Raw genomic sequence first — 71,091 nt, forward strand, 5'->3', positions numbered from 1 at the left:
TCACGCCTCAATAGTTAGGTATTTCACGTGTTGCTTCCATCTGAAAGGTATTTACCCATTTTTGACTTTTCAGTGTCAGTTAAATCTCTTTTTTGGCCCATTTTATGAGGTAATGAAGATGCCTAATAATTATGCACACCTTGATATAAGATGTTATTCACTTTCACCACACCCTCCCTCATTACACAAATACATATCACCTGAAAATTATTAAATCCAATAAGCATTCAAGTTTATATGGTTTGGAATTGGAAAATATGCATAAAAATAATGATAAGATCAGAATACTCACTTGCCCAATAACTGTGCACGCAGGGTAGTCCTTTTCATTGTGTAGTAGAGTATTCTGATAGATTTCATTTCTTTCTGAACAGACAGCAGTAATTCTATAACTTTGGCAAATGTATTTCAATAAATCAGATAAATAATTGATCATGCCATGAGAGGTACCGGATCAAGCCAAATAGTCCAAAACGGAGAGGTGCCGGATCCTGTTCTGGCAAGATCTAACTGAAATGAAGCACTGCACCCATCAAGTGCCGGTTCAGACCCCCTTTGCCTCCAGAGCAGCCTGAATTTTTTGGGGCATGAATTCTATTAGGTGTCGGAGTATCTGGTTGCTCCATTGGTATCAAGAGACCTAACGTGTGCCAGGAAAACATTCCCCACACCAGTACACTACCGCCACCCGTCTGTTGACACCAGGCAGGATGGGTCCGTGGATTCATGCTGCTTACACCAAATCCTGACTCTGCCATCAGCATAATACAACAGCATTTGTCGGTGATGGCATCCCCACTGGAGCCGCTTCTTCTTGTTTTTAGCTGATAAGGAAAGGAACCCAGTGTGGTTGCTGCTGTAGCCCATTCGTGGCAAGGATCGACAAGTTGTGCGTTCCGAGATGCCCTTCTGCGCCGTTATATGTCTATTCGTGGCCTGCCTGTTAGCTTGCACAATTCTTGCCATTTTCCTTCAACAAGCTGTTTTTGCCCACAGGACTGCCACTGACTGATGTTTTTGTTTGTTGCACCATTCTCTGTAAACCCTAGACACTGTTGTCTGTCAAAAGCCCAGGAGGGTGGCTGTTTCTGAGATACTGGATCCGGTGCACCTGGCACAGATGATCATACCATGCTCAAAGTCGCTTAGGTCACTCGTTTTGCCCATTCTAACATTCAATTGAACAGAAACGGAATGCCTCGATGCCCGTCTTATATACCAAGCCACAGCCAAGTGACTCACTGTCTGTACAAGTGATCAATTTTTGTGAACAGGGTATTGTACCAAATAAACTGGCCAGAGTGTGTACGTTATCAACAGAGAATTGTTAATAAAAAAGGATTGTAGTGTCCTGTTCATAAATTTACATGTAAGTCGAATTCAGTGTAAACAACGTTCTTTACAAAACAAGGCATAGAACAAATTGTGTTTTGGGTAGAGAAAACGGTCATCAAATATCTTGTGAAAGACTTATTTCACATTTCTGAAAGATCACATTGTTATTTTCTGGAATGCAATCTACATAGTACAAAATTGCTGTGATATAAGTGTATGACCTGACCATCTTATAATCAGTGATAAGATTCCCAAGTACAACAGGTCTCACAAGTATGGAACAAACAGCCAACATCCCAAATAACAGCACACAAGTCTCTCAGTGCTTTTATACTTCATCTTTCATCGGTGCCTTTGTTTTCTTCTTCTTCTTCTTCAGGGGTAGAATGTCCTCTCCTGGCCTCTTCTGCTCCTCATAGGATTTAGCATTAGTTGAGGATTCTCCACAGTGCTCTACCTCTCCACACTCCCCCTGGAGAGCTTTCCTTTTCTTATTTTTCTTTGGGACAGGGCTGTTATTATGGTCCTCTCTTTCTGCCTCTCCTTTGTTGTTGTTGTTCTTCTTCATTTTCTCTGAGCTGGGGGACTCCGGCAGGGAATGTGTAATCTCGCTGGGGAGAGCTGATGATAGGAGGTCTGTGACTGACACTGCTGCCTCTCTCAGTCTCATCTCCATTTCACTGTCACTGTCACTAAAATAACATTGCAGAAACAAACATTTATTACAGTATGCAATGCTACTGTATAAGGATTCCTCCCAACGTGGAAATGAAGGTGACATCAAACCACCTCACACATCCCAATGGTTAAAAGGCCAGGCCTAAATAGAACAAGCATCACCTTGAGCTGGGGATGGGCCTGCGCCTTACAGGAGGAGGAGGGGGATCAATGGTAAACTCTCCTGGGACAGATGTGGTGAACAGCCGGAAACCTTCAAAACCTAGAAATAAGATCAAGACCACAACCAGCATCTACATCACACATTTTGTAATTACTGTACCGGTTTCAATGCAAACCAATTTATGGATAAACCCTCACCATCTTCACATTTGGTTGACTCTGTGCAGGGTCTTGATGTTTCTGCAGATATCACTAAAATACAACTGAACATCAAATTTCAAAGTTGGATTAAAGTAGGCGACTGAAAAGTAGACAGGTGATGGTAACATGAGGCAAAGGCTATAACAGTTTGATGTAGCTAGCTAAAATAGTAAAACTGATGTTTATTAACATTTTCCCATGACAAATAAGAAATACCTGTCAGGTCCAGAAATGGCTGAAGAATTGCAACATTTACCTAGAACTAATGCTGCAGATAGCAATACTGGGTGATTTGAAGTCATAGTAAATCGATCAATATTATAATAATTATTTTAGAAAAAAATGTTTCATTCATTTATAATCTGTAGAAACGATGAGAATAGAAAGGTTTGGCACTTTTGTGAAGCATCACAGCACAGTTGAAAAATATATGGCAAATAGACATCCAAAATGGATGGTGTTAAGGGATAGATAGGAGTGGTTGAATGGAACTGAAGGGTGGGACTAATAACAACAAGATAACAAATATAAAAGATATGGTGTCTGTAAAAAGTATATAGGTTCAGAACTTTTGTAAAATAGCACAGTTACAATAGAAATCAAACTGGATTGACCTCAGAAATAGAGGAAGGCCAGGACAAAAAAAAAAAAATATATATAACTATTGTAAAATAGATTGTCTGTAAAATGTGTAGAGTATGTGTAAACTGAAGGTAAGCCTAAGTATTATTGTTTATTAGTTTACTCCAATTGGGGGAGGGGTGGTAGGGTTTGCAGAGAATAATAAAGCTATATTCTAAAATAAAAAGTGTATATATATTTAGCTCAAAAATATATGGGGGATTGGAAATAACGCAAATACATTGATAGAAGCAAAAATCTATATTTATTTATAAATAAATATAAAATAAATACCTGTCAAGCAGAGCCCCTAATTTCTTTGAAACGTGCGCACGGAACTCCGGGATCGTCTGCAACTCGTTCCCATCATGTTCATGTTTAGATACAGCCACACTGTTGACCATGGTATATCACAAAACAGTATAAGCGTAGCTGGTAAAGCGAAGCTTGATACAAAACCTCTACTCATGATGAGTCAAAAATAGATGGGATAGCAGGATTTCAGAGTAAATTAAAACTTACCGACGGGATTGCTTGACATTGCTTACCCCATCTAAAACAATAGTAGTTACTGTTAGGACGTTGCTGTCGTTTTGGAGAAAGATAGATTTGCTCGTTGGCTCAAGATTTCACACACTTAGCTAGCCATCTCCGTTAGCGTTAGCTAGATAACTACATTCTGGGTCTTAGCTAAAGCAAAGGTACACTAAACTTTGGCCGAATTTACCTGCCGGGCTGGCATTGTGTGTGCCATTAGTTCCATATGTGCCAAAACTCCAAGCTGCTTCCTTAAAATGTTCTAGATCTTCATCTTCACTGCTTGAGTCTTCGGACATCGTCCCAACAGGCGCTGACATGTTGGATCGAGCACGTGTGGCTACAAAGCAATGCACTATGGGTAATGAATTATTTCAGGGCAAACGGTTGTCACAAGTTCCCCAGCCACAATGTCCAAATTGGCTATGTATCGTAAACATTTATAAAAACACAAATTAGGTTTTTGGTCTTAATTTAAGGTTAGGCACAATGTTTGCAACGTGGTTAAGGTTTGGTTTAAATCTTATTTTAAGATGATAAATTGTAGAAATGGACGTGGTATAGCCATAATTATAACTTTGTGACTGTGGTAACTAGCGGCGACAAGGGCAAACCAGCACGCTACAATGGTTAGTGTTTGACGAGTGAAACCAACATTTTTCTTCAATTACTTTTGATAATTTCCCCTTCGTTCTGCAGATTATAAAAGGTAATGTTAGGTGGGCTTCTAGTTCTTACCAGATCCTCACTAAGTAGACATCCAAAGATGTAGACAATAGTATTTGATATAGAGTCTATGGTTCCTGAAATGTAACATTCAAGACACCATACTTTGTAGTCACTGAGATGTCTGACAAAAAACACATTCATCTATAGGCAAAAGTACAATATGTTCAATAAAAATCAATGGGGTTTCAATTTACTCAGTATGTGGGTCGAACTAAATAAAAGTGAAAAATATCAGTAGCGACCATTTTGTAAAATCCATAATTAGTGTTAATTTCAAATCAAACTTTGCCACATGCTCCGAATACAAGTGTAGACCTTACCGTGAAGTGCTTACTTACAAGCTCTTAACCAACAATGCAGTTCAAGAAGAGTTATTAAAATATTGACCAAATAAAAAATAAAAGTAACACAATTATTAGGCTATATACAGGTGGTACAGGTACCGAGTCAGTGTGCGGGGGTACAGGTTAGAGGTCATTTGTACATGTAGGTGGGGGTGAAGTGACTTTGCATCAGTGGTGGGCCATCAGGGCCAGCAAGGCCTTCTCTGCTGGCCTAAACATCATCAGAATATAATTTTTTTTAAATATATTTTCCCACAAATATGTATTAAATTATTCCCCAGAGTAAGAGTTACACTCTTCATTTCATAGCGTTCCTCTTGGTTGCACTGCTTCCAGCCACAGGTTGAGATTTGGAGGGCTGGTCTTTATGTTAGATATTTTATCCAATCATATTCAGCCATCATGTGTTGCCAGGGGTCTAAAATCTGCCCTCAGGCCTTCAGAATCAACAGTTTGGGTGCTTGTAGCTTAAAGTGAATGGAAATTAAAATTTAGTGTCAACCAATCAGCTTTAGAGTTGGCTATTGTACGCCTGCTGGCTGGCTCCAGTGTTACACAGGAGCCAGCTAACAGGCGTAGTGCCTGCACGTCTTTTGATTGGATTACCAATATTGAGAGGCAGGTCCTATATGGGCAGGTCTCAGAACTAGGAAACTGAAATTGATCAACGAATTACTACTATTCTGTTTTTTCAACCCACAATGGTGGAAGGAGAAGATATCGATTTGGTCGAGGATATAATTATAACGCCATTCTCAAGACAAACTTTTCAAGAAAAGTTAGACATTGTCGGGAGAGGTAGACGCCGACGCTACAAAGCCGACGCTACAAAGACAGGCTCCGAGAAGCACTGCAAACTGTACTGCTGGGAATGCCTATTATTTGCAAGTGATCAATTTGGTGTTTGGAGCCACACTGGCTTTGCAAACCTGAGTTGTCTAACCAAGGCAGCAACGAGACACCAAAATACAGCTGGGCACTTACAAACAATGGTGCTTTTAAAAACTTTTGGGGCCACCCGAGTGGATCTACAGCTCAACGAACAAGTGCGCAGGGCAACGAAGCTGCACAATGAAAAGGTATTCTAGTCTTCCCCTGTAATTCTCTGAATAAAAATGTCAATTTCAAGGTGACGCAACACCTGGTTATACTGCGTTTCTGTCTAAATGTATAGTGTCTAGAGCCATGGCATCATAATGATGGTAATAAGAGGTGGATTAATTTGGGTGGGACTGTGTGGGACTTCACTGAAGGCCCAGGCCCCAGAACCACGGCACGCTACTGCTTTGCATAGATAATAAACAGTGAGTAGCAGCAGTGTAGAAAACAAATGGGGGGGGGGGCAATGTTATAGTTCAGTGGCCATCTGATTAATTGTTCAGCAGTCTTATGGCTTGGGGGTAGAAGCTGTTAAGGAGCCTTTTGGTCCAAGACTTGGAGCTCCGGTACCGCTTGCCGTGCGGTAGCAGGGAAAACAGTCCATGACTTGGATGACTGGAGAGTCTGACAATTTTATGGGCTTTCATCTGACACCACCTATTATATAGGTCCTGGATTGCAGGAAGCTTGGCCCGTGATGTACTAGGCCGTATGCACTTCCCTCTGTAGCGACTTACGGTCAGATGCAGAGCAGTTGCCATACCAGGCGGTGATTTAGCGGTCAGGATGCTCTCAATGGTGCAGCTGTAGAACTTTGAGGATCTGGGTACCCAAGCCAAATCTTTTCAGTCTCCTGAGAGGGAAAAGGTTTTGTCATGCCCTCTTCACGACTGTCTTGGTGTGTTTGGACAACGATAGTGTGATAATGAGGTGGACACCAAGGAACTTGAAACTCTCGACCCGCTCCACCACAGTCCTGTTGATGTTAATGGGGGCCTGTTCACCCCGCCCTTTCCTGTAGTCCACAATCAGCTCCTTTGTCTTGCTCACATTAAGGGAGAGGTTGTTGTCCTGGCACCACACTGCCAGTTCTCTGACCTCCCTATAGGCTGTCTCATCGTTGTCGGTGATCAGGCCTACCACTGTTGTGTTATAAGCAAAATTATTGATGGTGTTAGAGTCATGCTTGGCCACTCAGTCGTGGGTGAACAGGGAGTACACGAGGGGACTAAGTACATACCCCTGAGGGGCCCCAGTGTTGAGGATTAGACGTGGCAGATGTGTTGTTGCCTACCTTTACCACCTGGGGGAGGCCTGTCAGGAAGTCCAGGATCCAGTTGCAGAGGGAGGTGTTTAGTGATGAGCTCCGTGGGAACTATGGTGTTTAATGCTGAGCTGTAGTCAATGACCAGCACTCTCACATAGGTGTTCCTTTTGTCCAGGTCGGAAAGGGCATTGTGGGGTGCAATAGAGATTGCATCATCTGTGGATCTGTTGGGGCGGTATGCGAATTGGAGTAGGTCTAGGGTATCCGGGGAGGATGCTGTTGATGTGAGCCATGACCAGCCTTTCAAAGTTAGTGCTACGGGGCGGTAATCATTTAGGCAGGTTACCTTCGCTTCCTTGGGCACAGGGACTATGGTGGTCTGCTTGAAACATGTAGGTATTACAGACTCGGTCAGGGAGAGATTAAAAATGTTGTTGAATATATTTGCCAGTTGGTCCGTGCATGCTTTGAGTACACGTCCTGGTAATCCATCTTGCCACGCGGCTTTGTGAATGATGACCTGTTTAAAGGTCTTGCTCACATCGGTTACTGAGAGCATTATCACACAGTCATCCAGAACAGCTGGTGCTCTCGGGCATGCTTCAGTATTGAATGCCTCGAAGCGAGCATAAAAGGTATTTAGCTTGTCTGGTAGGCTCGCATCACTGGGCAGCTCGCCTCTGGGTTTCCCTTTGTTGTCCGTAATAGTTTTCAAGCCCTGCCACATCCGACGAGCGTCAGAGCCGGTTTAGTATGATTCGATCTTAATCCTCTATTGACACTTTGCTTTTTTGATGGTTTGTCTGAGGGCATAGCAGGATTTCTTATAGGCATCCGGATTAGTGTCCCGCTCCTTGAAACCGGCAGCTCTAGCTTTTAGCTCGATACGGATGTTGCCTGTAATCCATGGCTTCTGGTTGGGATATGTACATACGGTCACTGTGGGGAGGATGTCATCGATGCACTTATTCATGAAGCCGATGACTGAGGTGGTATACTCCTCAATGCCATTGGATGAATCCCAGAACATATTCCAGTCTGTGCTAGCAAAACAGTCCCGTAGCGTAGTATCCGCATCATCTGACCACTTTCATATTGAGCGATTCACTGGTACTTCCTCCTCGAGTTCTTGCTTGTAAGCAGGAATCAGGAGGATATAATTATGGTCAGATTTGTCAAATGGAGGGCGGGGGAGAGCTTTGTATGCATCTCTGTGTGTGGAGTAAAGGCGGTCTAGAGTTTTTTTCCCCCTCTGGTGCATATGTGACACGCTGGTAAAGATTTGGTAAAACCAATTTAAGTTTGGCTGCATTAAAGTCCCCGGCCACTAGGAGCACCACTTCTGGGTGAGCATTTTCTTGTTTGCTTATGGCGGTATACAGCTCATTGAGTGCAGTCCTAGTGCCAGCAACGGTCTGTGGTGGTAAATAGACAGCTACAAATAATAGATGAGAACTCTTGGTAGATATTGTGGTCCAAAGCTCATCAAAAGGTACTCTACCTCAGGTGAGCAATACCTTGATACTTCTTTAATATTTGACATTGCACACCAGCTGTTATTGATAGAAAGACACACACCCCCATCCCTTGTCTTACCAGACGTAGCTTCTCTGTTCTGCCGGTGTATTGAAAATCCCTCAGCTTGATATTATCCGTTTCGTCTTTCAGCCACGACTCGGTGAAACGTAAGATATTACAGTTCTTAATTTCCCGTTGGTATGATAAATGTAAGTCTTCAATTTTATTTTCCAGTGATTGCATGCTAGCAAGTAGAATTGATGGCAGTGGGAGTTTACTCGCTCGCCTACGGATTCTCAAAAGACAGACCGATCTGCTTCCTCTGTCTTTTCTTCAAGCAAATGACAGGGATCTGGGCCTGTTCAAAGGAGAGCAGTTTATATCTCGTTAAAGGAAAAAGCTTCTTCCAGTTCATGGTGAGCAATCCCAGTTCTAATGTCCTGAAGTTATTTTTGGTCATAAGACAGTAGCAGCAACATTATGTACATTTTTTTTTTACTGAAGTTACAAACACACACAAAACCCCAGCACAATTGGTTACGGGCATGTAAAACGTCAGCTATTTTCTTTGGCGCCATCTTAACAATTTGAGGGCGCTATTAGAAATACAGAATTTATAATGGTGGATGCCATCACAATTTTCCATCAGCAACTCATTTTTAATAAAAAAAAATACACATCACAAGTCTAGAAAGTGATTATCATTACATACCTTCCACTGAGCATTGACCTGTAGTTATCATTTCATAGCTGAAAAGTATTTTACCCACAAAATCTCTTCCAGCCTTCTTTTTACTGTTGATGAGTGTTGGAGGAGATGTGTAGCGGAGCACAGCTGATCGACAGCTGGACTTGACAGGGATTTCTCTCACACACAAAGCCTCGAGTTTAACAGTCTGAATACAAAGGCCCACAGAGAGGTTTAATTTAGTGTTGGGAGGCTCAGTATCACTCCAGCAGGCACAAACACACTGCAAGTAAATTTACAGCACTGTCACAAATACTAACAACTTAAAAAGGCCAGGGGTGCCATCTGTGACTTACTACCAATGGCAGTTAATACAAAAATGTCTCATAGCCAACAGGGATTATTGGTTGTATATACAGCTAGAGGTGAAATGGGACACCCAATATGAATAATACAGCTTCTATCAAGGCAAGATTTCTAAGTCATGGAGCATTTGTTAGTCTCACAGCTGAATATTTAGCCCACTATCTGAGGAGGAAAGACACAGCAAAGGATAATGATTGTTACTAGAGCACAATGAGTAGCACAAATGTATTTACTTGTTCAATCAAATTAGGTGGCATCAAAAAGTTGTAATTGGCTTGCCATCTGTCAACTATTGTTGTATAGACAAAATAACAACATGCTCAACTTCAACCAGTATTCATCTTACGGGCTAAAAATATCCAGTATTCATCATTCACTTTGGGATCATGTAAAGTTCCAGATTCCCTCTGTAGAGCCGTTTGGTAACAGATTGGCCTTTCACCAGGGAGATGGCAACCCTGAAAAAAATGACAACTTGAGAAATTGAAACTAATAATTATTAAATTCGAATGAGTGTATTAGATCATTAGGCTGATTAGTTACACAAACCCACAAGATATGCCTAAATGTATTCCAACAAAAACAAGGATATTGCAACAAATACTGAACTAACTAACTCAAGGCAGATTAAAATAATACGTATTAAAAGTAACCATTTAAATGTCCGAAAAGATTTAAAAAAAAAACATGTTCAACATTACAAAAGAGTGATTGACAAAAGTTTCCTATGAGTCCCAGCAACAGAGGGGTACGAGGTAACAAATAAATGATCAACTTGTTTTGAAGGCAGACATGGTCCTGTTTTCCCAAACCTGGGGCTGGTAAAGTTTGTTGGAATGTCTGAAGTGGAGGAAGTATACTCCTGTTCCCAAAAGGGCTATATTGTGGTTGTGTTCTGGGGCAATGTGACCGCTGCGTTGCATTGCACACAAGACGCTAATATTCAGGCACTACTCGCCCCCATCGTAGGCGTAGTCTGCCTTATTGTGCATGATCAGTTTGTTGTCCACAAAGTAGAAGCTGTCTGACCTGGTCTCATACGGGTGCTCCACCATTAGGCAAACTTTAAAAGAAAGAGAGGGAAAAACACAAAACAAGGGATTTCAGTTTGGAAATAACTTCATAAGGAACAGCAGAATGCACATTAGCCTGGCTTACAGTAAATTACTCCTGAAGGGAATCCATGTGACTGTCTAGTACATTACTTACCTTACAATTTGAGTGGCTGGCTCTGTATGGATGTGTATAGTATACAGACTTGGCTAGCTATGTTGTGGCCAGTCTGAACTTTAGCTTGTAGGACACAGGCTAAAACAAAGATGATGGACAAAGTGAGAGGGGGCATTGCTGGTGCGCTCCTACTACTATTAGACTTACTGAGGTCCTCAGGGAGCTGGGGAAACTCATAGATATGTTCGCAAGTGTTGCAGCTGTTTGGGATGCAGAATCCGAAGTCAAAGTCAAAGTTCTTGAGAACTTTATCCTGGAAATAATGCCTCTCTATCATGCGAAAGCTGTTAACAGGCCGGTCCCCCACGGTGAACTCGACACTGAAAGCGGGGAAGAAAGAGAGGCATTTGAGATACTGGGACATGCTGAACATAGCTGCATGAAATGGCTTAAGCTACTAGAATTGAAGCTTTATTCATTAACCATCTATATTTCTAAAAGTCAAAAACAAGGATGATTTCAATTGTATTGTTGCCAGCCATGTAAAACAACTTTAGGAGAAAAGCATTAAGTGTGGTGTCAGGGCTCTGCCAAATCGTCTCTGTAACCACAGTTGGATTGGTTGCCAGAGCTGCAAAGCCACACCAGCAAATGAAATTGAGCATGAAACTGAGATCATGATTCATCTGCATAAGTAACTGCTGAGTTATAAGCAATGGACCTGTACTGAATTTGACGGTGCTAACAGCATACTTGAGCTTGAGGTAAGCCTGCCATATTGAAAAGCAGAAAGCACATATGTTATGAAACATTTAAGTATAATCACAGTATGTGGTTTTTCAACTACGAGTGATATGATTTCTAATAATGATAATGCATGTGGTGTTTCCTGTTTAATCCACTGATTTACGTTGCACCAACAGTCCGCAGTCTGAGGAAGGCCGGCGTAAACTGATACCGCACAAAGCGTCCAGCACTGGTGTCTACGTCTCCATTCTCTTCTTCCTCATCTTCAGGGTCTGATAGAGAACATGAATTAAAATGTAGTTGACATCCAAATAAGTTTCAAACTGTCATTCTCTGATTTCAACCTAAAATTGTATCTACAACATCTGTGTAAGGACTACATCAATTATCATAGGGTGAATAACTTGGCTTGTGTTATGCCTTACTTGAAATAATAGACTGATTCATTTGGTCTGGGCCCTTCTAAGTAGACTTAGCGATACTACATCATACACAGCGGGGCAACTTCCTGCTTACGAAACTAATGCTAAAATCTGCCAAGACTATGGGCATTCTCATTTATACCTTCTAATGAGGCAAGTCATCATTGGAAATTGAAAATATAGTGGCAGATTTGAGCATTAGTTTTGTACCCCAACCTAATAACATGAGTGCACCGTCAGCAGTGGTTTTTCCAACTAGGCTGTTTTACAGATTGAGCCTGGTGCCCTGTTCAAGTTGACAGTGACCCGGACTTGATTTCTATAAGTAGGAATACGCTCCAATGTGTATAATGATGTCATATTGCTGAGTTTACCTTTAAGATGTGGCCTATCCAAGCTATTTATGCTGTGCCAAAGTGTGGTGGAAAAGTTGAAACTTCATGCTGGGCAAGACATTTGAGTTTACCACAGTTGTGAGGTTTAGCAATCTCAAAGAGCACTGTCCCAGTCTCCAGATCTCTAATCTTGAAACGTGTGAAGTCAATATTGTAGACATTGTCCTCAGGTTTACATAGATAATCTGGAAGGAAATTCGTAGTTAGAAGCACATACAGACAGGGAATCTGGTGTGTTTACGGATTCTTTGTTTGATTACCTCAAACCATTGGTGCAAATTTAGCTCGCTAGTTCACTAACAAAGGGAACGTTAGCTAGAATACATTAACTTGAATCTTATCCAAATCCCATCAACGCCGGCATACATACCCCGTGTAACAGCACGCAGACCAAGGACTTCGTCCGGTGTGATGTGTCTTCCGAGCGCCCTTAGCTCTTCTTCTGTAATAACAGGCCGCTGTTTATCGGTTTGATTTCGTCGCGATTTGAGTCTCTTCAGTACACCTCCACCGGACTTTCGCTCCCTGGAATTTGCAGTTGGGCCGATATCGGTGTCCGGTCCTTTGACTGTGGCTGCAGTCTTGTTTCGAGAGTTAGAGCCGCTCATATCTTTGTTGTTTTGTGTTTGTTAAGGCGACTGTGTCGATGGCTGTCTGCAACTTTTACTAAATTCAAGATGGCGAAGCGTCTCTACGGAGAACATATGCTGAGAATAGTCGATTGTAATTGGCTTGAAACGCTAGGTGGTTACCATAGTTACCAGTAGGGCGGACTGTTTAGAAACGTAGCGAGTAAATTGAATTCCAGTTAGAACACCAGCGGTCACGTTCAGTTGCAGATAGAAATGCCACGAATTGAGCCGACATGATTCCTTGATCTACATGTCAGAGACATGTTTGTTCTACATATATTTATATCTTAACGTTCCAAAACGTTGTGTTCTGCTGAACGCGCAGCCGAGTATGGTCCAACTTCATTAGTATATTGAGCAATTTGACCATACTTATGTAATTTGCCCATGCACTACATTTATATAAAATATAACGTCTCTTCTTACATCTCTCATCTGCATTACTGTCATTTCTCTCTACATGTCACCCCAATATAAATATCTCAATCTTCTTCGAGGTGTTCCCCATTACTTATGACTATAGTATCTCAACGATACAGCATGTTGAACAGTTCAGTTACATGAGGTGAACTACAATAACCCCAAGGATAGTAAAACATGAGATAAATCATATGGAAAACATTTGCCAGAACACCAGTTAGATAAAATAGCACATTTATTTAAAAAAGAGACAGCATTTATTAGCAGTTCCCACTTAGATGTTATTTGTAGAGCCACAACTGAGTATGGAGGGGGCATCTCAAAGGACTCCATCAGTCCACCTGCTGCATGAAGCCCTCATGGGGTGGGAGAAATCAATAAGTCGAGTAGGATTCCTTATTGACATTGATCGCTTTCTTTCACATTCACACTAATTAATTCATAAGACTGTGCATGGACTGCACAAGAGTGTATGGTTGTTCCGTCTGCACCTCAGTAGGGCTAATGGGAGAGTGGTGTAGCAAGTATTTGGTTCTTATCTTAGGTGAGCTCAAGTAAGGTTAGGATTTTTGCACACTAGGACTTTGGTGGGCAAATAAAATATCCAATGAAGTAATCGAAAGCACACCAAAAAAAAAGGAACCTCAAAGCTGACAATGATAATGCACAACTGTATTCAAATTCAAGGCAACAGGGATTCAATTAAAATAAAATGTACACACAACAAATGAGACAAATGCTTTGAAAATAAACCAAGTAGTCACACCACTAAAACATCCTGGTAAAAAGTCAAACAAAACAGATCCTGAGAAAGAATAAAAAGCTACAAATCCTTTAATCATTAAGCAAATATCTCAGATTAAACCCCTTTCTTAAACTATACATGTAAAAATGTCCATGCTTCATCAACTCCTCTCTTCCTGACAGTCAGTGTGGTCAGTCAAGACCTTTTCTTTTCTACAGTGCCACCGTTGTAACTTATCCCCAGCAGAAATGCCAGTCTTCTTTAAAATTAACTATTAAAAACACCTCAATAGTAACAATATTTAGATTAGAAAATAACCGCTGTCACACTACAATAAGTGTAATATTGTACCTTACAGTATATACACACGCAACTGTGTAGCGATTTCAATTAAGCCAACAAAAGATTGTAACTTTGGTACTGAATTAAATAAACTTTTCTCTCCATTTTTTTCAAATAAGTAACAAAGGTGCTTCTCTCTTATTCGATACAGACTGTTTCTTTTTGTAAATGTATTTTTTTTATACAAAACAAATCAAACAACTATCAGCTGACCAAGTATTGTAACCTCTCCCTTGTTTTCCAGCAGCATGGAACATGGAGGGGGAACCACAAGAGTGAGGGAGAATTTATAACACCTGGATAATCTATTTGTCAAGTATTCAGCAAGTATAAAACCAATGACAAGTGTGGAGAGGCAAGTGTAATAGGCTTGGTAAAAGATTTTTCCCTCATGGAAAGAGCTTTGTTCCTGATACAGAGGCAGTTAGATAAACACAAAAACAATGCAAACATGCAGCTACTGACTTCCAGGCTAACTGTATTGAAGGACATATGGATATGTCCGTGGAACACCTTAGAGATTAGTAATAACAAAATGCTGCGGTCCACTTTAAGGCAAGTTTTTTAAAAACAGCTTCAGAAAGGAATCAAAGGGATCAGACAAAAAAAAAGAATAATAATAATAATAAACTGGCCTAAACTTAAAATAATATTTCATGGAGAGATGGGAAAGAGGGAAAATATTCCCAATAGTGAAACATGTACACACATCTATAGATACTCACATGTGCAAGATAAATATAGATCATAATTAAGACTGGTGCAAGCCCACTGTTTATACATCATGTTGATTTGACTGACTGCACACTTTTCAAACTAATTTGGGGAGCTGGCTTTTAGAAACACTTTTCTCTGGGAAAAGAATCACAATTTAATGCAATATAATCATTGTTAAGAAGGCTGCTCTTCAGCTTTCTACTCAAAGCCAGTTTCAATTTAGGCTACCACTGACAATCTTGGTTGGCCTTAGTAAAAGTTGTGTAACAACTAGTTCTTTCCAACTCCCCTCACTTTCTAACCTTCTATGTAGCTGTGTAGCTATGTATAGCTGACACACACACACACACACGTAAGTCCTACATTTATATTCCAATATACTAAAAGAATCCAGCAGTTTTTCCATGAGGACTTTACATAAATAAATACAACAACAAAAAATGTATAGGCCCTTCCGGTTATTCATTCTCATGACACACTGTATTGGGATAACTTCTGATTTTTACGTTATATCTTGACCTAGTACTTAATCATCACTCCAGCACCAACATATTGAGTTAAAAAATGAAATTATATCAATCACAGTGTTATGAACAGAGGATTACTGGGAGTTTTATAGAACAAAATTCTACAACACAAAACACTTTGGTGAATCAAAAGAAGGCATGCACAGCCATGAATGGAAAAGGCAGTGACCATGACAAAGGACTACACTACATGCATCTCTGTGACAATTCAGACATGTAACGGACCTGTCCCACTTGCTTGAGAATTTGTTTAATTACCAGGTCCCTCAATGTTGGCAAAGTAACTAACTAAATCACTCTGTACTATTTCAAATAACCTTTCAGAGGTGGCCTTTCACCCGATGCAAACCAAGCTAACGTACCGTTAAGTGGAAAACACATACAAGTTAGAGGGTTTCATCAATGTGATTGAATACCATGTAAACCCTCAAAGGATTCAAACTCGCCAGGGCTCGAACATTAAGGCTTGTCCTCTTGTCCGGGACAAGTTTTTTTTAAATTGCACATTTTTTTTTTAAAGGTAGAGAAGAAAAATATAGATTTGGAGTTCTGAATGGACAAGTAAATGTTTTTTTTGCACAATATCAAACAATTACTCAGATCAGAATTAAATCAGAGGGGCCAACATTGGAATAACATTTAAATCTATTTTTCATGTACATAAATAAAAAAAGCCAACATGTCAAAGTCTAGGTGATATGCATATTGGCTGCAGCTTCATGTCCAAACCGATGCTGACATGAGGGAGGCTCCGTAAAGTCTTTAATGAGACTGTTAATTACATAAATATAGGCAAACATCAGTCATTTTAACATTAACGTTTAAAGGCGAGGCATGGTTTGTTCAGATCAAATGGTCACAAGACCGGAGACAATGCCTGTTGCGCACCACACATCACCCACATTGAATCTGAGCAGAGGTGGTCAGCATTAACTATAAACTTGTTTAGAACCTGGATGTTTTATGTTAATTTATGAAGCATGGCTTACCTTGTTTAAAAGTAGCCTAGCCAAAATACAACCATAGAAATGTTGAAGTAATTATTTTAAACACCTAACATGCCAAATGTTCTATTGGTTTTCACATTTATATTTTATTGTCGAGCAGCCAAAGGCATAATCCTAGTAATATAAGTAACCCATGCTAGTTGATGCATCTTTAGATCTCCCCTCTTTCTTAATTTCTAACAGATATTTTTTTTTATCTCTGTCACATGAAACCACTCACACGTGCAGTGCACTTTTGGCAACTGTTTTCCCGCCAATTGCATTTTGGAACCTTCCCAGATAGCACAGCCATGTGCACATTGTTGAGCATATAATATGAAGAAATAATACTTAAATCAACATTAAGCTAAACGGTCTGATCTGTTGTATCAGCCTCATTGCTTTTTTTCCTCTGTTTTGAACCATAGACATTTATTGTCCCAGGGACAACAGGACACCCTTAATTTCAAGCACTGGAAGACAAGTGGCTGAAAATGTTAAATGTCAAGCCCTGCAATTTCTGATAACTCTATAGTCTAGCTGTCTCAAAAGGTACCTGCTAGTACAGACAGTTATGCATGCCAGCACAACAAGTAGACTTCTTACCTGTGACCACATTTGAGGAAACTTGCATTGTTATATGAAACAGCACAGCATGGTATAGTCCCATGAAGGTACACATGCATTTTTAAACACATTATGCAACATAATTGTGAAATCCACCTTAGATGTGAAAACACAATCAGCCTTCTTTTCAAACAGCACATGAAACATCAATTCTCCGCCATAGAATAGACGGAGGCTGTAACAGTACAGACTTGTTGAAATTATTAGCATGTTGTTTCTCAACAAATTATGGCACAGCTTTGTATCAAAAGCTCAAATAAATTGTAGCTTTACAACACTAGCAAGTTTGGTGATAATCAAGCCCAAAAATAAAGTAAAAAAAGAGCAAGCAAAAACATTCAAATGCCTAATTGGCCAAATTGGCAACCGTCTCCCACTGTCCCCTCCAATCTCCACCAAACACACATTCTCTAAAACATCTTCCAATTTCCAAATTTGTAAGAATCAATAGATTTTCTGGATATTATCTCCTGTATCATCTCTGACTAAATACTGGGCCTGACTTTTGTTGATCACCATAGCAGCCTATCTGCATTCACTTCAAGCCACACCTCATCCAAAGCCATACTCATCTATAAAGAGGGACAGCCAATCACATTTCAGCACCCCTCTGTATAGTCCCAGCCTCTTCCTACAAGACAAGACAAACCTGCTTCGAAAGTGGTCAATCCTGTCTCATGCGAGATCATGTCTTTGTGATGTGGTAATTTGCAACATGGTGGAAATGTGTAAGATGTACAATACACACAAACTCACTCTTTCCATCCCTTTTTCTCTGTGTGACCTTAAAGTTAGTGAGGAAGGCATTTTATTCTGTCACCTGCACTGCATTCCAAATTTGTTGTCTCTTTTTTGTCCACTTAACGCCATTGGCTCTCGTGCTCACTCCTGTCTATTTGCCTAGACTTTCCTTGTGTCTCTTCCTTGTCTGCCCCCCCTTCCCCCCCTTCAGTCTCTTGTCCATCATGTTCCGTTTCCCCCTCTATTTTACATTCTCACAGCCGACAGAGGCAGAAGAGTGTAGGGATGAACACCCCGAATGCCACCAGGATAGGGAACATGAGGCTGCTATTGTCGGCCGCATACGGGTTTGGTGTTCTGGGGCCTGACTGGACCCTGTACTTGGGAGCTGTCGAGGTACTCTTCTTACCACCCTCCTCTCCTGCCTCAGACTCCTCTTCCTCCTCCTCCTCAAGTTCTTCACGTTTCTCCAGTCCAGGGTGAGGCTGAAGTTTTGGTACATCTGAGATGCACAAAATATAGAGATGGGAGAGATCATGGGTTTAAAGATATGGTTAAGTGAAATTAATTTCATGCAGAACTTAGAGGTAATACATTGAGGAGGGTGTGATGTCTTTAGACTAGACTGTGCATACAATTAATTGTTTGAGCAGCCAATGAATAACGTTATTGAAAAGGAATGTGAGATAAAAAAAAGAAGAGCGCAATCATTTTGTAATACAACATTCCATTACAATTTTTTTAAATAATTTCAGAATTTAGACAACATCTTAGAAAATGCTATTTTTCACTGGCACTGCCGAATATTCTCCTGTTAATAGACTGATGAGGCTCACCATCTAATGTCCCCTTCATCACATACAGAGCACAGACCTTGGGGTTGTCGTAATAACCCTAAGAAAACAAAAGGGCAGGTTATCAGTTCACAGCAGAGAAAGCCATGTGTCAAATGAACATACAGAGAAATACAGTCCTACCATTATTTGCACAAAAAAAATGATTAGTGACACAGAAAAGGTATAAACAAACATACAGTCATGGCCAAAAGTTGAGAATGACAAATATTAATTTCCACAAAGTTTGCTGCTTCAGTGTCTTCAGATATTTGTCAGATGTTACTATGGAATACTGAAGTATAATTACAAGCATTTCATAAGTGTCAAAGGCTTTTATTGACAATTACACGAAGGTGATGCAAAGAGTCAATATTTGCAGTGTTGACCCTTCTTATTCAAGACCTCTGCAATCTGCCCTGGCATCCTGTCAATTAACTTCTGGGCCACACCCTGACTGATGGCAGCCCATTCTTGCATAATCAATGCTTGGAGTTTGTGGGTTATTGTTTGTCCACCTGCCTCTTGAGGATTGACCACAAGTTCTCAATGGGATTAAGGTCTGGGGAGTTTCCTGGCAATGGACCCAAAATATTGTGGTTTGTTCCCCGAGCTACTTAGTTCTCACTTTTGCCTTATGGCAAGGTGCTCCATCATGCTGGAAAAGGCAATGTTCTTCACCAAACTGTTCCTGGATGGTTGGGAGAAGTTGCTCTCGGAGGATGTGTTGGTACCAAATATGACAGCACTACTAATACTGACTATACATTGGGTTAAATCGATTCAATAGCAGAAGTCAAAACAATGCATGAGTTGGCTTGAAATATCTTCTTAATGGGAAATACACACCTCAACCATATGACCACCCTCTGGCAGAAGCAAATATTTCACTTTCACATTCTTTATTCATGGCTGTGTTTTTTGTTGTTGAATTTGACCTCTTTTCCTCCCCAATTTCGTGGTATCCAATTGTTTTTAGTAGCTATCATCTTGTCTCATCGCTACAACTCCCGTACAGGCTCGGGAGAGACGAAGGTTGAAAGTCATGCGTCATCCGATACACAACCCAACCAAGCCGCACTGCTTCTTAACACAGCGCCATCCAATCCGGAAGCCAGCCGCACCAATGTGTCGGAGGAAACACTGTGCACCTGGCAACCTTGGTTAGCGGGCACTGCGCCCGGCCCGCCACAGGAGTCGCTGGTGCACGATGAGACAAGGATTTCCCCACTGGCCAGACCCTCCCTAACCCGGACGCTAGGCCAATTGTGGGTCGCCCCACGGACCTCCCGGTCGCGGCCGGTTACGACAGAGCCTGGGTGCGAACCCACATGGCTGTGTTCTTAGGCAAAATTGTGAGTTAGCCCACTCCCTTGGCTGAGAAGCAACCCCACACAGGAATAGTCTCAGGATGCTTTAGTGCTGGCATGACACAGGACAGATGGTAGCGCTCATCTTGTCTTCTCCGGACAAGCTTTTTTCCGGATGCCCCAAACAATCGGAAAGGGAATTCATCAGAGAAAATGACTTTACCCCAGTCCTCAGCAGTCCAATCCCTGTACCTTTTGCAGAATATCAGTCTGTCCCTGATGTTTTTCCTGGAGAGAAGTGGCTTCTTTGCTACACATCTTGACACCAGGCCATCCTCCAAAAGTCTTCGCCTCACTGTGCGTGCAGATGCACTCACACCTGGTGCTGCCCCGATCCCGCAGCTGAATCAACTTTAGGAGACAGTCCTGGCGCTTGCTGGACTTTCTTGGGTGCCCTAAAGCCTTCTTCACAACAATTGAACCGCTCTCCTTGAAGTTCTTGATGATCCAATAAATGGTTGATTTAGGTGCAATCTTACAGGCAGCAATATCCTTGCCTGTGATGCCCTTTTTGTGCAAAGCAATGATGACGGCACGTGTTTCCTTGCAGATAACCATGATTGACAGAGAAAGAACAATGATTCTAAGCACCACCCTCCTTTTGAAGCTTCTAGTCTGTTATTCAAACTCAATCAGCATGACATAGAGATCTCCAGCCTTGTCAACACTCAAGGCTGGAGTGTTATGAATATTTGTGTCATTCTCAAAACTTTTGACCACGACTGTACATTCAGAGTTGTGTGCAGGTAATCATGACTTTAGTGCTCGACTTTAATTTGAGGACACATCTGATTTTTTAAATGGGCCAGGAGAAGAGGAGAAAACATTGAGCAGTGGCACACTTCGGTTGTGTCAACTCACCTTGACAAACTCCACAGTGAGCTTGCCGTTGAAGGTGGACACCTCCCCCTGAACACTCAGTTTACCGCGGCGTATGGAGAAGGGCACAATCTCGTCATGAGCTGTACTGTGACCCACCCGCTCAAAGATATCCAGATCTTTCACCACCACATGGTCATTAAGACGCACGTCAAATACCTGTAGAATGTCAAAGGTATTTATATATTACTAATAAATTAACTTGCAATAAAACATCTGTTGGAAACTGTATTTTTTTGGAGACTAACAATATCTAAGTTGAACAACATTATTTGCGGCAAAATTAGAATAACGTTACTATGATTTACTGTTTACAGTAGTGATAACTTTGAGATCTAAACTGAAAACATATTTTGATGATTTGATTGGAAAGCCAAGTGGTACCTTCTGCTGAGACTGAGCAAAGTAGACCTCTGCATACTTCAAGACAAGTATATAGTCTCCTTCCTCACGAATCGGCACCTCATAGCCAAAAGTATCCTCATTGTAGCGTTCTGTCTGGTAGAGAATCTGGTCCTCGGGACTGGAGCGCAATATGGGCAGACGCACTCCATAATCTGAAGCTAGAGGGAAATACAGAGTAGATTGTTCACTATGTTGTCGATTTATAAGCAATTCTGTCACATATGCACCCAACACACTCCTTACATAAGCTCACATAATACAAGCCCATTTGCTTACCCATGTACTGGAACAGTATAGTGATGGCTGCATACATTTATTTTCTGTACTCGCACACAAACGGTGAAAACCAGGAAAATAGCACATGCATTTTATGGCTGATAAGGTCCGTTTAAAAATGTGAGATGCAAACTTGCTGGCTAACAATAGCTTGGCATGTTAAAATATTCATGACTTATCTGTTCTGGCAAGTGAGAGGCGATACCTGTGCCAAGTGTCAATGTTTCCTTAACTGTCTGGTTTCTATTTGCAGACAGACCCATTTGGTCTTTAGTTTTACTGGGATGGATGTCAGAAACAATATGAAATGTCGCTTCAGAATGAAGTGTGTTTAAAAAAATCTATGAACATGCAGTGGAACTAAGCATAGTGGCTATAATTCATCAAACAAGAAATGTCATCAATATATTCTTTACCTCAATATACTTTCATTTTAACTGCTCATGTTTTTAGTTTCCAATTGATTTTAAAGAAATACATTTCGGAATATCAGTCATTATCACTTTCCTAGTTAAAGGTTACATAAAAATAAAATAAACATCACAGTTAAGTTTACTATTCTTCCATGAGATGTTGAGCTTCTCCTTCGAAAATGAACCAAATGACAGCACTACTAATACTGACTATTCATTGGGTTAAATCGGTTCAATAGCAGAAGTCAAAACAATGCATGAGTTGGCTTGAAATATCTTCTTTATGGAAAATACACACCTCTACAACCATATGATCACCCTCTGGCAGAAGCAAATATTTCACTTGCTTTTAGCCAAATGGCTACAATTATAGCTAATTTCACACAGACTAGCGGTCTATGGCGTTCAATTCAATTTAGCAGTCACATTCGCTATTATTAACAGAAAATAGTAATCTAATAGAGCCATTTTGATGACCCAGCCATGCCTACATACTCACCTTTCCCAAGCTTTCCTTCCAATGGATCCTTCTTGAAATGAATACCATGCATGTCTGTGTGAGCTTCCCCTCCAGCGTTCACTGCCCAGATAACTCGTTCAGCAAGGCCCCCACCATCCGCCCAACAGTGTTCAGCCAGCAGCGACAACACCACCACCACCACGACCAGCCCGGCGACCAATGGCACCGTTACCCGCCGCATTGCCATACACAGCTTGGTGCAAGCAGACACACACGAGTTGGCCCAAGGAAGCTGTGTGAGAGAAGGCATCAATTGTAGCTAGCTAGCCAACGAGCATAAATGACAGCACAAAACCCTCCCACCCCCTCCCCAGATAAGGTAGTCAAATATATTTAGGTAGCTAACTAACATTAGCCAAGTATGACTGCTGAATGGTTGCAGCTGGCAAATGTTCGCAACCACTAAACATGGCTAAATCTCAAATATTCTCAGGTAAACGAACAGCCTCGTTGGCCTTCACTATAACTAGTTAGAGTTGGCAGTCTCATCTGTTAGCTAAAAGCTATCTATGTGGCTTGCTAGCTGACTTAATGCTCGGTCATCAACGTTCCCAGAAGCTCTAGCGGAATATGAGGTTCTTACGTTGCAAAATCTTTGGTGCAACTTGCTTCTATCCCGGTTTGCTTCAAGATGTAAATCGAAGTCCACAATCTACACTACAGCAATGATCGTTTAGTCTTCTCTGCCAAACCGGTATGACTGACGTCGATTTCCTCAGATGCACACACAGTGCATGAAGGCTGAGGCGAGAGAGGGTGTGAACTTGCTGGTTCACTGTTGAGAGGAAATGAATGACTGAAGTGACAACCAATCACAATGGCATTATTTAACATTTTTTTTTTCTCTCTCTCTCTCTCTCTATGTATATAAATATAAAGAGAGAGTTTAGCATATTCATAGAAATGCATCGGATTCACGAATCAAATACAATCCATACCACCAATGTATATCAACGAGCTAAGGTTCTGTTTGATGCAAAGCTGTTTAGTTGGAAAAATGCTGGTGAAAGATACACCTAATGGGAGTTATTCGTAATTGTATTCATCTTCGAAAATAAAACATTTAGAATAGAATGTATATACGAATTTCATAAAAACGACATTTGCAGTCCACATGTATGCGATGTATTTTGTGCAAACTTGAAGGATGAAAGTGATATCAATTTCCTCAAAAAAAAGGTTTAAACGGCTGTAATGCAATGGCCCTATTCCAGGTCGTATTTTTTGTGGTTGTGCAGTATTCAGATGATCCAATTTCACAATATTAGGAGAAGTGTCAACTTCTCAGGAAGAACATTAATATTATACGAAACAACGTGGCTCTCGATAAGTTAAAACTCTCTCTCAGGCATTTTGTGATCTGATAATCGACGCAGCGCTACTACAATATGGACGACCTGGAACGCAACTGATGTCTGAAATGTTGGCCAATCAGGAGAGTCCAACGCAGCGTGCTTGCAGTGCACCCTGGGTTTGTCAAAAAAGAATGAATGAACCAATAACGTTGCCGTAGTAACATTTGACGCTTAGATTTAATATGAGGGCTCTCTGGGCAAAGATGGTTTAGATCAGTGGTCACCTACCTTTTCTGAGTCAAGATCACTTTGGCAATCAAAAAACAAGCCGAGATCTACAGCTAAAAAAAAAAAACAAACTAAATAAAGATAGTTCTGCAGGAATGTGGCCAAAAACGTTATCCCAGCATAGTGGCTATTGTCCTATGCCCGTCCTGCCAATATTGTTATCATCAGACCATATTGTAGGTCATTTCAAAATTCAAGCTTTGATAACAAAATAGATCAGGTGTAGCATTTGCAAGTGATCTTCAGGTCATTAAGTCGGAGCTCTAGAAATATGCTGAGTTTCCGTCTTGGAATTTCGAGATGGATGTCCGTTCAAAATGATTTTTCCCAGTTGGATCTCGTTTTTTCCCCCAAGTTCCCAGTTGTCTTGAACGCACTGAAGTCAGAGATTTATTTTGTTATCAATTCTCGAATTTAGTCTCAGTTGTGAGACTGACCAGAGAGAGGGGACAATGTCTTCCACCTGATGGCGAAACTCGAGTCGCATTGCATCTGCCTCATGCACAAATTCATGCTATAACCAGAGAAAGTGAAATATTCCTAAATATTAAAACAGACACCACAGCTGCTAATAATATCCTAATAGCCTGATCACCGACAACGATAAGACAGCCTATAAGGAGGAGGTCAGAGACGACAACAACAACCTTTCCCTCAATGTGATCAAGACAAAGGAGCTGATTGTGGACTACAGGAAAAGGAGGGCAGAACACACCCCCATTCAAATCGACGGGGCTGTAGTGGAGTAGGTCGAGAGCTTCAAGTTCCACATCACCAACAAACTACCATGGTTCAAACACACCGAGACAGCAAACTACCATGGTCCAAACACACCGAGACAGTCGAGAAGCGTGCCATGTCTCGGTCCAAAAGGCTCCTTAAAAGTTTCTATCCCCAAGCCATAAAACAGCTGAAGAGTTAATTAAATGGCTATCCAGACTATTTGCACCACACTTCTTTTTTTACGCGGCTGCTACTCGCTGTTCATTATCTATGCAGTCACTTACCCCCTACATACATGTGCATGGGATTTTTCTGATCATGGTAGGCTGCGTTTCATTTGATTTATTCATCTCGGTTTGATCGCGGGGAGGCACTAGTAATGTCTGCATTTTTCGGTTTGGCTATTTGTTTCAAGTGTATTAGTCTATAAATACATTTATTTGCCAAAATCCGTCATCTCTCCCATGTCGTATTCGACTAGTAGTTGTTCTGAAATGTTTATTGCTTGCCTACATTTTACTCCCTCGTCTATATTTAATATAACACACATACATTAATTATTAATTCCGGTTGCCTATCCAACGTGAAGTTGGTTATATAGAAAGTATATGACTCTGATGTGTGCCACAGAAAGTATTTGACTCTAGCCTCTAGCCTCCCCTTCTAATTTCCTTAATTTTGTGGCTAGAGTCAAATACTCTCTGTGGCACACACGACTGGTCAACATGAGTTACTAAAATTATTCTGAAGTGTGCTCGGCCTTGCAGTTCCAAAATAGAAGCGGGGAATTTCAAGAAAATTGACAACTGCCGACTAGCAGTTGTTCTGAAATGTTTATTGCTTGCCTACATTTTCTCCCTTCTCTATGTTTAATATAACACACACACATTCATTATTAATTCCGGTTGCAGTTGCGGTTGAAGTTGGTTCTATAGAAAGTATTTTACTCTAGACTCTAGCCCCCCCCACACCCCCTTTCTAATTTCCTTAATTTTGTGGCTAGAGTCAGAACTTTGTCATTAACTCACTCATATAAACAGCAACTGTATTCTTTAAAAGTATTTATCTGAACATGGTTGTAAAAGTTATGAATTCTCACGTTGGCTAGTATCAAACTTTTCTGTCGCCGGGGTCTTCCTGTCTTGGAAGCTTGAAGGCACGGTGATGTGAGCTATCCGATTGGCCAGCAGAGTAGGGGCACCCGATTTAGCCACAAATCTCCCTGGTCTGCCGTGATCAAACAATTGGTGACCACTGGTTTAGAAACTGTGCCCTGGGTTTTGATCAACCACAGACCATGCCGATATGTTGTCACTAGCAAAACACAACCTGTAGCCTACATAATCATATCAACAGATGACAATTCAGCGAATGGAACAGTATAATTTTAGACCGTCCCCTCGACCATACCCGGGCGCGAACCAGGTACCCTCTGCACACATCAACAACTGACACCCACGAAGGATCGTTACACATCGCCCCGCGGCCCTTGCAGAGCAAGGGGAACCACTACTTCAAGGTCTCAGAGCAAGTGACGTCACCGATTGAAACGCTATAAGCTAGCCGTTTCACATCCGTTACACGAACACTATGATAAAAGAAACCTGCACCTGACTTTTTTTTAAAGTGCTGTGTAGCTAGCTGTATGCTAACGATGAGACATTTTTATCTCGTGCATCTCTTTAGTTTCGAAAATTGAGAACATCAAGAACTCAAAACAAAATGTATTCTAGACATTTACCACACGATGGAGCCCGTGCGGATTTTGGGTCCTGTCCAGACAGACGGTAGGGAACAAAGAAGATAGATGTTGCGCCGCTCCTGCGGATCCAGGTGGAGGAGCGAGACAGTTGCCATGACAACTTGTTCTGTTCCAGCCAGCCAGTCATTCGCGCACCATTGTTGTGTCCTGGTACCATGAAAACGTCTCTTTAGTAACTGAAGTCTACAAATCATTTCTGTTCTGTCAAGATCGGCCTTTAGCCATATCTATTTGAATATTTTCTTAAATGTTGATATTGTTTGAGCCCAGAATGGTCTAGACCTATTGCTCTGTATTGTTTATCCATATGCAAAAAAATGAAAAGGAAGGTTTGATGTGTCAGTCCAATGTCCTTGTGAGACACTTCTTCACTTCTTCACTTCACATAAGCCCCTAGTATGGTCCCTTTACATGTTTGTCTGGTATTGCAATAGTTCAATCTCTCTTCTTTCCTGGCTTCACACCATATAGCTATTTCCCTGGGACTTGAAAAAAAAAACAGGTTCACAAGTAGACATTTATTTTTAGTAGATTGCGTGACCTACTATATACATTAGACAATGTATTACATTTACTGTCACACCCATACAGATAATACTATATTTAAAATTAGGTTTGTCTCTGGCATGCATAAAAACAGCACAATGACAAACTAGGACTTGCAATTTATTTGTCAAACTGTACCAACAGACAGACAGACAGACAGACAGACAAGACAGACAGACAAGATACTGTACACATAAACCATAATGTTTATGCACTGCACACAAATGTGAAGAAAAGCTACTATTTTCCAGATCTGGGAAAAGCTTGTTTGCTGAGGTCCTCTTAGCTCTTGCTTGTCCCATAAACCCAGTGCATTAGAGAGGATCTGGTGCTTTTATGGTGCTGGGTAAACACAGTGATCACCTCACAAAAGATCACAGTGACAAACACACACACAAATAAGACTCTGCTTTTCTCACTCTATTACCTAAACTTGAAGAACATATCAGTAGTCACAAGTAATATTGCCATTTAAAGGTTGAGAAACAAAACTTGCCTAAACAGCAGGCTACACACAAGTGTATACAGTTCGTGGAGGGTTAATAGTGCGGAAACCATTAGCGGGTCAGTCTGTAAGCTACAGTAGAACCTGTCTAAGTTGGAATGTGGGGCTTTTAGGGAAGAACACTATTTTGAGCAGTACTGTGGTCTTCCGTTTCTACTTAGAGGTAAGGGCTTTAATTCCAGTTTTTCTCAGGAAAAGATAGCTCAGAGGTCCAAGTATTTACTCCGTTTTGCTCATTCAATGATGATGACAAAGGGGCCGAGGTTCACATTCAGAATAATTAACTTGAAGCCACATCGACCATTCCTCCTCTCAGCGGGACATCATTCGTACAAACTCTGTGAAAAGAGAGGATAAGACCTGTCAAATATTAGATGTTCAGTCTGTGTGTGTGTGTGTGTGTGTTAAAATATGTATAGGACATGCAGACTGTGTGAAAGTGGACAGTATCATATGTTACTGCACATGTCTATATTTGAGTCACAGTGATCAGTGGGGCCCCATAGTTGTCTGCAGCCGACAGACATATTGAATAATGTATCATAATGCATTTACCAGTTTAAGGATTGGGGTATAGGGATTGTGTTCTCGCTGTTATAAGGAAAACACAGGAGGAGACCACACTTTCCTTACATGGTTGAAACAGGCCGTTTGCAAATGTCAAAGATATTTGAAGCTTAGCCAGAAAGTGGATAAAACGAAAGAAATATCATGAAATTGAAGAGTAAGGAAGACCAGTTGACATAAAGCGTTTATGAAGCACTCCTGTCCCATTATCTGAAGACTAGCTTGCACACAGCATGAATAGCAAAATCTCTAGCTATTACAATATTGTCTGATTTTATTATTCTGTTGGTATAGATAAATAAACTCTGCATCAGCTTACCTTCAAAGTCAACATGCCCATCACCATTCAAGTCGATGTCCCTCAGGATATCTTCTAAGTCCTTGTGGCCAACCTACAGTCCAGTAACAAAGGAGGAATACGTCTGTGTAAAACAAAGGTTTTAGTAGTGATGCATACATCGATGAAGCTACTCAGACAGACTTGATTCTGTTACCTCACCTGTTGTCCCAGCAACTTCCTCATGGCTTCTCTCAGCTCAGATGTGCTTATTGCTCCATCACCATTGGTGTCAAACTTCAAGAGGAAAAAACAAATGATCACATTCATAATCCAGAGCATGAAATATTAGAGCGACAGGCAATAGAACTACTTTTCTCCGTAATCACCCTCTCCTCCCTCTCTCTGGCAATCCAGTTTCTCACCTCTTTGAAGGCATCTCTCAGTTCTTTTACACCAATCATATCTGCAGTTTCAGCGAGAAGTTTGGGGCCCATCAACTCCACAAAATCCTCAAAGTCAACATGACCTCCCACTTGCCAAAAAGAGAAGGAACAAGGGATAACAAGTTAGGGGAGGGAATTAGCAAACTATGGTGTCATGCACCTATACTGCAAATATCTAGACGAGGGCACACTTACAATTCATGTTGATCTGTTGGCTCAGTTCTATCAACTCCATTTCAGTAGGCATGTATCCCATGGTTCTCATACAGTTTCCCAGGTCTTTACAGCTGATGAAACCATCTTTGTCCTTATCAAACTCCTTAAAAGCATCCCGCAACTCTGCAGAAAGAACACAGAGAAAGATTACTCTCCTGTAATCTGAAAACTCATGCCACTACCAGAGACACAACTACAGAGAGACAAGCACAGGAACATTAATGAAAAACAACTTACCATCAATCTCCTCTGGCCTCAGGTCTCTGTCCTATTGGGGCAAAGAAGACAGTGTCAGTGTATTCAGAACTTCAAATAAAATTAAGTTATTAACAATTAATAAATAAAGATTATGATTAAGTTGTTTAGAGTTAACAATTGTCAAAGTCCATCATATTATATTCCTACACTATCTGATGTTAACAATCCCAGGAACATAGCGACTTCAAAAGGTGAATCTGCGGTCTGCGCCATGATAATCCTCTATCTATTCTGGTGGAACTCAAACAAGGGACAATAGCTATATAGTCACTGGAATGTTTTCAAACATCTTAATGACTCCCATTCAGACTGCTCCCAGCGTCATCAGAGACAGAGCACAACCGGGAAACGCATGTCTTTCAGTCTGAAAGGAATGTAGCTATGTTCTTTTTTTCAGCTCTTGCTTATAATGAAAGCAACCTTTAAAGGATATAGAGGACAGAGAGAGAGAGAGACATATCCCAGAACCCTTTGGGGTTAATCTGCAGGGAGAAGTGTAAACACAGTGGCCTGAAGAAATACATTTGGCTAAACATCAAACGGCCATCAGAATCCTAAATTAATCCAATAATGGAACAAACTGCAGGGGTTTCTTTTGACATCAGTCACAACACAAACATAGAATGTAAAAGAAAGAGGGTCGACCAAGGAGTACAGTAGCCCCAGGTAGGTAAGTCCCTGTTTGCGGTCTCAGCCACATATTTGTACTTTATCTGCCAAACACATCATGTCAGGTTACATTTAACACACACACACACACACACACACACACACACACACACACACACACACACACACACACACACACACACACACACACACACACACACACACACACACACACACACACACACACACAAAGTATACAAAGCATTAAGAACACCTGCTCTTTCCATGACATAGACTGACCAGGTGATTCCAGGTGAAAGCTATGATCCCATTTTGATGTCACTTGTTAAATCCACATCAATCAGTGTAGATGAAGCGGAGGATACAGGTTAAAGAAGGGTTTTTAAGCCTTGTGATAATACACGTAGATTGTGTATGTGTGCCATTCATACTGTGAATGGGCAACACAAAACATGTAAGTGCCTTTGAACGGGGTATGGTAGTAGGTGCCAGGCGTACAGGTTTGTGTCAAGAAACTTCAATGCTGCTGGGTTTTTCACGCTCAACAGTTTCCCATGTGTATCAAGAATGGTCCACCACCCAAAGGACATTCAGGCAACTTCACACAACTGTGGGATGCATTGGAGTCAATATGGGGTAGCATCCCTGTGGAACGCTTTCGACAGCTTGTAGAGTCCATGCCAGACAAATTGAGGCTGTTCTGAGGGCAAAAGGGGGTGCAACTTACAATTAGAAAGGTGTTCTTAATGTTTGGTATATTCAGTGCATATGTGTTTGTGTGTCCAGACTTACTTACAGCCTGCCTGATATCGGCCTGGCTCTTGAGCAGGAAGATGCAGGTGGGCCCCATAATGTTGTGAATGAGAGCACAGTTTTGTGCTAGGGTTATGAGCGGCTCCTGATAGGCCCCTCAAATGGGAAGGCCCCTTTCATCACAGGACTGCACCACCTCTGTACTGCCTCCTGTCTTCCTGGACCAGCTTTCCAGGGGGGCCAGGGGGGTTCGGGTATAGGGGGACAGAGACAGTGTTAGAGACGCGTAGTCAACAGCAGCTTCGGGACAGAATGAACTCAGAGGTAGAGTTGAGAGGGAGTAGTCAGTCAATTTGACGTGTATAGCGTCAGTGAGTCTCTAATTTCTCAAAAATCTACATGTCTTGTCAAATAAATCTGATAGAAAAAACACGCATCGTAAGGGCTGTAGTGCATAATATCCTTTCATATGAACAACCTGCTCAATGTGTTTAGGACCCTACCTTTGACCTGTTAATTATGTCATGCTGCAGTCATGTTGTAATACTTAGTCAGTAGCTTGTGCTGCTTGCTACTTTTTTATCAAATTTCCTTTATGCTAGTCTAGCAGGAATTATCGACAGCTTTCACACCCAAAAGCCCTCTCCTGTTTAATAAATTACTCCCATTCATCCTACTCCCACTTCCTAATTTATTAAAGTGATTTTTTTTTACATAAACCTTTCACACAGCAAACATGACTGATTGCAATAGTTATAGTAGATCTGCTAATGCTGCCAGCGGGATGGGGTCTGTTAGCAAGGCTGTTGGCACATCAGTGGAGACTTTTACAGTGCTTGTTATCAGTAACGTCACACTTGCTCTCAGTAAAATGTGTTCTAAATGTGAATGTTTTAGTGTGTGTGTGTTTGAGACAGAGAGAGGGAGAGAACAAGAGAGAGAGAGAGAGAGAGGGCGTAAAAGAGAGGGGTGGAGGGACTTTATATCCACATCAATAAAAAAGTGTGGACAACTTTCCATTCTTTCATCATAACAGTTTACTGGTCACATCATGTAGACTGACACTTGAGACCTACACACTGTCAAAACGACAGTAAGCACACACACATGGGGGAAGGTGAGAAAGACTAGTGGATGAAAGGCAGAGAATAGATGGAAGAGAAGATACTTTCAGTGAACTAGGACTGCACTCACACGTGTATTCCATTTAACTCTTAATCCTCTACTAGAACCTGGATCTGCTTCTAGAACCTGGATCTGCTACTAGAACCTGGAACTGTCCATCATTCTTCACTGATGCCCAAGACCGACCATTTGTGCCAAAGACTTCACTTGCAATTTCTTTCCTACGACAGAGCATGTTTCAAGAGGCAGGCCAAGTATAGGTATAAATAGTCATGGTAAGAGGCATTGTGAAAGTAGTAGATGTCCCCAAAAATGTTTTGCTGTCATGAGTGAAATATAATTGTAAAAACGTGGCCTGACATGAGTAGACAAACAGTATAAAAATACTCTTCATCGCTTTGTAAACTAATTTACACAGATGAAGAGCTCTACAGTCTACAAACTGTTATGAACTTTACTGTATATGTAATAGATCAATGACAAGTGACTTGTTCTTCTTCTAGTAATACAGTACCAGTCAAAAGTTTGGACACACCTACTCATTCAAGGGTTTTTCTTTATTTTTACTATTTTCTGCCAACCCCTCTTTTTATGCTACTGCTACTCTCTGTCCATCATATATGCATAGTCACTTAAACCATACCTACATGTACATACTACCTCAATAAGCCTGACTAACCATGTATGTATATAGCCTTGTTACTGTTATTTTCAAATGTCTTTTTACTGTTGTTTTATTTCTTTACTTTACTTCTTTACTTTACTACTTACCTACACACACACCTTTTTTTGTTGTATTTTTCCGCACTATTGGTTAGAGCCTGTAAGTAAACATTTCACTGTAAGGTCTACACCTGTTGTATTTGGCACACGTGACAAATAAACTTGATTTGAACTGATCTTCTGGGTCTCTGGGTCTTCCTTTCCTGTGGCGATTCTCATGAGAGCCAGTTTCATCATAAAGCTTGATGGTTTTTGCAACTGCACTTGAAGAAACTTCCAAAGTTCTTGAAATCTTCCCGATTGACTGACCTTCATGTCTTAAAGTAATGATGGGCTATTGTTTCTCTTTGCTTATTTGAGCTGTTCTTGACAAACTATGGACTTGAGCGGTGTTTGAATACCCATAATAACATACTGTATACAACATACTTAATGAGTATATACTACATACTATTATTTCATTTTAGTATACTGTAAAGGAACAGTATTGTTTCAGTTGAGCATACTAGCGATTCGCCTGTTAACCGGAAGTTGATGGTGTTGCTATGCAACCTCTTGCTAGCTTTTTTGCATAACAAATGACAAGCTAGACATTTTATGATGTCGAGTGTGTTCGTAAATTCAATCTGGAGTGCCAGAGAGCGCTCTGGGCATTCGTAAATTCAGAGCGTTGTCAGATTGTCCATTCGTAAATTCAGAGCGTTTTGCTCTGGCCGAGGAGTAGGGTTAGTGATCCGAGCATTCTGACCTAGCTAGCCCCAAATAGCAGCACTGTAGAAACTATTACACTCGACGGAACGACTTGATTAGTGTAGTGTCAACATCGCAGCCACTGCCAGCTAGCCTACTCCAGCAGTACTGTATCATTTCAATCATTTTAGTCAATAAGATTCTTGCTACGTAAGCTTAACTTTCTGAACATCCGAGACGTGTAGTCCACTTGTCATTCCAATCTCCTTTGCATTAGCGTAGCCTCTTCTGTAGCCTGTCAACTATGTGTCTATCTATCCCTGTTCTCTCCTCTCTGCACAGACCATACAAACGCTCCACACCGCGTGGCCGCGGCCACCCTAATCTGGTGGTCCCAGCGCGCACGACCCACGTGGAGTTCCAGGTCTCCGGTAGCCTCTGGAACTGCCGATCTGCGGCCAACAAGGCAGAGTTCATCTCAGCCTATGCCTCCCTCCAGTCCCTCGACTTCTTGGCACTGACGGAAACATGGATCACCACAGATAACACTGCTACTCCTACTGCTCTCTCTTCGTCCGCCCACGTGTTCTCGCACACCCCGAGAGCTTCTGGTCAGCGGGGTGGTGGCACCGGGATCCTCATCTCTCCCAAGTGGTCATTCTCTCTTTCTCCCCTTACCCATCTGTCTATCACCTCCTTTGAATTCCATGCTGTCACAGTTACCAGCCCTTTCAAGCTTAACATCCTTATCATTTATCGCCCTCCAGGTTCCCTCGGAGAGTTCATCAATGAGCTTGATGCCTTGATAAGCTCCTTTCCTGAGGACGGCTCACCTCTCACAGTCCTGGGCGACTTTAACCTCCCCACGTCTACCTTTGACTCATTCCTCTCTGCCTCCTTCTTTCCACTCCTCTCCTCTTTTGACCTCACCCTCTCACCTTCCCCCCTACTCACAAGGCAGGCAATACGCTCGACCTCATCTTTACTAGATGCTGTTCTTCCACTAACCTCATTGCAACTCCCCTCCAAGTCTCCGACCACTACCTTGTATCCTTTTCCCTCTCGCTCTCATCCAACACTTCCCACACTGCCCCTACTCGGATGGTATCGCGCCGTCCCAACCTTCGCTCTCTCTCCCCCGCTACTCTCTCCTCTTCCATCCTATCATCTCTTCCCTCTGCTCATACCTTCTCCAACCTATCTCCTGATTCTGCCTCCTCAACCCTCCTCTCTTCCCTTTCTGCATCCTTTGACTCTCTATGTCCCCTATCCTCCAGGCCGGCTCGGTCCTCCCCTCCCGCTCCGTGGCTCGATGACTCATTGCGAGCTCACAGAACAGAGCTCCGGGCAGCCGAGCGGAAATGGAGGAAAACTCGCCTCCCTGCGGACCTGGCATCCTTTCATTCCCTCCTCTCTACATTTTCCTCCTCTGTCTCTGCTGCTAAAGCCACTTTCTACCACTCTAAATTCCAAGCATCTGCCTCTAACCCTAGGAAGCTCTTTGCCACCTTCTCCTCCCTCCTGAATCCTCCTCCCCCCCCCCTCCTCCCTCTCTGCAGATGACTTCGTCAACCATTTTGAAAAGAAGGTCGACGACATCCGATCCTCGTTTGCTAAGTCAAACGACAACGCTGGTTCTGCTCACACTGCCCTACCCTGTGCTCTGACCTCTTTCTCCCCTCTCTCTCCAGATGAAATCTCGCTTCTTGTGACGGCCGGCCGCCCAACAACCTGCCCGCTTGACCCTATCCCTTCCTCTCTTCTCCAGACCATTTCCGGAGACCTTCTCCCTTACCTCACCTCGCTCATCAACTCATCCCTGACCGCTGGCTACGTCCCTTCCGTCTTCAAGAGAGCGAGAGTTGCACCCCTTCTGAAAAAACCTACACTCGATCCCTCCGATGTCAACAACTACAGACCAGTATCCCTTCTTTCTTTTCTCTCCAAAACTCTTGAACGTGCCGTCCTTGGCCAGCTCTCCCGCTATCTCTCTCAGAATGACCTTCTTGATCCAAATCAGTCAGGTTTCAAGACTAGTCATTCAACTGAGACTGCTCTTCTCTGTATCACGGAGGCGCTCCGCACTGCTAAAGCTAACTCCCTCTCCTCTGCTCTCATCCTTCTAGACCTATCGGCTGCCTTCGATACTGTGAACCATCAGATCCTCCTCTCCACCCTCTCCGAGTTGGGCATCTCCGGCGCGGCCCACGCTTGGATTGCGTCCTACCTGACAGGTCGCTCCTACCAGGTGGCGTGGCGAGAATCTGTCTCCTCACCACGCGCTCTCACCACTGGTGTCCCCCAGGGCTCTGTTCTAGGCCCTCTCCTATTTTCGCTATACACCAAGTCACTTGGCTCTGTCATAACCTCACATGGTCTCTCCTATCATTGCTATGCAGACGACAAACAATTAATCTTCTCCTTTCCCCCTTCTGATGACCAGGTGGTGAATCGCATCTCTGCATGTCTGGCAGACATATCAGTGTGGATGACGGATCACCACCTCAAGCTGAACCTCGGCAAGACGGAGCTGCTCTTCCTCCCGGGGAAGGACTGCCCGTTCCATGATCTCGCCATCACGGTTGACAACTCCATTGTGTCCTCCTCCCAGAGCGCTAAGAACCTTGGCGTGATCCTGGACAACACCCTGTCGTTCTCAACCAACATCATGGCGGTGGCCCGTTCCTGTAGGTTCATGCTCTACAACATCCGCAGAGTACAACCCTGCCTCACACAGGAAGCGGCGCAGGTCCTAATCCAGGCACTTGTCATCTCCCGTCTGGATTACTGCAACTCGCTGTTGGCTGGGCTCCCTGCCTGTGCCATTAAACCCCTACAACTCATCCAGAACGCTGCAGCCCGTCTGGTGTTCAACCTTCCCAAGTTCTCTCACGTCACCCCGCTCCTCCGCTCTCTCCACTGGCTTCCAGTTGAAGCTCGCATCCGCTACAAGACCATGGTGCTTGCCTACGGAGCTGTGAGGGGAACGGCACCGCAGTACCTCCAGGCTCTGATCAGGCCCTACACCCAAACAAGGGCACTGCGTTCATCCACCTCTGGCCTGCTCGCCTCCCTACCACTGAGGAAGTACAGTTCCCGCTCAGCCCAGTCAAAACTGTTCGCTGCTCTGGCCCCCCAATGGTGGAACAAACTCCCTCACGACGCCAGGACAGCAGAGTCAATCACCACCTTCCGGAGACACCTGAAACCCCACCTCTTCAAGGAATACCTAGGATAGGATAAGTAATCCTTCTCACCCCCCCTTAAATGATTTAGATGCACTATTGTAAGTGGCTGTTCCACTGGATGTCAGAAGGTGAATTCACCAATTTGTAAGTCGCTCTGGATAAGAGCGTCTGCTAAATGACTTAAATGTAAATGTAAATGTAACGGCAGTCAAGCACCCAAGCTAGCTACTTCCAGACACAAATGAGAGAGCACCTCACTCTGACCATTTTACTCACCCTAGCAGAGCTGGTTAGGCTGTTTTCATGTTATCCATATTGTTGGTGACTGCAACTGTGCTGCTGGATACAATTTAATTACTCTTTTTTTGGCAACTTTTACTGACACTGACTCTGGCACACTATGAAATCGGAGTTTGACCGTATGTTACGTAAGAAGTGCCAATCAAGCCATTCCAATTTGTGGGAGGTGCTTCAGGAAGCATATGGGGTGAAATCTCTTCAGATTACCTCAACAAATTGACAACTAGAATGCCAAAGGTCTGCAAGGCTGTAATTGCTGCAAATTGAGGATTATTTGATGAAAGAGAAGTTTGAAGGACACAATTATTAATTCAATTAAAAATCAATATTTATTGTTCCTGGTGTGTGGCTCAGTCGGTAGAGCATGGCTTTTGCATACGCCAAGCGTCGTAGTTCCGCACATGGGAACCGCAAGACATAGGGCCACCCATAGGGTTGTAAAAAAGTTAGTGGCCCCAGCCGACTTGTAAGTCGCTTTGGACAAAAGCGTCTGCTAAATGGGATATATTATTATTATATTAAGCTGCTCCCACAACAGCTCAATAGGGTTGACACCCGGTGACTGTGCTGGCCACTCCATTATAGACAGAATACCAGCTGACTGCTTCTTCCCTAAAAAGTTATTGCATAGTTTGGAGCTGTGCTCGGGTCATTGTCTTGTTGTAGGAGGAAATTGGCTCCAATTAAGTGCCATCCACTAGCTATGGCATGGCATGGCATTGCAAAATGGAGTGATAGCCTTCCTTCTTCATGATCCCTTTTACCCTGTACACATCTCCCACTTTACCACCACCAATGCACCCCCAGACCATCACATTGCCTCCACCATTCTTGATAGATGGCGTCAAGCACTCCTCCAGCATATTTTCATTTTTTCTGCGTCTCACAAATGTTCTTCTTTGTGATCCAAACACCTCAAACTTAGATTAGTCTGTCGAAGGAGTAAGAAGGAGTAAGGGAGGGAGGGGAGGGAGGGAGGGATGGTGGGAGGGAGGGAGGGAGAAGGAGTAAGAGGGAGGGAATAAGAGATGGAAAAGGGGGGGAAAGGGGAGGTTGATCCAACTTTCCCATGAAATGCACAAGCTGAAACAAATAATGCAGATAGAAGATGCTGATCCTTTACCCACATAGTCTCCTTCCGTCTCTCTCAAAACACATGACACATTCCATTACCTACACAAACATACAGGATTCTAATCAGCAGGAAGGTTGTGCAGAGATATTTAGGGGGCAGCAGGTGTTTAAAAAAAGGCACATCTGTCTAAAAGCGGCAGGATAACGTTTTCTGGCACATATAAAGAATGCAAGCTTGACTAAACAACATCAACAATGTTAAGCAAATATATAACAAAATGAGGATAATGTGCAGGGAAATTAGCAAAAGTATTTGTAACAATGTTTTTACCCTGCGTTAGGTGCAGGTTTAGGTGGGACTAATAGTAATTCATGGTTTAATTAATGGATTATTATATACTGCTGTGGCATTGAGTCTTTTTAATTCCACTTTCTCTCAACTGCCAAGCCATGAAAATGATCCCTGACTGTTACAGTACTGATGAATAAAGTAGTAGACCGCTACACCTCAATAATTGTGTCTTTCAGGCGTATCAGAGGGGGCAATTTGCACTACGGTTGGTTGCACTGCCATTGATATCACAGTTATCACTGTGAGACAAATACAACATGCCCAACTCATTTATTGTGCCATTTCCTTAAATTGTTCATCAATAGGCTATAAATGTGAAACCAGCTAAATATGCAGCTACTTTGGGAGACAGGCAATGAGAATTGGCTGACACGTTGGATGACAGTGAAACACGCAGATGGTGTAAGTTATTTGTACAAAATCTCTGATATAACCTTCCTCCCTCACTCTCTCTCTCAGGTGATGATTAATCTTGGTAGAAGCCTATTTAGCTAATGTAGCACTCTTTCTCAGAGTCATGGTGAACTTCAGAACACATCACACATGATCAGAGCCATTCTTTGGTTTGCTTGCATCATGTTAGCATCATGCAAATGTGTACGCATACACACCCACATGTAAACAGTACACATCAAACTCTGTTCAATTTCACAGCTGGTTTTAAGCTCTAGATGGAACTGACTGTGTGCCTGTAATTGTGCCTGTAAATAATTAATTGTAAATGTACAGGTACACCGGAGATGAATACATTTTTCTGCTCAACTGTCACCTAGCTCTCTATCTCCTTCCCTCTATTTTCCCCATCATCCCTCTATCCTTCACTCTCTTCCCCCCTCCCAACTTCACCACTCTGTAGACAATGACAAGGTCACACTGACCTAACGGATACAGAGCCAAATGAACAGAGAACGTCATGGAAGGGGAGGGAGAGAAAACCATGGAGGGGTGGGGAGAACATTGGAGCATTGGATTCATTTTGGAACATTCTGTTATACCGGTAGTCTGTAAGAAAAAAAACAACTGGGTAGAATGAGATGGCTGCTTTATTTGTCTCAGAAACATTGTGTCTTATAACACATGCTACATTGGGATCTAATAGAAGATGTGTTACGCTTCTCCCTGTGTCTCACCACCTCTCAATTAACGTGTCATAAAGAGCTGATTCATATTGCGCTTATGTTTCACTGGCACACACTTCCTGACTGACTCACAGATGACAGGGAAAACACACGAGAGAAAAAACAAATATGGAAATAGATTGACTGCTGAGCTGAGGGTTGTCACAAAGACCCACTGACTTCATTGTTAGAAGCACCAAAGCTTCAGTTTGCAAACGCTCAGCATAAACACAAAAGGAAACTAATTAAACATTGAGAACACATAATATACTCCACCTAATCTGCAGGACACTTATTGAATAGATTATAACCAAAGTATGAGGCATAGCATATCACAACACACCATCACCATACAAGTCAAGAGTGATCCACAAAGTCAAGAGCCCATTCCATGATGTCGCACACTCCCAATGACAGACCAATACCAACTTCCTCTTTATGAACACTAAGTACCCCAGTCTGCAGAAGGGTCAGCACCAGCACATTACTATGATTACAGAGCAGGGACACAAATCATTCACGAATATAGGAATGTTTTCTGATCTAATCATGTTTAATTTTGAGCAATACTAATACATTATCAGTGTCCTCTAGCGTAAAGTGTCATTATAATGCCTGAATGTACAGTGCCTTGCGAAAGTATTCGCCCCCCTTGAACTTTGCGACCTTTTGCCACATTTCAGGCTTCAAACATAAAGATATAAAACTGTATTGTTTTGTGAAGAATCAACAACAAGTGGGACACAATCATGAAGTGGAACGACATTTATTGGATATTTCAAACTTTTTTAACAAATCAAAAACTGAAAAATTGAGCGTGCAAAATTATTCAGCCCCCTTAAGTTAATACTTTGTAGCGCCACCTTTTGCTGCGATTACAGCTGTAAGTCGCTTGGGGTATGTCTCTATCAGTTTTACACATCGAGAGACTGACATTTTTTCCCATTCCTCCTTGCAAAACAGCTCGAGCTCATTGAGGTTGGATGGAGAGCATTTGTGAACAGCAGTTTTCAGTTCTTTCCACAGATTCTCGATTGGATTCAGGTCTGGACTTTGACTTGGCCATTCTAACACCTGGATATGTTTATTTTTGAACCATTCCATTGTAGATTTTGCTTTATGTTTTGGATCATTGTCTTGTTGGAAGACAAATCTCCGTCCCAGTCTCAGGTCTTTTGCAGACTCCATCAGGTTTTCTTCCAGAATGGTCCTGTATTTGGCTCCGTCCATCTTCCCATCAATTTTAACCATCATCCCTGTCCCTGCTGAAGAAAAGCAGGCCCAAACCATGATGCTGCCACCACCATGTTTGACAGTGGGGATGGTGTGTTGTGGTTGATGAGCTGTGTTGCTTTTACGCCAAACATAACGTTTTGCATTGTTGCCAAAAAGTTCAATTTTGGTTTCATCTGACCAGAGCACCTTCTTCCACATGTTTGGTGTGTCTCCCAGGTGGCTTGTGGCAAACTTTAAACAACACTTTTTATGGATATTTTTAAGAAATGGCTTTCTTCTTGCCACTCTTCCATAAAGGCCAGATTTGTGCAATACACGACTGATTGTTGTCCTATGGACAGAGTCTCCCACCTCAGCTGTAGATCTCTGCAGTTCATCCAGAGTGATCATGGGCCTCTTGGCTGCATCTCTGATCAGTCTTCTCCTTGTATGAGCTGAAAGTTTAGAGGGACGGCCAGGTCTTGGTAGATTTGCAGTGGTCTGATACTCCTTCCATTTCAATATTATCGCTTGCACAGTGCTCCTTGGGATGTTTAAAGCTTGGGAAATCTTTTTGTATCCAAATCCGGCTTTAAACTTCTTCACAACAGTATCTCGGACTTGCCTGGTGTGTTCCTTGTTCTTCATGATGCTCTCTGCGTTTTTAACGGACCTCTGAGACTATCACAGTGCAGGTGCATTTATACGGAGACTTGATTACACACAGGTGGATTGTATTTATCATCACTAGTCATTTAGGTCAACATTGGATCATTCAGAGATCCTCACTGAACTTCTGGAGAGAGTTTGCTGCACTGAAAGTAAAGGGGCTGAATAATTTTGCACGCCCAATTTTTCAGTTTTTGATTTGTTAAAAAAGTTTGAAATATCCAATAAATGTCGTTCCACTTCATGATTGTGTTCCACTTGTTGTTGATTCTTCACAAAAAATACAGTTTTATATCTTTATGTTTGAAGCCTGAAATGTGGCAAAAGGTCGCAAAGTTCAAGGGGGCCGAATACTTTCGCAAGGCACTGTAGTTACTACTAGAGGTCGACCATGTCACATTCGTTATAAGGATCGGACCAAAGCGCAGCGTGGTATGCGTACATTCTTATTTATTTAAAGAATGAAACACTGAACAAACTAACAAAATAACAAAACGAAATGTGAAGCTATACAAATGAGTGCTGATAGGCAACTACACATAGACAAGATCCCACAAACACCAAAGGGAAATGGCTACCTAAATATGATCCCCAATCAGAGACAACGATTGGGGATCAGGCTGCCTCTGATTGGGAACCATATCAGGCCACCATAGACATACAAATCACCTAGACCTACAAAAACCCTACACATACAAAAAACCCTAGACAATACAAAAATGAGCGTACCCACCCTAGTCACGCCCTGACCTAACCAAAATATAAAGAAAACAGATATCTACGGTCAGGGTGTGACAGACCAATTATGATTTTTCAACGCCGATACTGATACTGATTATTGGAGGACCAAAAAAAGCTGATACCGATTAAAATCGGCCAATTTTATTTATTTATTTGTAATAATGACAATTACAACAATACTGAATGAACACGTATTTTAACTTAATATAATATATGAATAAAATAAATTTAGCCTCAAATAAATAATCAAACATGTTCAATTTGGTTTAAATAATGCAAAAACAAAGTGTTGGAGAAGAAAGTAAAAGTGCAATATGTGCCATGTAAGAAAGCTAACGTTTAAGTTCCTTGCTCAGAACATGAGAACATACCAAGCTGGTTCCTTTTAACATGAGTCTTCAATATTCCCAGGTAAGAAGGTTTAGGTTGTAGTTATTATAGGAATTATAGGACTATTTCTCTCTATACAATTTGTATTTCATATACCTTTGACTATTGGATGTTCTTATAGGCACTTTAGTATTGCCAGTGTAACAGTATAGCTTCCGTTCCTCTACTCGCTCCTACCTGGGCTCAAACCAGGAACACATCGACAACAGCCACCCTCGAAGCAGCGTTACCCATGCAGAGCAAGGGGAACGACTACTCCAAGTCTCAGAGTGAGTGACGTTTGAAACGCTATTAGCGCACACCCCGCTAACTAGCTAGCCATTTCACATTGGTTACACCAGCCTAATCTCTGGAGTTGATAGGCTTGAAGTCATAAACAGCACAATGCTTGAAGCACAGCGACGAGCTGCTGGCAAAACGCACAAAAGTGCTGTTTGAATGAATGCTTACGAGCCTACTGGGGTCTACCATCGCTCAGTCAGACTGCTCTATCAAATCATAGACTTAATTATAACATAATAACACACAGAAATACGAGCCTTAGGTCATTAATATGGTTGAATCCGGAAACTATCATCTTGAAATCAAAATGTTTATTCTTTCAGTGAAATACGGAACCGTTATGTATTTTATCTAACAGGTGGCATCCATAAGTCTAAATATTCCTGTTTACATTGCACAACCTTCAATGTTATGTCATAATTACGTAAAATTCTGGCAAATTAGTTCGCAACGAGCCAGACGGCCCAAACTGTTGCATATACCCTGACTCTGCGTGCAATGAATGCAAGAGAAATTACACAATTTCTCCTGGTTAATATTGCCTGCTAACCTGGATTTATTTGTGCTAAATATGCAGGTTTAAAAATATATACTTCTGTGTATTGATTTTAAGAAAGGCATTGATGTTTATGGTTAGGTACAGTCGTGCAACGATTGTGCTTTTTTCGCAAATGCGCTTTTGTTAAATCATCCCCTGTTTGGCGAAGTTGGCTGTCTTTGTTAGGAAGAAATAGTCTTCACACAGTTTGCAATGAGCTTGGCGGCCCAAACTGCTGCATATACCCTGACTCTGTTGCAGGAGAAGTGACACCATTTTTGCTAGTTAAAATAAATTCATGTTAGCAGGCAATATTAACTAAATATGCAGGTTTAAAATATATATACTTGTGTATTGATTTTAAGAAAGGCATTGATGTTTATGGTTAGGTACACGTTGGAGCAACGACAGTCCTTTTTTGCGAATGCCACCGCATCGATTATATGCAACGCAGGACACGCTAGATAAACTAGTAATATCATCAACCATGTTTAGTTAACTAGTGATTATGATTGATTGATTGTTTTTTATAAGATACGTTTAATGATAGCTAGCAACTTACCTTGGATTCTTACTGCATTTGCGTAACAGGCAGGCTCCTCGTGGAGTGCAATGTAATCAGGTAGTTAGAGCGTTGGACTAGTTAACCGTAAGGTTGCCAGATTGAATCCAAAAACTGACAAGGTATAAAACTGTCGTTCTGCCCCTGAACAAGGCAGTTCACCCATCGTTCCTTGAAAATAAGAATGTGTTCTTAACTGACATGCCTCGTTAAATAAAGGTGTAAAAAAATACAGATTTTCGATTGTTATGTAAACTTGAAATCGGCCCTAATTAAGTGGCCATTACGGTTAACCGGTCGACCTCTAGTTACTACTGTATTCCATGTGGCTTATAAGCATCAACGGTAGTTGACATATTTTGACATTTACACAACCATCCTAAAACAATTGCTTGAGCTAAAGATAGGCATATCTAAACACCAGTAAATCGACTATGTGACGGCCTATGTCACTATGGAGATTAAGCTCTGTGCATGAATAATAATTGGCTATTTAATTCTGGGCAATAATTTGAATATCTATAAACACATCAAGCACATGTTTGGAAAACATGTTCGGAGCGCAGTGACATCTGTGAGGAACATCTAACATCCTTTCATCGTGACGAGATACTTCAAAGTGACTAGGCTACCTTCAACGTAACTAGGCTACCTTCAAACAGCAAAATACAAAAAAGATAGTTATATATTTTTAAATCAATGTATTTATGAATATGCAAATCACATTGATTTCAGTGTCATTCAAATGGGCACTTCTGAAGCGTTCTACTCTGTATCTCTCTCTCTCCTCTGCCTCTCTCATTCCAATGTGTAGGCCTACTAATATACATCCATGCTGAGAAACCATCAATCGAGACATGGCTTTATATGGCAATGTGTGTAGCTGTGAATATTACAGAGGCAGAGAAATCTGGAACATAAGGCTAAATCACCTGTGACATCATGGTACATGTGAGGATAACAATTTGTGCACCAAATGTGACCATTACATTTCTGGATAATTTTATGTGAAATGTACAATGAGGACAGCCTATATGGTTCATTTTCACAGTTCATTAACATAGGAGCTCTAATAAGAAGACTCATTGAAGCCCTCTGTGCTTCCAGAGACAAGCTCATCCATTAATAATGTCATTGATTTACTGGGCTCAGTGAGCCAGGCATATTCAATGGCTGTACGATTCCACTACAAGACAATAATGTGACCCTCAAATACTATAGTTTTCATGCACTATCAATTACATTCAGACTACTACCACTAGCTGAGATCAATACTCTGATAATGGTAGGCTTTCTCCCTCTTAAGAAATAGCCTACATTACTAGGCTAAATAGGCCTTATTGATTATGAAACTATTTGAAGAAGCTTAGCCTATAATTTGTGATTGCAAGTGAATTATTTTTCATAATTAAGGAATTATTTTAATTAACAATTTAATGTGTATTGTGTTTTAGGCAAGGGTCTTACCTGTCCAAAAACCGAGTTAAGAATTGGCCGCAAAAAGTCAGATTCACAAGATGCTGCGCTGGACCTTCGAGAGCGGTGAGAGGATCGGCTGGATACGGGGATAGGCGAGGAGGAAGCTGGAGACGGGATGCTGGCATCCACGCTAGCAGACGAACTGGCCCTTGTATGGTCCCTCGATTCAAACAAGAGCGCGGTGTCGTCTTTGCAGTCTGAGTGGGGCTGCATGCCTATTCTGTGGTCTAAACGGGTAGGGTGAGTGTGGCTGTGGTGTTGTGCAGCTGGCTGGTCGTCCCGGGTCGTTTTCCGGTGGTGTCGGTGATGCTTGGATGACTTGCAGCGTTCTCTCACACCTCGAACCACACCATGTTGCTCAGATGGGTCATCCTGGGAGTGGGCGGCGGGAACGTTGCCATGTGGGGCGTGGGGCTGGCTCTTACTGGCTCGGGTCGTCGCCCTATTCCGGGTACCGAGGAGCGAGGGGTGGCACAGGGGTCTCCTTGCAGTAACGTCGCACTCTGCCGACCAGAAAGACTCATCTGCGGCATTGCTGCTCACTTGACTTGCAGCTGGACGGTGGTGATGATGATGATGATTTCGGTCTTTTCCTGTCGTACGTTCAGGGAAGTGTGTCGATCTTCCGCTTGCCGAGGAAGATTTCAGCAATGAGGTCTTGGATTCGGATTTGGGAAAAGAGGAGCTCATGATTGTCTTGCTTCTAGTCTCGTTTCATCCGGTTAACCTACTCATTGCCGTTTAGTTACCCATCAAATATGTCATTTTCTCATATTGTCGGCCCTCGTAAGGTAACAACAACACCATAGCTGCCTTCAAAAGCTATCCTTAAAAGTTGCATTTTACCACCTGATTGCTATGTGGCCCGGCCGCTGATGCAGGGCGCGCGCAGACGCGAAACCAAAATCATAACGATGAGGGAGAGCACGATGTTCACGTCGCGTCATCCTGTCACAAATGTGAACGTCCCTGGAACCCTGAAATTACCGTGCGTGTTCTGTTGTGGGAGGACCAAACACCGTGCTCATAAATGATTGCGGTAGGCTATGCTGTCTTCAATTGGAATGGGTCATAATTCTGCAGTAAATGTCAATGCCCATCTCTCGGTTGCCAGCTATGGTAGGTTACATCTCTATTGATTTAAACAGAGAGGGCAAAACTCCAAAATGAATGCAGATAATAAGTATGGATATGGAAACCCATTTCCTTCACCATTTTTTGAAAGTTCCAAGGCAGTAGTTTTTATCTCAATTAATCAAATATTTTTGGGATAACAATTAAGTACCTTACTGTAATTGTTTACAATTAAAATGGTCAAAAATAAACAAAAATAGCGTCTTAGCAAAGAGCAATTTCTGGAAGGGGTCTGAGTGGGGAGGGGAAAACTGAAAACTAGCTGTTATTGGCAGAGAGATTTGGAACTCTCTTTCTTATTGGTCTGTTAATTTACCACCTGGTGATGTCAACAGGCAGGCCAAAACTCGATCCCACCAAAACAGGGAGAAATTTCAGGTGGTCTTTTCAAACAGCTCTTACACTAAAAGGTCATTATCGTAATTCTCACAATTTCACATATTATTCCAACCTCATAGTGTGGTATAAAGCACAAGACGATCACGTTTTTTGACTGCAATGGGCCTTTAAATGTCAATACTATCTAAAAGTTGGGATAGTAGCCTATGTAAACATTGAGATACCCAAGTAACATTTTTTAGATACTAACCTACCTCAAAATGTTGAGATAGTAGATCATAGAGGATATGTTTCTTAATTTGTAGTGGCGTTTTCCATCTATCCACGTTGACATTGCAGAGATCAGCACAGTGGGACCGCTATCAAATGTGTGGTGAGCTGGCATTTTCCCCAGCAGTTTTGATTTGATTTAATAAAACATATTGACACAAAGCCATTAAATATGGACAAAGTAATGTTGTTTAGACTGATTTGCCTCATGATTTGTCAAATCGTGTACAATTAATCTGTGCTTCAGTCTGATCAACTGTAGCCTACTGATAACAACCACAGTTGCAGGTAGCCTAGAGCAGGGTTTCCCAAACTCGGTCCTGCCCCCCCCCTGGGTGCACGTTTGGTTTTAACAAACTGAAGCAACCTTGTAATTGTTCATATGAATTCTGAGCATGCGTGGCGATTTTCCTTTACACAGCCAAAGAGACAACTGCATTTGTACAATAGAACCAACAGGGCTAAGCTTGCTTTATGCAGGGTTGCATCACATAGGCCTTTAATTCTGTAATTGAAAAGTTACTCACACAGTATTTAATCACTAATGTTGATTGATTAATTCCAGTCAATCATTTTGTATTGAAAAGTACTAGGTAACCTAGCCACCCGAAATTTGAATATTAACATTTGATCACATTCGCATTTTCTTTTAACACAAATAAATTGGCGTATTTTATGCTTTAAATACAGTACATGGCTTAGTCTATAAATTAAGGATGTTAAAATCAAATGTTATTGGTCACATACACATATTTAGCAGATGTTATTGCGAGTGTAGCGAGATGCTTGTGTAGCGACATGCTTGTGTTCCTAGCTCCAACAGTACAGTAATATCTAACAATTTACAACAATACACACAAATCTATAACTAAATATATAACTATAAGGATCAGCAATGTCGGAGTGGCATTGACTAGACTACAGTAGAATACAGTATATACATCACAGGAAGCTGCTGAGGGCAGAACGGCTCATCATAATGTCCAGAACAGAGAAAATGGAATGGCATCAATCCCCTTGAATCCATGCGTTTGCTGTATTTGATACCATTCCACTAATTCCACTCCAGTCATTAACACAAGCCCCTTCTCCCAAATTAAGGTGCCACCAACCTCCTGTGATATACATATGAAATTAGTAGAACAGTATGTAAACATTATTAAAGTGACCAGTGTTCCATTATTAAAATTATCAGTGATTCCCTGTCTATGTACATAGGGCAGCAACCTCAGTGACTAAGTTCAGAGCAAGGTACTGGGTGGAGTCTGGCTAGTGATGGCTATTTAACAGTCTGATGACCTTGTGATAGAAAACTGTTTTTCAGTCTCTTGGTCCCAGCTTTGATCCACCTGTAGAGCAGAGCGCATAGGCTTCTCTAGGGTACTGCAGCTGTGGTTGTTATCAGTAGGCTACAGTTGACCAGACTACAGTAGGCTACAGCTGATAGTTATCTAAAAAACATTTTTAGATAGTATCTAAACATTTCGAGATACTATCTAAAAATGTTTAGATACTATCTTGAAATTTTGACTGACAAATCTCAAAATCTTTAGATAGTATCAATGGGAATGGGCTTCCATACATATTAACTGTCAACCTCCTCCTACTTGCATGAATATTGATGTTGCTATGTGTAAAGGATGTGAAATAGCTAGCTAGTTAGCGGTGGTGCGCGCTAAATACTGTTTCAATCGGTGACGTCACTTGCTCTGAGACCTTGAAGTAATGGTTCCCCTTGTTCTGCAAGGGCCACGGCTTTTGTGGAGTGATGGGTAACGATGCTTCTTGGGTGACTGTTGTTGATATGTGCAGAGTGTCCCTGGTTCACGCCCGGGTATGGGCGAGGGGACGGTCTAAATTTATACTGTTACATATGCACATATTGATTCTTGCCAAAAGCTTGCTCAAAAGCTTCCTCTATGCTCGTGTAATGGGAGTCAGTTTGTTGCTAATAGCCTCCCCCAATGTCTGACTGTCCCATACGGGGCTTGAACCAGCGATCCCTGCTTCGCAGCACACGTGACTGCCTTTCTTGACAACCCAAAAACTACAGATTGGAAGGCTCCATCCTCAACATTTCAAGCTAGCTGTGTAGTGATCTTACGATATGTTCTTAACTACGTTACACATTATCAACTGCATTTTTGGACCATTGGAGTGGGTCTAGGGTTTCTGGCATGGTTGGGTTGATGTGAGCCATGACCAGACTTTCAAAGTACTTCATGACTACCGACGTGAGTGCTACGGGGCGGTAATCATTTAGGCAGGTTACCTTCGCTTTCTTGGGCACAGGGAGACTATGGTCTGTTTGAAACATGTACTGTAGGTATTACAGATTCGGGCCAGGGAGAGGTTGAAAATGGCAGTGAAGACACTTGCCAGTTGGTCCGCGCATGCTTTGAGTACACGTCCTGGTAATATGTCTGGCCCCGCGGCTTTGTGAATGTTGACCTGTTTAAAGGTATTGCTCACATTGGCTACGGAGAGCGTGATCACACAGTTGTCCGGAACAGCTGGTGAGCTCATGCATGCTTCAGTGTTGCTTGCCTCAAAGCGAGCATAAAAGGCATTTAGCTCGTCTGATAGGTTCGCGTCACTGGGCAGCTCGTGGCTGGGTTTCCCTTTGTAGTCCGCAATAGTTTTCAAGCCCTGCCACATCCGACGAGTGTCAGAGCCAGTGTAGTAGGATTCAATCTTAGTCCTGAATTGGTGCTTTGCCTGTTTAAAGGTTCGTCTGAGGGCATAGCGGGATTTCTTATAAGCATCCCGATTAGTGTCCGACCCCTTGAAAGTGGCATCACTATCCTTTAGCTCAGTGCGGATGTTGCCTGTAATCCATGGCTTCTGGTTGGGAAATGTCAGTACGGTCACTGTGGGGACGATGTTGTCGATGCACTTATTGATGAAGCTGGTGACTGAGGTGGTATACTCCTCAATGTGGATGAATCACGGAACATATTCCAGTCTGTGCTAACAAAACAGTCCTGTAGCGTAGCATCCGTGTCATCTGACCACTTCCATATAGAGCGAGTCACTGGTACTTCCTCCTTTAGTTTTTGCTTGTAAGCAGGAATCAGGAGGATAGAATTATGGTTAGATTTGCCAAATGGAGGGCGAGGGAGAGCTTTGTATGCGTCTCTGTGTGTGGAGAAAAGGTGGTCTAGTTTAAAAAAAACTGTGATTGCGCATGTGACATGCTGGAATAAATTAGGAAAACGGATTGAAGTTTGCCTGCATTAAAGTCCCCGGCCACTAGGAGCGGCACTTCTGGATGAGCATTTTCTTCTTTGCTTATGGCCTTATACAGATCGTTGAGTGCGGTCTTAGTGGCAGCATCGGTTTGTGGTGGTTAATAGATGCTACGAATAATATAGATGTGAACTCTCTTGGTAGATAGTGTGGTCTACAGATAATCATGAGGTATTCTACCTCAGGCGAGCAATACCTTGATATTTCTTTAATATTAGACATCGCGCACCAGCAGTTATTGACCAATAGACACACATCCCCGCCCCTCGTCTTACCAGAAATGTTATTATTCTGCTGGATGTGTAAAGCACAAACAGGGAAAGATTTGCATACTGTATGTTATGGTCTTGTGAAGGCCAACTGAATTCTGACAAAGAATATGTTATTTTATCTCAGCATGTCGACAGGTTTTCCCTTCTTCCTGTTTTTGTTTGCTTGGAAATGTTGATACTGGAGACTGAAATCAGAAGAAACTGTCACATAGCATTTATAGTGGCTAAAAAATGGATTGCTATTAATTGGAAGGTTGGTTATCCTCTCACAGTGTATGGAAGAAATGTCAAGTTATGTACACTAGATTTGTTTTATTACAATATTTGTATTCAGTACAAATCCCCATTAGGTGCTGCCAAGGCAGCAGCTACTCTTCCTGGGGTCCAAACACATTAAGGCACTTACATTATACATAAAACAATGTAATATTATTACACCACTACATATCTACAATACAAAATGCATAATACCGCCATATAACAATGTATAGAGTGCATGTGCTAGTGTTTATACTGTGCAACTATCATAAGGTCTGGATGCCTTATATGGAATACTATACGACAAAAGGAGTCTTTATTGAAAACATTTCCACATCAGGGGTGTTACCTATTTAGGCAATCCCTAGCTGCTGGTCTGCTCAGTCCGGGTGTGCAGGTAGCTCGGGCTGGCTGGCTGGGCGGTCTGGCTGAAATTGAATATAGAGGATGTCTTAATAAAGACAATCAAAAGTTAAGTCTTTGTACTTTATTTGTAACAGTTGTTAATATGTTAGGTGCAACACAATATTGATGATTGAATTCTTCTAGACTGTGGGCATTTTTGTTGACTTTTTGTTGTTCTAAATAGAGACTGATTTGATTGTGTAGAAATTAAGGAAATGTGTTTTAGACACCCCCAGAAATGGGAGGACCCCAAGACCCCCCACCAAGTTATGCCCCCCCACTTCTAAATCCAAAATTGCACCTCTGAATAATTGAATAGTCCCACTACTGATTCAGTTGAATCATCACTGAACTCTGAGGTGCAGGGTAAAATATGACCCATTTTCACAAATGAACAAATTGCAGCTTTATGCAGATGGACCAAATTACAAAACAGCCTGATAAACTACTCAAACTATGCTGAACAAAAATATAAATTCAATAATTTCAAAGATTTTTCTGAGTTACAGTTCATAAAAGGAAATCAGTCAATTTAAATAAATACATTTGGCCCTAATCTATGGATTTCACATGACTGGACAGGGGTGCAGCTATGGCTGGGCCTTGGAGGGCACAGAGCCACCCAATAGGGAACCAGGCCCAGTGAATCAGAAATTAGTTTCCCCCACAAAATAGCTTTATAACAGACAGAAATACTAATCAGCAGAAATATGTGGTATTGTGTTATGTGACAAAACTGCACACTTTAAAGTGGCCTTTTATTGTCCTCAGCACAAGGTGCACCTGTGTAATGATCATGCTGGTTAATCAGCTTCTTGATATGCCACACCTGTCAGGTGGATGGAAATGTTCACTGACAGGGATGTAAACAAATTTATGCACAATTTGAGAGAAATAAGCTTTTTGTGCATATGGAACATTTCTGAGAAGTTTTATTTCAGCTCACGAAACATGGGACCAACACTTTACATGTTGCGTTTACATTTTTGTACAGTATACCTAGTCATATGTAGAAGAGTAGTAGCCCCAGAATAGATGTTCATTCCAGTAACCATTTTTTTTTTTACTGACTTCACACCATTTTTTTTTTTTACAGTGCATTATAATTCCTCTGGTGCTAAGGTTGAGTAGCGTAGATGTGTTAGTGTACTGGCCTTGCTTTGCTTCAGTGGAATCTCTATATTCACCTCTCCATCTGCTCATACTGAATATGGCACACCTACGCCTCCTGGTGCCACTAATATAAAACTGCAGGATAACATTCTACCCAAGGGTACTGATATGCAGACACACACACTGAATACATAAGCGGTTACAACAGTTACCATGCACAAAATAGATTATGAATTCAAGACTGAAGTTGTCTGATTCAGATAATTTGCCATTTATTAAATACTGTTCAAAATGAATAAAAATGCCACAAATATGACTATTGGGGAAGAATACCACCAAACATTTGATATGCAGCTGAAAAATCACAGAATGGTATAAAATGTTACTGAACAATAGCCAAACCACTTGATAAACATTTCAAATATCTAAAAATTAATGTCTCAAAATGACAAATACACAGGAGACAAGATGACAATGAAGTACCAGTAAATTAAGACCACACAATACCTACCGATTGTAAGACAATTATATTTCAAAACTTCTCAGATATGTTTTGTACTCCAACTCTATTTACATAAATACAAAGTTGATATCAAATACAACCAACAATATTACAACCATTAATTAAATAATTTACCAAATACACAGTGGCGTGTATTCATGGATGTCAAGGGAAGCCAAGCTCCCCCCAAAAATGTATCAAGAAAATAACAAAATCATTTAGCATTCATCTCTCGGTTTCATAATTTTCCTTCAATTCGCAAGAGTCTAAATGTATCTCAGAGGAGAAAGCATCCGAACAAGCGAAACAGCGCCCCCTCTGTCGCTCTACATGTATGCCATCTATCTGATTATGTCTGGTCCCAACGACAGCAGGCATCAGATAGATGTATGACATTGTTGCCGCCCCTAGCATTGAATGGAAAGCAAGGAACGCCTGAGAGCATTTGGCCTCCCTTGATAAAAAAAATAAAACAAGTTGCTCATCGTTGAGCTAAACTGTCTTGGCGCACCCCCCCCCAATAAAAGTGTCAATTGAAGCCAGCTTGGATTTTGGCGTCACTACTATCAAATCGCATTGAGAGCATACATCATTGATAGAAACAAGTGGAATTGTTGCATCTCGTTGTGTTGTTGTCTTCCAGTGACTAGCTAGCTAGCTAAAGTTTTCCGTTTCCTAAATTAGCCATGGATTCTCTGTACTGACCAATGATTATAACGGCATTCTGACCATTCATTCATACATTGTTGTGACCCTGGCCTGAGAGAATGTTAGTTCAACATGTAGCTAGATGTAGAAGGCTAATGTCATCTAGCTAACATTGCTCATGAATGGAAGTTAGGCCAGCATGCATTTTAGACAGCTAGCCGAAGACAACAAAAAATAAAACCGTGTACTGTATGATAGACCGTTTCGTCAAAATGAAAGAGGAGGATGGCATTGGCATTTCTCTACAAGTAGGGTGAGTCAACATATTATTTTACTTGCACAAATGCGCACACGCACAAATAAATTAGATCCATGGACAGCCACATCATGTTTAGCATACGTTGATTGGACTAAATTGTTTTTGGTATCTTTTAGTTCAGCGTATTAGACTAAGCAGAGGTGATTTGATGATGAAGTTGAAATGGTGCTGGAATAGTCAGAAACATTAACTTATTTGACCATGCTGTAGGTCATGTCTGTTACATGCAATATGCTTTGTGGACTAAACCGGACAGAGGTTGCTATCCGGGTTTTGTGATAAAACAAAGGTGGTTGAATTTATTCTGCCACTATCTTCTTATTGTCTCGGTCTTTAGACCTATATATCACAGTCGCAAGGCATATGAATTAACAGGTTATAGAGCAAACAACGCAGTTATCACAACACATAGGTTGTAATATGGCTTTTTTTTTGGCTTCCTCAGTGATTTCCCCACTACTGCAAATACAACCATTTCTCCTGTGTAGCAACACAGGCAGTCTCGAGCAAATCATTTGATCTCTAAAAAACATTTTCCATGTGCTTATCCAACTGTTTTTGTGAAAGCTGTATTGATTTCTAAAGGAGAGCACAGTAAACTATCACACATGGGCAGGAATAATCACAGATATAAGGATTGGGGCTGTAAACATTAAAATGTAACATTTTACATTACGTCTGTTTGGTCAAAGTCAGCAGGTGCTAAGGGAGAGTTACAGGGAGAGAGCCAATTCGAACAAGACAGAGAATATGTACACAGTGAGTGTGGGAACGGAACAAGAGACAAAGAAGATGTCTCACCTCACTCACACTGTTCTTCTCTACTTTTCTCACCAACTCTCTCTTCAATTCTGACACATTCTCTGTCTCTCTTTACCTCTTTGTGTTTCTCTCTGTAGCTCTGTCTCTTCCCCCCCCACCCCACCGTCTGCTCAGCGTCCAGGGGTGAAGATGTAGTCTAGAGCCTGTCTCTCAGCAGCTGCCACATTAGGGTGCCAGAGGTCCACCATGAAGACCACCCTGGGGCCGTCCTCTGGGCTGCCTGAACATAGAGAAAACACAGATTCATGTTTTCCTCCAATCAACCCTTTATAACAGCTTAATAACACTTTGTCAGAATATTACACACACACGCACACACACACACACCGCAACCCAGGGTAGAAAAAGGCAACCCTTTTCATCCCTCCTCAAAAACAGCTGTCCCTCTCTCACCCTCATGGAAGGCCCTGTGGAGGAAGGAGTCATCAAACAGCAGACAGCTCCCCTCAGACCAGCACTGCGGCTCCCCTCCAACTACCAGCTCACAGGAAGAGGGCACTCTAAGACCTACAGAGGACAGACAGCAAGTCAGTCTATATAATTACTAAAGAAACCAAGGGAAATATTGTATGACACAAACACATATGAATATATTCTAAAATGTCAGCTGTATATGCTGCAAGCAAAGCAAGTTTTAAAACCAACCATACTATAGTGAAAATCATTATTATCATTGTAATACTTTCACAAAGACACAGGTGAACACATACATATGGGAGCCAGGTGCATCCCTATATTTAACAGTGTTGTAGCCCTCCAGGGAGCTCCCTCCATTTCTTACCCAGGTGGCAGCGCAGCCTGACGTTGGTTGGGCCGTAATGCTCAGTTATCAGGGCTCCGGGGGTCAGCACAGAGAAGCAGGCATTTCCAAACACGTTGTTGGCAATGAAGGTGCGCAGCTGGCCTAGCACCCTCCAGGCCCGGGGGCACCTCCTGGCATTCAGGGCCAGCGGAGTTCCCTGGTTCACCAGGTAGAAGGTCCACCACTGGCCATGGGGGGTGCTGTTGGCCTTCCAGCCCGGAGGCAGGGAGGAGCCAGCCCGCGCTGGGGGGGCGTGGTAGATGTTCTCAAACTCAGCCAGCAGAGCAGGGAAGCTCCTCTCCAGCAGCTCCACGTCGTGTTTCTGTGCGTCCCGGGAGAAGAAGGGTGCTGAGGGCAGGTCAGGAAGGAAGAACACTTCTGGCCTCTGGATGGTGGGCCGGCTGGTGAGGTAGCGGCCCTGGTCTCGTACCCCTTTGTGTACCCTGCCCATGCCTGACCAGGTGTAGCGTTTGGCGTAATCCTGCAAGCTGTGGTACAGCCTCTGATTAAGACCCTCCCCTGTGTTGGTGCAGCGAAAACACTCGGTGGACTGGCAGTAAGCAAAGCCGTTCTGCTCCTCCACCCCTGACACCGGCCTGCCTTTAGCCCTACCATCCCCATCTGTGCTGATCAAGGCCCCCCCACCTCCTCCTACTCGACTGGGCTCATTGCTGTACCCCCCACGCAGGGGAGAGGAGCTGTGCTCACGACCTACCCTGTAACAGTACCACACAAAGAGCAGCAGCAGGCACATGGCTGTGCCAAAGGCACTGGACTCACAGTCCCTCATAGACTGCATCCCTCCAGCCACCATCTCCCTCACCCTTTCTAGTGACCACTCCATACTGGCTCCTCGTTAAAACCCCTGACGGTCTGGTCTGGAGAAACTACTGTTGAGAAGGTCAATGAGCAAATCTGTCTGACTGATTCAAAATAGTATTTTAGAGGAAAATCTTCCACAGGGTGTCTGAAAGGCTACTTTCTATAAACTCTTATCATCCCCCCTGCTGGATGCAGTCTGACACTATCTGATGACACATTCAGGCTCAGTCCGGACATTTCAGCACTCAGGGATGAGGGGAGGGCTCCCCCTGCATGGCGTCTGGCTGTGCGGTATTTGTGCTGCTCCCTCCCTTTTTCATTTTAGACAAATGCAGACAGACAACATACCTCAGAGTGTCTGGCCTCTGCATCAGAAAGAGAGGGAAGGAAAGATAGGGAAAAGGTCATTAGGCATAAGCATTGCACAAACAAATACATTACATTTACATTTAAGTCATTTAGCAGACGCTCTTATCCAGAGCGACTTACAAATTGGTGAATTCACCTTCTGACATCCAGAACACTCAAGACTTTAGGCAGCATCTAATACAGAAGTAGAGTACCAACATGCAGATGTCATTTCAAGTTCAATTTTCCACATGACTTCCCCCACTTAGCTGGTTTAATACGGAACTAACTCCCACCCCCACACTCAGCTCTGGACACACACAGTGCACCATGCACACACCCATATGGATGGCATTTCAAATTCAGGTCTCCACACACCTCCGCACTGCATTGTACAAAGCCATGAGTCACATTTCATGCATATGACTCATGGCTTCATGGATCATTTTTTCGGGATGGTAAAATGTTTTCAGTATAAACTTAAACGACTAAAACCAGATATAAAAGTATGTATGTATGTAGAAGATACCATGGAGCAATATATTTTTTAAATAAGATCATCTTTGAGAACTAACAGTCACCAAAATAAAAACTTGACAAGGAGAATTTGAAATTTAAAAAAATGACATGGCATGGGGCCTCCATTGCCTTTGTTATAATGTTCGAGTCAATCAGATAGCATAAGAATAGCAAAATGTATAGAATTGCAGGAATCCAGCTTTAAAACTACAAATTCTATCAGCCCCATGGCAAAATGTGTAGAGCTGCAGGAAATTACCCATGAAACTGCAATTTTTCTCTCAGCGCCATGACAAAATGTGTAGAATTGCAGGAAATTAGCTTTAAAACTAAAATGTCTCAATGGCCTTTAGAACTGCCCCATTGGCCACGCCCACTACCCCCCACACTAGCTTTGCCACTGCTGCTGGAAAAAATCCTAGGGGAAACACTGCAGAGAGATAGAGTGTGTGACCGAAAGAGAGAGCACGTATTTGGATAACATTATGCATGAAACATAAATAGACAGTGTTGACATCTGCCTACATGAATCAATAGTGAGAGCAGCTCTAAGGCTCTGTATACTAAACGAGAGCCACTACGGTGTTCTAGAATAGCACTACTGTACTGGCTTGTTATACATTAGGGACAGTTAGAAATGTACAAAAGAAAAATGCACCACCCTCCCAAACATAAAAAATATTTTCACATGACCCTCCCCTTGTACTGTAAAGTTCTTTTACACACCCCGCCCCCTCATAAAATTAACTCAAAAATAATTATTACCACCATAACCAACAACAACTGTAGCAACCCTGTGTTTATAAACATGGATTTCGACTTTACCACTTCAGCTAAAGGGCCTGGAGGTTAACGGTTTGCCGACCACCACATCACTCTCCACGCCTGTATCATTATACCACAATCAGATCCATCTGCAGACAATGATCAGCTAGGGGGAAAATCAGGTTCTACATTTTGATGCTTTATTTATAATAATTTAAAATATATACACAACACATTTTCCATCAACAGGTTTCTGTGCCAATGCACCACACATAACCAATAAGCAACGCATAACCGCACAACGATTACAGACTTCAAGTGCTTATCGACAACACAATCAAGAAGAGTATGTCAATCTCGACATCCCTCCTTACTCAGTATTGAAACTTTTGTTTTGTAACAGATGTCTCTTTTTCCATTAATTGAATGGCCTGTTGCGCAGTTTGGATGCTGGAATTATATTAGAGTGGAGTGGATGAATGTGAGCAGTTAGCCGACAAAGAGACTTAAAGTATCTGAAATCAGATTAGAACACCCCCCTCTCTTCGGAGGACAAAAGTAACTTTGTTACAAATACATTTGTTACAAAAACATCTGTACATAATATATTTGTATTTTATATACACATTTGGATTTTTTGGACATTTGGATTCAGTGACCGGTACACATTATATATTTTATTTTCCCATTTATTTTCCCATACAGATGAATAACTATTACAGATTAAATCCACCCCTCAGCTTCTCTCAACCCATCCCACCTATCTCCATAGACCACCCTCTCTTGATTTCCTTGTGCCATATACAGTGACCTCCAAAAGTATTGGGACAGTGACACATTTTGTTGTTTTGGCTCTGTATTCCAGTCACTTTTATTGTAAACAAGAATAGAATGTTTCTAAACACTTCTACATTAATGTGGATGCTACCATGATTACGGTTACTCATGAATCAATTGTGAATAATGATGAGTTAGAAAAAGTTAGAAGCACAAATATCATATCCCCAAGACATGCTAACCTCTACCCATTACAATAACGGGAGGTTAGCATTTTTCGGGGGTATGATATTTATGCCTCTGTCACTTTCTCACTCATGATTATTCAAGATTATCCGTAACTATGTACAAAAAGTGCTGTAACTTTTAAACGGTTCACCCGATATGTATGAAAATACCCTAAAATTAAAGCGGACAGTCTGCACGTTAACCCAATAGTCATTGTATCATTTCAAATCAAAAGTGCTAGAGTACAGAGCCTAAACAAAATACAAATTGTCACTATCCCAATACTTTGAGTTCACTGTATTTTCAACTGTGCTGTGATGTCTTACATAGGGTAGACACATCGAAAATCGAAACTATTTTGCGACCTGTAAAAGATTTTGATCCTCAAATTAAAACGTGTATATTTTTGTATTTATGACCATTTTTGGAGGCCAATTTTAGTCTTTAATAAAGGGCAGACAAGTTCCCTACCTTCTCCCCTTTCCACTTGCCTCCTCCATATTTGAGTTAACGCTGAAATCAGTTGGTTGTAATTTGGGATAGAGCAAACATTTCTATATTTTTGTTAATGGCACGTGACATAACTCCACCTTCCCTATTTATAAGATAATACCTTATTTTTTCCCCATAAAGAATGCTTTAAAAAAATGTACACTGCTCAAAAAAATAAAGGGAACACTTAAACAACACAATGTAACTCCAAGTCAATCACACTTCTGTGAAATCAAACTGTCCACTTAGGAAGCAACACTGATTGACAATAAATTTCACATGCTGTTGTGCAAATGGAATAGACAACTGGTGGAAATTATAAAAGGAGTGGTTCTGCAGGTGGTGACCACAGACCACTTCTCCGTTCCTATGCTTCCTGGCTGATGTTTTGGTCACTTTTGAATGCTGGCGGTGCTTTCACTCTAGTGGTAGCATGAGACGGAGTCTAAAACCCACACAAGTGGCTCAGGTAGTGCAGCTCATCCAGGATGGCACATCAATGCGAGCTGTGGTAAGAAGGTTTGCTGTGTCTGTCAGCGTAGTGTCCAGAGCATGGAGGCGCTACCAGGAGACAGGCCAGTACATCAGGAGACGTGGAGGAGGCCGTAGGAGGGCAACAACCCAGCAGCAGGACCGCTACCTCCACCTTTGTGCAAGGAGGAGCAGGAGGAGCACTGCCAGAGCCCTGAAGAAATTACCTCCAGCAGGCCACAAATGTGCATGTGTCTGCTCAAACGGTCAGAAACAGACTCCATGAGGGTGGTATGAGGGCCCGACGTCCACAGGTGGGGGTTGTGCTTACAGCCCAACACCGTGCAGGATGTTTGGCATTTGCCAGAGAACACCAAGATTGGCAAATTCGCCACTGGCGCCCTGTGCTCTTCACAGATGAAAGCAGGTTCACACTGAGCACATGTGACAGACGTGACAGTCTGGAGACGCCGTGGAGAACGTTCTGCTGCCTCCAACATCCTCCAGCATGACCGGTTTGGCGGTGGGTCAGTCATGGTGTGGTGTGGCATTTCTTTGGGGGGGCCGGACAGCCCTCCATGTGCTCGCCAGAGGTAGCCTGACTGCCATTAGGTACCGAGATGAGATCCTCAGACCCCTTGTGAGACCATATGCTGGTGCGGTTGGCCCTGGGTTCCTCCTAATGCAAGACAATGCTAGACCTCATGTGGCTGGAGTGTGTCAGCAGTTCCTGCAAGAGGAAGGCATTGATGCTATGGACTGGCCCGCCCGTTCCCCAGACCTGAATCCAATTGAGCACATCTGGGACATCATGTCTCGCTCCATCCACCAACGCCACGTTGCACCACAGACTGTCCAGGAGTTGGCAGATGCTTTAGTCCAGGTCTGGGAGGAGATACCTCAGGAGACCGTCCGCCACCTCATCAGGAGCATGCCCAGGCGTTGTAGGAGGTCATACAGGCACGTGGAGGCCACACACACTACTGATCCTCATTTTGACTTGTTTTAAGGAAATTACATCAAAGTTGGATCATCCTGTAGTGTGGTTTTCCACTTTAATTTTGAGTGTGACTCCAAATCCAGACCTCCATGGGTTGATAAATTTGATTTCCATCGATAATTTATCTGATTTTGTTGTCAGCACATTCAACTATGTAAAGAAAAAAGTATTTAATAAGAATAGTTCATTCATTCAGATCTAGGATGTGTTATTTTAGTGTTCCCTTTATTTTTTTGAGCAGTGTGTATTACATTTTAGTAATTTACTAGACGCTCTTATCCAGAGCAACTTACAGGAACAAATTAGGGTTAAGTGCCTTGCTCAAGAGCACATTGACAGAGTTTTCACCTAGCTCTGGGATTCAAACCAGAGGCCTCTTAACCACTAGGCTACCTGCTGCCCCATAAAAAGGTAATACATTTTAAAAGTTAAATGACAAATATTTAGGCTATATTGGCACATTAGTTTCTAGGTTGAGGAATAGCCGGTCTGATCCGGAAAGCAGGCAGAACACACATTAAGCTTTCCTGAATAACTGGCAGAGGTGGGACCAAGTCACTATTATTCGAGTCACAAGCAAGTCTCAAGTCACAAGGCCAGAGTCTCAAGTCTAGTCCCAAGTAGAACGGGTCGAGTCATGTCCAAGTCGTGCATTCTAAGAGCAAGTGAAGTCGAGTCACAAGTCAAGTAAAGAAAAAAAACAACAATCTTGTTCAATGACTTGTTCAAGTACAAATTGAGATGCTGAGACCATAAGGTTGGATCTGACATTTGTGTCAAAAATGTGTTAGTCACATATAATAGATCTTTAGATGGTTATTCATATGTTTGTGAAGTTCGATTTTTGAAAAAGTAAATTAAGTGAAAAACTACAGTAGATGAGAGTACAGTATATACATATGAGATGAGTAATGTAGGGTATGTAAACATTATATTAAGTGGCATTGTTTATAGTTGCTAGTGAAACTTTTTTTACATCAATTTCCATTATTAAATTGAGCTGGAGTTGAGTCAGTATGTTGTCAGCAGCCACTCAATGTTAGTGGTGGCTGCTTAACAGTCTGATGGCCTTGAGATAGCTGTTTTTCAGTCTCTCGGTCCCTGTTTTGATGCACCAGTACTGACCTCGCCTTCTGGATGAAAGCGGGGTGAACAGGCAGTGGCTCGGGTGATTGTCCTTGATGATCTTTATGGCCTTCCTGTGACATCGGGTGGTGTAGGTGTCCTGGAGGGTAGGTAGTTTGCCACTGGTGATGCGTTATGCAGACCTCACTACCCTCTGGAGAGCCTTACGGTTGTGGACAGAGCAGTTGCCGTACCAGGCGATGATACAGCCCGACAGGATGCTCTCGATTGTGCATCTGTAAAAGTTTGTGAGTACTTTGGGTGCCAAGCCAAATTTCTTCAGCCTCCTGAGGTTGTCCCGTCGATGTGGATAGGGGGGGTGCTCCCTTTCCTGAAGTCCACAATCACCTCCTTTGTTTTGTTGACGTTGAGTGTGAAGTTACTTTCCTGACACCACACTGAGGGCCCTCACCTCCTCCCTGTAGGCCATCTCGTCGTTGTTGGTAATCAAGCCTACCACTGTAATGTTGTCCGAAAACTTGATGATTGAGTTGGATGCGTGCATGGCCACGCAGTCGTGGGTGACAGGAGAGGGCTCAGAACGCACCCTTGTGGGGCCCCAGTGTTGAGGATCAGCGGGGTGGAGATGTTGTTGCCTACCCTCACCACCTGGGGGCGGGAAGTCAGGAAGTCCAGTACCCAGTTGCACAGGGCGGGGTCGAGACCCAGGGTCTCGAGCTTGATGACGAGTTTGGAGGGTACTATGGTGTTAAATGCTGAGCTGTAGTCGATGAACAGCATTCTCACATAGGTATTCCTCTTGTCCAGATGGGTTAGGGCAGTGTGGTTGCGATTGCGTCGTCTGTGGACCTATTGGGGCTGTAAGCAAATTGGAGTGGGTCTAGGGTGTCAGGTAGGGTGGAGGTGATATGGTCCTTGACCCGTCTCTCAAAGCATGATGACGGAAGTGAGTGCTACGGGGCGGTAGTCGTTTAGCTCAGTTACCTTAGCTTTCTTGGGAACAGGAACAATGGTGGCCCTCTTGAAGCATGTGGGAACAGCAGACTGGGATAAGGATTGATTGAATATGTCCGTAAACACACCAGCCAGCTGGTCTGCGCATGCTCTGAGGACGCGGCTGGGAATGCCATCTGGACCTGCAACCTTGTGAGTAAAACATTTAAACGTGTTAACCCTCGCGTCGGCTGCACTGAAAGAGAGCCCGCAAATTTTGGTAGCGGGCCGTGTCAGTGGCACTGTATGGTCCTCAAAGCGAGCAAAGAAGTTATTCAGTCTGTCTGGGAGCAAGACATCCTGGTCCGCGACGGGGCTGGTTTTCTTTTTGTAATCCGTGATTGACTGTAGACCCTGCCACATACCTCTTGTGTCTGAGCCGTTGAATTGCAACTCTACTTTGTCTCTATACTGACACTTAGCTTGTTTGATTGCCGTGTGGAGGGAATAGCTACACTGTTTGTATTTGGTCATGTTTCCAGTCACCTTGCCCTGGTTAAAAGCAGTGGATTGTGCTTTCAGTTTCGCGCGAATGCTGCCATCAATCCACGGTTTCTGGTTTGGGTACAATAGTGATATTATATAATGTATGTTTTCAAATAGCTACATTCTTAAAAACTGAACAAGTCTAATTCAGAAGTGTCAGATAGAACCTTTGCAATTGCACCCTCCTGAAAAAACAGATTTACACATGCCTCAGGATTTTGATACTCTGCACTTTAGGTGAGGACCTTAAGGTGAGGGTCTACATCCAAGATGGTGTAGCAGTCAGACATGTGTTTTGTCTTGTCACGTGTAAATATTGTTTTTCCTTGTTTTTGTTCGTATATATTTTGTAAATATTTTATTATCACTTTCCATCTACGGACTGAATATACTCTCCTGCAACCCACCTCACCCAATGTGGTACAGATCTGATATTTTTATATACTTAAGAACCGGAACCCCCATCAAAAGCTAGCCAGGTAACTGGCTACTAAATAGTAGTCAGTTAGCCATTGCTCGGCCCATCTGCTAGGCCCATCTCCCGGCTAGCAGTAGAGGCCCATCAGCCACTCCTTGGGCTACAATACCTGGACCCCCGCCGACCCATCAGGACTGGACTACCGACGTAATTCCACCCGAAGTTTTTTTTCAACGGACTCCTCCGTCGCGACGTCCCCTGTATGCCCACCGGCTAGCCTGCTAGCCACGGCCCGCTAGCTGTCTAGAGCACATCGAACTGTTAGCTTAAGAGGCCCATCAGCCAAATTATTTGGCCACTATACCTATTTTGCCAATTGGCCTGGTTCATCACACGGAGCCCTGCTGATCCATCTGCCGACGTCACAGCACGAGGGGGCCACAACACACTTTTCCCGTCACGATGTCCCTGTCAAATGCTCCCTAAAATACTTCAGCGAGCAGGCCTTTCTAATCGACCTGGGCCGGGTATCCTGGAATGATATTGACCTCATTCCGTCAGTAGAGGATGCCTGGTTATTCTTTAAAAGTGCTTTCCTCATCATCTTAAATAAGCATGCCCCATTCAAAAAATGTAGAACCAGGAACAGATATAGCCCTTGGTTCACTCCAGACCTGACTGCCCTTGACCAGCACAAAAACATCCTATGGCATACTGTATTAGCATCGAATAGCCCCCGCGATATGCAACTTTTCAGGGAAGTTAGGAACCAATATACACAGGCAGTTAAGAAAGCAAAGGCTAGCTTTTTCAAACAGAAATTTGCATCCTGTAGCACTAACTCCAAAAAGTTCTGGGACACTAAAGTCCATGGAGAATAAGAGCACCTCCTCCCAGCTGCCCACTGCACTGAGTTTAGGAAACACTGTCACCACTGATAAATCCACCATTATTGAGAATTTCAATAAGCATTTTTCTACGGCTGGCCATGCTTTCCACCTGGCTACCCCTACCCTGGTCAACAGCCCTGCACCTCTCACTGCAACTTGCCCAAGCCTCCCCCATTTCCCCTCCACCCAAATCCAGATAGCTGATGTTCTGAAAGTGCTGCAAAATCTGGACCCCTACAAATCAGCAGGGCTAGACAATCTGGACCTGCTCTCCTAAAATTACCTGAAGAAATTATTGCAACCCCTATTACTATGCTGGCAGCATACCACCCTGCATACCCCTGCTGGTTTGCTTCTGAAGCTAAGCAGGGTTGGTCCTGGTCAGTTCCTGGATGGGAGACCAGATGCTGCTGGAAGTGGTGTTGGAGGGCCAGTAAGAGGCACTCTTTCCTCTGGTCTAAAAAAAATATCCCAAATATCCCAGTGACACTGCCCTGTGTAGGGGGACGTTAAACAGGTGTCCTGACTCTCTGAGGTCATTAAAGATCCCATGGCACTTATCGTAAGAGTAGGGGTGTTAACCCCAGTGTCCTGGCTAAATTCCCAATCCGACCGTCAAACCATCACTGTCACCTAATAATCCCCTGTTTACAATTGGCTCATTCATCCCCTGTAACTATTCCCCAGGTCGTTGCTGCAAATGAGAATGTGTTCTCAGTCAATTTACCTGGTAAAATAACGGATAAATTAAAAAAATATAAAGTAGCCTGTTCAACCTCTCTTTCGTATTGTCTGAGATCCCCAAAGATTAGAAAGCTGCATCGGTCATCTTGCAACGCCAAGCGTCGTGGGTTCGATTCCCGCTGGGGCCAGCCATATGTAAAAGTAGTGGCCCCAGCCGACTTGTAAGTCGCTTTGGACAAAAGCGTCTGCTAAATGGGATATATTATTATATTATATTATTATATCATCCCCCTCTTCAAAGGGGGAGACACTCTAGACCCAAACTGCTACAGACCTATATCTATCCTACCCTGCCTTTCTAAGGTCTTCAAAAGCCAAGTTAACAAACCGACCATTTCGAATCCCACCGTACCTTCAGTCCTCAGGCCGACTCTTTTCTCTGTATACATCAGTGATGTTGCTCTTGCTGCTGGTGACTCTCTGATCCACCTCTACGCAGACGACACCATTTTGTATACTTCTGGCCCTTCTTTGGACACTTAACTAACCTCCAGACAAGCTTCAATGCCATACAACTCTCCTTCCGTGGCCTCCAACTGCTCTTAAATGCAAGCAAAACTAAATGCATGCTCTTCAACCGATCGCTGTCCACACCTACCCACCCGCCCAGCATCACCACTCTGGGCGGTGCAGACTTAGAATGTGTGGACAACTACAAATACCTAGGTATCTGGTTAGACTGTAAACTCTCCTTCCAGACTCAAATTAAGCATCTCCAATCCAAAATTTAATCTAGAATCGGCTTCCTATTTCGCAACAAAGCATCCTTCCCTCATGCTGCCAAACATACCCTAGTAAAACTGTCAATCCTACCGATCATTGACTTTGGCGATGTAATTTACAAAATAGCCTCCAACACTCTACTCAGCAAATTGGATGCAGTCTATCACAGTGCCATCCGTTTTGTCACCAAAGCCCCATATACTACCCACCACTGCGACCTGTACGCTCTCGTTGGCTGGCCCTTGCTTCATATCCGTCGCCAAACCCACTGGCTCCAGGTCATCTAGAAGTCATTGCTAGGTAACGCCCCACCGTTATCTCAGCTCACTGGTCACCATAGCAGCACCCACCCGCAGCACGCGCTCCAGCACGTATATTTTACTGGTCACCCCCAAAACCAATTCCTACTTCGGCCGCCTTTCCTTCCAGTTCTCTGCTGCCAATGACTGGAACGAACTGCAAAATTCACTGAAGCTGGAGACTCATATCTCCCTCACTAGCTTTAAACATCAGCTGTCAGAGCAGCTCACAGATCTCTGCACATAGGCAATCTGTAAATAGCCCATTCAACTACCTCATCACCATATTGTTATTTATTTCGCTCCTTTGCACCCCAGTACCACTACTTACACATCTATCACCCGAGTGATTCATTTGCCATACTGTAATAATTTAGCCACCATGGCCTATTTAATGCCTCGCCCCCCTTATCCTACCTCATTTGCACACACTGTATATAGACTTTATTGTATTATTGACTGTATTTACTGTGTTTATTCCATGTGTAACTCTGTGTTGTTGTTTGTGTCGCACTGCTTTGCTTTATCTTGGCCAGGTCGCAGTTGTAAATGAGAATTTGTTCTCAACTAGCCTACCTGGTTAAATAAAGGTGAAAAAAAAATAATAATAATGGGTTAAGAAAGAAGAATTCACCACAAAACAGTTAATATTCTTGATCAGCAAACCATTTTTTGTAGCTGCATATTTCTTTATGTTAATCGTCTCTCCCTACATTTGCGCTGCACCCGATCCTATAGCTGTACCACAAATCAGCAACCTGTTCACTTGCGCAGTGGATCTCAAACTGTTTGACCTGCGTACGACAAAAAGGAGGGGTTCAAAGTTTGAACTTTTTTTACACATTTTGTTACGTTACAGCCTTATTCTAAAATTGATTAAATAAATACAAATATGCAGAAATCTACACATAAGACCCCATAATGACAAAGCAAAAACAGTTTTGATATTTAAAAAAAACAGAAATGCCTTATTTACATATGTATTCAGAACCTTTGATATGAGAAATTAAATTGAGGTCAGGTGCATCCTGTTTTCATTGATCATTCTTGAGATGTTTCTAAAACTTGATTGAAGTCCACCTGTGGTAAATTCAATTGATTGGACATGATTTGGTAAGGCACACATTCGTCTATGTAAGGTCCCACAGTTGACAGTAAATGTCAGAGCAAAAACCATGACATGAGGTCGAAGGAATTGTCTGTAGAGCTCCGAGACAGGATTTTGTCAAGGCACAAATATGGGACAGGGTACCAAAACATTTCTGCAGCATTAAAGGTCCCCAAACCACAGTGGCCTCCATCATTCTTAAATAGAAGAAGTTTGGAACCATCAAGACTCTTCCTAGAGCTGGTCGCCTGGCCAAACTGAGCAATCGGGGGAGAATGGCCTTGGTCAGGGACCCAATGGTCACTCTGACAGAGCTCCAGAGTTCCTCTGTGGTGATGGGAGAACCTTCCAGAAGAACAACCATCTCTGCAGCACTCCACCAATCAGGCCTTTATGGTAGAGTGGCCAAATGGAAGCCACTCCTCAGTAAAAGACACATGACAGCCCACGTGGAGTTTGCCAAAAAGGCACTTAAAGACTCTCAGACCATAAGAAATAAGATTCTCTGGTCTGGTGAAACAAAGATTGGACACTTTGCCTGAATGTCCAGCGTCACATCTGGAGGAAACCTGGCACCATCCCTGCGGTGAAGCATGGTGGTGGCGGCATCATGCTGTGGGGATGTTGTACAGTGGCATGGACTGGGAGACTAATCAGGATTGAGGCAAAGATGAACAGAGCAAAGTACAGAGAGATCCTTGATGCTCCAGAGCATTCAGGACCTCAGATTGTGGCGAAGGTTCACCTTCCAACAGGACAACAACCCTAAGAACACACACAATACAAGAATGGCTTCGGGACAAGTCTCTGAATGTCCTTGAGTGGCCCAGCCAAAGCCCGGAATTGAACCCGGTCGAACATCTCTGAAGAGACCTGAAAAAAATAAAAAATAAATAAAAAAAATAAAAATCGCTGTGCAGCGATGCTCCCCATCCAACCTGACAGAGCTTGAGAGGATCTGCAGAGTAGAATGGGAGAATCTCTCCAAATACAGGCCACACCCAAGAAGACCCGAGGCTGTAATCGCTGGCAAAGGTGCTTCAACAAAGTACGGAGTAAAGGGTCTGAATACTTATGTAAATGTGCTATTTTAGTTTTATTTTATTTTATAAATTTGCTAAAATTTCTAAAAACCTGTTTTTGCTTTGTCATTATGGGGTAGTGTGTAGATTGAGGTTAAACAAACAATTTAATCAATTTTAGAATAAGTCTGTAACCTAACAAAATGTAAATGGTTCTGAAGGCACTGTAATTCACCAGAATATAATATAATTTGTGACTTGTTCAAATCATAGTCACACACCTCATGTAGGCTTATATATTTTAATAAGGTTTGCATCACAACTAAAGTGGCCAAATAATTTCTTAAAATTAAGCACATTAATCCGCTTTCCTCGTGAGTTTCAAGTTTGGGTAAGATAATTTTCAACATAAAAATGCACCTTTATAATAAAAGCATGACATGCATAATTGCATTTGCGGTCACTTTTGATAATGGTGTTTTCAGCTAATGGAACATTTGCGCTTATAGGTATTTATTGTTAAGGTGTAGGCTATATTACATGGATTTATTCAAGTTTTTAAAATGGCTTGTAGGCTGTGTGTGGAAGCCAGGAGATCCTTAATGTGTTTGTTAATTAGCGGTCAATTACCGTGAGACCGACAGTTACTTGCTTGACAATCACCAGCTGACTAAATTTTGTGACCGCCACAGGCCTACTTATAACCCACCCAATCTAGGTCTACCTGAAATATGAAAATAATCAATGAATTCACCAGGTAGCCTATTTTTCTGGCAAAGATGCCTCCGGAGCAGACTGATTTGTATATGGATAATATTAACGTAGGTAGGCTACTCTGTTTTTGCCAGCATCCCCTCAAAACCTTCTCACTGCGCTACTGTAGCTCACCCAACCTGTGTTAATTGACAGCTTGCTGGTCCAATCTGAGGGCAGAGTGTGGGTTTCACTAGCTAATCTGTTTATTTGCAAGTGCGATACTGTCTCTGGCTGTGTGGAGAGTAGCCTAATCCATGGATACTCTGTGCCACAAAATAAGTGACAAAACATTACAAATCCTGGCCAGATAATTTCAAGTAATCAGTCGGGTCCCGAGTCTTGAAGCTCCAAGGTGAAGTCAAGTTATTTTATTTTCTCGAGCCAGACTCGAGTCCACACCTCTAACTGGGCCTCCTGGGAGCATATGATAACTTGGGAGAATGGTTCAGCAACAGACAACGCATCAAAAGTAAAAATACAGGCAGACTGGCCTGCTACTGTGCCTTTCTATAATCTGTTAAGAGTAGACCCACAACTGATCCAAATGGAATGAAACATTCAGGGCTTTTGCGCCATTATTCAAATGACCTTTTCCACTGCAGTGCAAAGCCTAGAGTAGAATTATACTCACTTGAAAACAAAAATGCAATTATTAATTGGATTGTGGTGTTGTAGGCTAGGTAGGATAATTTGATTGTTCTTAAACAAGATCAATAAGAGAGCTTTTTGAATTGCATGTCTTCACTGTTCTTTCATGCAATGATGCACCTGGCCTCTCCTCTGCTTGTCAGCTATTCCTCTATTTTGAAAAATACAGATTTTAATTATTTTAAGTGGTATGATTTCTACTTAACCTACTGCAGATCTGGACAAACAATCCACCTACCACTATTGTCACTATGAATACAGGGCAGGATAGACAGTTGATTGGTCGACTATATTGACCTGTGTGTGGTATAGTAAGCATGTTGAAAAAGCATAGGGCATAAGGGAAGTACCAACATTTCTTGATAGGGGAGGCGCATGCAAGCAGAATAGGAAATCTGGCAATATGGAAGACAATATATAGTAACACCTGCAGAATGGCAAATGTAAATCAGGGGGAAAAAACGCACTACCCTCCCCTCTGCAAAAAAAAAAACACTCCCCAAAGCCAATTTTTTTTTTTCACCCCCCCCCCCTTGTACATTTCGAACTGCCCCTTAGGAAAGTGAAACAGGATCATGGTATGTAAACAACCATGATGTGCATGAAGAGAACAAAGGATTAGCACCAGCATATATACATGAACAGTAACTGCAGTATGAAGCACCCACAATCACGAGTCACGACACAGACGAAAAGATACACTGTCACAAGAATACTATGCACTGCATGCAGTAAACATAAACACGTATAAGCAGAGCTCACAATGTACATAACTTCCTATGCTTCTCCTGCAAAACCATCTCACCAAGAATGGTCCGGCAAACCTGCTTGGGCAGCCAGAACAGCCACCTCCTCAAGTGAACACAGCCCCGATCACAGTCCACTGAGACGCACGCTCCCACAGAACCGCTCTGGCACAACTACATAGTTCACTCCACTGAGCTATAGCCTATATACGCTCGTTGTCTGCTGCCGTGCCTTGAGGAACTGTCATATTTAAAAACCCTACAGGAATGGGGACAACCATCCATAACACACTCGTTTCCCCTTTCTCAATTTCACCAATATTCCTGCCTCTAATGCCCTCATGCTTGCCTACGTGTCATCATTCAATCGCATAAAATCACCACAGAATCTCAGACAGAATCTTGTGTAAAGA

At 42.4% G+C, this 71,091-nt stretch overlaps 5 protein-coding genes across 11 annotated transcripts in view; all 5 read right to left on the reverse strand.

Annotated features, from left to right (window-relative positions):
- Positions 1-1,306: 1,306 nt before the first annotated feature.
- On the reverse strand, positions 1,307-9,072 carry LOC135540172 (protein CUSTOS-like). 3 transcript variants are annotated; one of them, XM_064966615.1, is made up of 8 exons: positions 8,984-9,072; positions 8,350-8,629; positions 3,725-3,874; positions 3,520-3,550; positions 3,292-3,390; positions 2,374-2,438; positions 2,176-2,275; positions 1,307-2,027 (listed from the first exon to the last, which is right to left on the reverse strand). In XM_064966615.1, the coding sequence occupies exons 3-8, from the start codon at positions 3,852-3,854 to the stop codon at positions 1,664-1,666; spliced, it is 789 nt and encodes a 262-aa protein (XP_064822687.1). In that variant the 5' UTR covers positions 3,855-3,874; positions 8,350-8,629; positions 8,984-9,072; the 3' UTR covers positions 1,307-1,663. The 3 variants fall into 3 exon arrangements, with proteins under 3 accessions (XP_064822687.1, XP_064822698.1, XP_064822678.1); XM_064966626.1 differs by having other exon boundaries at positions 3,725-3,889; XM_064966606.1 differs by lacking the exon at positions 8,350-8,629 and having other exon boundaries at positions 8,984-9,065.
- LOC135540181 (protein unc-119 homolog B-like) lies at positions 8,910-12,778 on the reverse strand. 3 transcript variants are annotated; one of them, XM_064966648.1, is made up of 7 exons: positions 12,430-12,778; positions 12,131-12,244; positions 11,406-11,514; positions 10,703-10,875; positions 10,355-10,388; positions 9,672-9,783; positions 8,910-9,167 (listed from the first exon to the last, which is right to left on the reverse strand). In XM_064966648.1, the coding sequence occupies exons 1-6, from the start codon at positions 12,665-12,667 to the stop codon at positions 9,699-9,701; spliced, it is 753 nt and encodes a 250-aa protein (XP_064822720.1). In that variant the 5' UTR covers positions 12,668-12,778; the 3' UTR covers positions 8,910-9,167; positions 9,672-9,698. The 3 variants fall into 3 exon arrangements, with proteins under 3 accessions (XP_064822720.1, XP_064822712.1, XP_064822728.1); XM_064966640.1 differs by having other exon boundaries at positions 8,910-9,783; positions 12,430-12,777; XM_064966656.1 differs by having other exon boundaries at positions 8,910-10,388; positions 12,430-12,774.
- Positions 12,779-13,328: 550 nt separating this feature from the next.
- LOC135540164 (malectin-like) lies at positions 13,329-23,243 on the reverse strand. Its single transcript, XM_064966595.1, has 6 exons — positions 23,076-23,243; positions 22,472-22,724; positions 21,263-21,441; positions 20,861-21,037; positions 18,633-18,690; positions 13,329-18,298 (listed from the first exon to the last, which is right to left on the reverse strand). The coding sequence occupies exons 2-6, from the start codon at positions 22,677-22,679 to the stop codon at positions 18,051-18,053; spliced, it is 870 nt and encodes a 289-aa protein (XP_064822667.1). The 5' UTR covers positions 22,680-22,724; positions 23,076-23,243; the 3' UTR covers positions 13,329-18,050.
- A 4,036-nt stretch (positions 23,244-27,279) lies between these two features.
- LOC135540196 (calcium-binding protein 1-like) lies at positions 27,280-46,140 on the reverse strand. 3 transcript variants are annotated; one of them, XM_064966670.1, is made up of 7 exons: positions 45,193-46,140; positions 29,355-29,385; positions 29,097-29,240; positions 28,881-28,990; positions 28,678-28,752; positions 28,498-28,570; positions 27,280-27,949 (listed from the first exon to the last, which is right to left on the reverse strand). In XM_064966670.1, the coding sequence occupies exons 1-7, from the start codon at positions 45,892-45,894 to the stop codon at positions 27,924-27,926; spliced, it is 1,161 nt and encodes a 386-aa protein (XP_064822742.1). In that variant the 5' UTR covers positions 45,895-46,140; the 3' UTR covers positions 27,280-27,923. The 3 variants fall into 3 exon arrangements, with proteins under 3 accessions (XP_064822742.1, XP_064822760.1, XP_064822752.1); XM_064966688.1 differs by lacking the exon at positions 45,193-46,140 and adding an exon at positions 30,802-30,892; XM_064966680.1 differs by lacking the exon at positions 45,193-46,140 and adding an exon at positions 29,523-29,771.
- Positions 46,141-53,262: 7,122 nt separating this feature from the next.
- Positions 53,263-71,091, reverse strand: part of LOC135540209 (aspartate beta-hydroxylase domain-containing protein 2-like) — an 18,325-nt gene continuing 496 nt past the window's right edge. The window contains exons 2-4 of the mRNA XM_064966701.1: positions 55,317-56,524; positions 54,929-55,042; positions 53,263-54,755 (exon numbers count right to left, since the gene is read on the reverse strand). Coding sequence (XP_064822773.1) covers positions 54,646-54,755; positions 54,929-55,042; positions 55,317-56,181 — 1,089 coding nt within the window. The 5' untranslated portion in view covers positions 56,182-56,524 and the 3' untranslated portion in view covers positions 53,263-54,645. The remainder of the gene's footprint in view (positions 54,756-54,928; positions 55,043-55,316; positions 56,525-71,091) is intronic.

Source organism: Oncorhynchus masou, chromosome 1 (genome assembly GCF_036934945.1).
Source record: "Oncorhynchus masou masou isolate Uvic2021 chromosome 1, UVic_Omas_1.1, whole genome shotgun sequence".
NCBI lineage: Eukaryota > Metazoa > Chordata > Actinopteri > Salmoniformes > Salmonidae > Oncorhynchus > Oncorhynchus masou.

Coding starts and splice junctions, on each gene's coding strand:
- LOC135540172 (XM_064966606.1), bottom strand. CDS start 9,014: ATGATAACTACAGGTCAATGCTCAGTGGAAG. Junction 2,439..3,291: donor TTAGGGGCTCTGCTTGACAG/GTATTTATTTTA, acceptor TTTGATGTTCAG/TTGTATTTTAGTGATATCTG. Junction 2,276..2,373: donor GTCAACCAAATGTGAAGATG/GTGAGGGTTTAT, acceptor TCTTATTTCTAG/GTTTTGAAGGTTTCCGGCTG.
- LOC135540181 (XM_064966648.1), bottom strand. CDS start 12,667: ATGAGCGGCTCTAACTCTCGAAACAAGACTGCAGCCACAGTCAAAGGA. Junction 11,515..12,130: donor TGCTAAACCTCACAACTGTG/GTAAACTCAAAT, acceptor GTTCTCTATCAG/ACCCTGAAGATGAGGAAGAA. Junction 10,876..11,405: donor CTGCGGACTGTTGGTGCAAC/GTAAATCAGTGG, acceptor CCCCGCTTTCAG/TGTCGAGTTCACCGTGGGGG.
- LOC135540196 (XM_064966670.1), bottom strand. CDS start 45,894: ATGAGCTCCTCTTTTCCCAAATCCGAATCCAAGACCTCATTGCTGAAA. Junction 29,241..29,354: donor GAGGCCAGAGGAGATTGATG/GTAAGTTGTTTT, acceptor TTCTTTCTGCAG/AGTTGCGGGATGCTTTTAAG. Junction 28,753..28,880: donor TGAGAGATGCCTTCAAAGAG/GTGAGAAACTGG, acceptor TTCCTCTTGAAG/TTTGACACCAATGGTGATGG.
- LOC135540164 (XM_064966595.1), bottom strand. CDS start 22,679: ATGGCAATGCGGCGGGTAACGGTGCCATTGGTCGCCGGGCTGGTCGTG. Junction 21,038..21,262: donor TTGCTCAGTCTCAGCAGAAG/GTACCACTTGGC, acceptor GACATTCTACAG/GTATTTGACGTGCGTCTTAA. Junction 18,691..20,860: donor TCACTGTGGAGTTTGTCAAG/GTGAGTTGACAC, acceptor TTGTTTTCTTAG/GGTTATTACGACAACCCCAA.